Source organism: Astatotilapia calliptera, chromosome 1 (genome assembly GCF_900246225.1).
Source record: "Astatotilapia calliptera chromosome 1, fAstCal1.2, whole genome shotgun sequence".
NCBI classification, from domain to species: Eukaryota; Metazoa; Chordata; class Actinopteri; order Cichliformes; family Cichlidae; genus Astatotilapia; species Astatotilapia calliptera.
The window spans coordinates 39,757,861-39,829,949 of record NC_039302.1 but is presented as its reverse complement, the minus strand read 5'-3'; the positions used below and the strand labels follow the sequence as shown (position 1 = coordinate 39,829,949).

The following is a 72,089-nucleotide window of genomic DNA, read 5'->3' as shown; positions in this document are numbered from 1 at the left end:
GGTGGCAAAAAGCAGTGGAGTGGAAGGCTGAAGGCAGAGATAAATTGCACAGGGACAGCAACAATGAAAAGATGGATGGGCTGGGATGAACAACAATAAATACTCATGCATAATATGAGCCAAATATAAACACTGTTGCTGCTCTGGTACTAATCCCTGCAGGTGACCACACTAGGGACTGCACAATTTCATGGAATGCCATCCATTCATGCATCAATTTTCTGCCACTTATCCAGGTCTAGGTCTCAGCGGCACTCAGCAAAGCGAAGTGTTGACATTCCTATAGGTTTCAACAGACCAGGTGTGCAGGTTGTAGTTTGCCTTAGTGGATCCTGCTAGTCAAGAATACATAACACACCTCCACAGAGAAGATGTAGCAGATCTCCGAGGTTCTCAACTTGAGAAGTGTCAGATTTTAAACAATTATCTCCTCGCAGTAAATAAACTACAGGAGTAACAGGATTGTGGTGGGTAAATTACAAAAGTAGCACACCTGAGCCCTATTTGAGATTTATATATGCAAATAGACTTCACATGTAGGACAAACCAAGAGTTCATGTTTGAGGAACTTAATCAAAGGCAGACATTAAGCTTTGTATTTGCTGCAGCATCCACTGATGCAGAACAGATAAAAAGAACAAGGAAATAGAAATGAAAACATTGAAGACACAGATGTGCACAGCGCTGCTTTATTAGCCAGATATCTGCCATCTCTCTCAGCACTGCAGAACACACACATACACACGCACAAATACACACACCAGAGCATTTCCATTCATTAGCATTTATTCACTCTGTAACTGGCGCTCGCAGCAAACAGCCAGAGAAAATGCAGAGAAACGGCGACAGGGAGAGAGGAGAATGCTACTAGATGCATCAAAAGCACACACCTTGTCAGTCACAGGCATGGTGTTCGACTGTAGGCGCTGCTGGATGCTACTTTTAACACAACACACATACATATACACACACCTGAACCCTGAGAAGGCAGCGCAGTAAGCAGTTGGTAGGAACACATCTGACAGTCCACATGGGGCAAAAGAAAAAAATGAAAGCTCTATAAGAAGAAAGAAGTGCGTGAGAAGAAAGAAACATCAAAAATGACTTCTCTCTTCTTTTGTACCAACAACTGCTTACTAACATTTTCCTCATTGTGTGGAAACAACTGCCTGTTATATCCTGTTTTTTAATTAAATTGTTAGGTAGCATAACTAATGCTTCATGGCACACACCTGCATCAACTATGTGAAATACTGCGGCTATATTGAGACCACCTGCTCTCACAGAAAACCTCCTGAGCATCTGGAACAGGGATGGAAATTCATGATGAAAGGTCTGAATCTTTATTGGTTTCATCTGTTTGGGCCTCTTTAATCATGAATTAGGACAGAAGAGGGGGGGAATCAGAGAAAACGGATATAAATGAATGAAGGACCTTACGATAGATGATTTGGTGATGAAAAATTCAAACCAGTCACATAGACAGGTGCTCCTCAGTGTCTGCATCATTTGGACATTGTACTAGAATACATTTGAATACTACTTTTACCTTTATCACAAACTATAGCAATTTTCAAGTTGTTTTTTTTTTTTTACTAAGCTGTAGGACACATTTTGTCATGTTAGAGTTTTCTTCATGTTGTAATACATGTGCCGTTTTTAATAGTCTCTTTGAAGAAGCCAATAGCTTGTTCCTCTAAGGCAACACACAAAGCCAACCATTAAAAAGTTCAAGCCTAATTTAAGAAGGTAAACTCTACACAGTTTTTAAATCAAACTTTCCACTACCTTTACATTTGTAAACAGTTTTCTGTGTCCAAGTCTAATCACTAGTCCTGTGTTTACAGGGACGCTTAATATTCTGTAAAACACACACATACAGATTTCCAAGATTTCACGTCGTATTGCCTAAAATAAGCAAATGTGTAAAGGTGCAAGGAAAGGGAAATCAATTTGGAGCAACGGCATTTTTGCCGCTTCCTTCCCAGACTCCATTTACCCCACTTTCTTACTTCCCCTTTTTTAGATATTTATTTATTCATTTATCTTTGGTGAGGCTTTCATGTGGCTGTGGTGGATATCATGAATTACAAGGAACATAAGATATTAATATGTTCCTGTACAGGAGTCTTATGTTGAGATGAATTAATGCAGAATGTGTGTTTGTTATAGGGTTAGCAGTTATAGGTCAGTGACAGCTGACAGGTTTTTACTCCTATGTGGAGACCGCATGTTCTCCCAATGACTCCATGAATTCACTCCCATAGTCCAAAGACAGGTTAGGCTAACTGATTATTCTAATACCCATCCTAACACATGAGATGGATTACGTAGGTAATTGTCTGTTTTTCCTTTCTGTGTTAGGCCTTTTCGGGTCTGGTGTTGCAGTGCCACTCTGGGACCATCCGGGGTACAGTAGAGTAGCATGATGGATGCCTAGAGTCACTTTGGGTTGAAATGCAATCTTACAGAGAATTTTGTGTTATTCTAAAATTTGGAGACTTGAAAGAGAAAAGAAAAGACAATGAGACTAAGCTCTTTATTAAAAATAGATTTTTGGTTAAAAAAAAAAAAATCATGTAGCCTGGAGACATCTTTGCAGCACAAGAAACCATCTGCTCCATCAGCAGCACCGTGTCAGTGGAATTTCTTCCTCCTTCTTGTGTGCCAAAGTATGTTCACTGCTAATTCCACATACTTCACCTTATCATACTGTATTCTTTTGAAGCCTAAACTAATAGATTTATCATTTTATATTACTGACCAATCACAATTCCTGAGCTTATTTGGACTGTAAAGAAATGCTAATTAAATGCTTGTTCACACTCTACAGCACAAAACTGATGAAAGAATGAATGACCATCACGGCTGCATGTCACTGGAGCAGCTGAATAAATTGCTGGTGACACAACTTACTAAACAAGTACCGTAATTGTCGGGCTATAAGCCGCTACTTTTTGCACAAGCTTTGAACCCTGCGGCTTTTAGTCAGGTGCGGCTTTTCTATGGATTTTCCATGATTTTTGTGATATCGTAAGACGATTTGTTTTGTTTGTTCCGCTGTTGTACGGCACTACGTTGCCTGGCGGAAGGATCGAGGTTCAAGAGTGGTATGTTAGTCACATGTCCGTCCGCCAGGAAACGTAGTGCCGTACGAAGTAGCGCGAAAAACAAACTTCAAAGTAGCGCTACGCGTTCAGCGGGAGGCGTGGATGACGAGCGGCGATAAACTTGCGAAAAGCAAGTTATGCCCAACTCCACCGGTGGATTCTGACAGCGTGGAAAAGTGCGAAAACATCCACGATCACCAACGGATTTTGAAGGGCTGGACTGCTGCATGATGGAGAGGAGGACACCGCCACGGCCCTTCTGAGGGTGTTCGACTCTGACAACGAGGATTTCTTTGGTTTTGAAAGTGACAACGAAGGAGAGAAGCGGAGAGTGGATGACGAAGCCATCCTGAGCCTGTTCGTTTCCGACATTGGAGAAGAGGACTTTGGTGGTTTTAGAGCGCAGGAAGAAGAGAAAGATGGTGAATGACTGACTTTTCTTCTTGTTAAAGCCGTGTCACTGCACCTGAGCCTAAAAGGTAGTCCGAATCTATTTTTCTGGTGTGCTGTAGGTTACAGCCATCTCTTTCCTGACAATTCCCTTTGTGCATATTCTCTTACATATGATAAGTCAACATTGAAACACCTGCGGCTTTTAGTCAGGTGCGGCTAATGTATGTACAAAACAGGATTTTCCCCTGATTTTAGCTTGTGCGGCTAATATTCAGGTGCGCTTTGTAGTCCGGGAAATACGGTAATTTGTCTGCAATAATACTGTTGCGTGAATAATAAGACCTTCTTCCATTGCTTAAGAAAATCTGGTACAAGCCAATTCACAAGAAAATTCTGCACACAAACTCTCAGACACAATCGATCAGTAGATTTACACAGTAGAGGAATTACGATTTTTACTTTTGTTTGACTCCCGACATGCATAAATATGTTGCACTAAAAGAAGAAAACAAAATCTAGCTTTTTCAATTCAATTCAATTCAATTCAATTTTATTTATACAGCGCCAAATCACAACATAAGTCGCCTCAAGGCGCTTCATAGATACAGAGAAAAACCCAACAATCATATGACCCCCTATGAGCAAGCACTTTGGCGACAGTGGGAAGGAAAAACTCCCTTTTAACAGGAAGAAACCTCCGGCAGAACCAGGCTCAGGGAGGGGCGGCCATCTGCTGCGACCGGTTGGGGTGAGAGAAGGAAGACAGGATAAAAGACATGCTGTGGAAGAGAGACAGAGGTTAATAACAGATATGATTCAGTGCAGAGAGGTCTATTAATACATAGTGAGTGAGAAAGGTGACTGGAAAGGAAAAACTCAATGCATCATGGGAATCCCCCGGCAGCCTACGTCTATTGCAGCATAACTAAGGGAGGATTCAGGGTCACCTGGTCCAGCCCTAACTATATGCTTTAGCAAAAAGGAAAGTTTTATGCCTAATCTTAAAAGTAGAGATAGTGTCTGTCTCCCGAATCCAAACTGGAAGCTGGTTCCACAGAAGAGGGGCCTGAAAACTGAAGGCTCTCCCTCCCATTCTACTTTTAAATACTCTAGGAACAACAAGTAGGCCTGCAGAGCGAGAGCGAATTGCTCTAATAGGGTGATATGGTACTACAAGGTCATTAAGATAAGATGGGGCCTGATTATTTAAGACCTTGTATGTGAGGAGCAGGATTTTGAATTCAATTCTGGATTTAACAGGAAGCCAATGAAGGGAAGCCAAAACAGGAGAAATATGCTCTCTCTTTCTAGTCCCTGTCAGTACTCTTGCTGCAGCATTTTGGATTAACTGAAGGCTTTTCAGTGAGTTTTTTGGACATCCTGATAATAATGAATTACAGTAGTCCAGCCTGGAAGTAATGAATGCATGAACTAGTTTTTCAGCGTCACTCTGAGACAGGATATTTCTAATTTTAGAGATGTTGCGCAAATGGAAGAACGCAGTCTTACATATTTGTTTAATATGTGCGTTGAAGGACATGTCCTGGTCAAAGGGTTTTTGTCACTATGTCACTATAACTAGACAAAAGATAGTAAGGCTAATGACTGAATCTGACAGAACTTTAACTCATTTAAAACCTTCATGCTAGCATCCTTATCCTATAGAATACAATTACACAGCACAATGTATAGTACGGAAAAAAATGGACCAACTTCAGCTTTAATACAAACAAATTTCCCACACATGGGACTAATAAAGGTTATCTTATCTTATCTTAATAAAATGTAAAAGGAGGTGTAGGATTTGTGATGAGCAAGCCTGTCCCAGGAACTGTTTTCGGTAATTAGTAGCGATTGCAGGGGGACATGTCATGTTCAAAACACTAGCTAACAACTGGTGAGGTGACTGGAATTACTGAATGTGTTGATGACCAACAAGTCTGCTGATCTTTATCCCGAGGGGACAAGATGACAGAAACACTGAAGCAGCAAACATCCAAGTGAGAGCTGCACGCGCTCATCTGTCTGAGCAGAGAGCTTACACTTTTTGGCAGGATAGGTTGCATCAGTTACACTGTGAGGCACAAAACCCTTTTTCTTTACAGTTATACACATTTTGGAAAGCTTCTATTTAGAACTCTATATAAAAAAAATAGCAAATTAAACGGCAAGATGGGAAAAGAAGAAGTGGTCACATACTGTAGGTACAGCTACTAATGGTACAAAAGAGTGGGCAGGTCTAACAGCATTTCTTTTACAGGTTTTTTTTGCATCAGCTGCCTCAGCTGGAACATGAAGCCTTCCTCATTATTTGGTTAGAAGTAACAGAATGCATGTGCACAGTTTATTCACACTAACATTTTTAGACTTTCTTTTTGTTTTTTTAAAATACGGTGTATGAATGTCAGGGCAGAAACACAGAATGTGTTGACTATGGATTCATACTAACTATGAGATACGGTAAGTTTTCAGTACCTTTTTTAGAAACTGACTCAAGCAGGATCATTTTTTTCTAGACATGCAAACTTTGTGTTAGCATCATATCTTAAAACAAAACCAATAAACCTTAGTTCCACAAAGAGGAATGTAGAAATGGCAATCAATAACCATCCAGAAAAGAATGAGTGAGAAGTGTCCGGGAAGAGCATCGTTGATGTGTAGAGGAAGTGGGAGCGGCGAGAGAGTGTTGATCGTCACTTTGGGAGGAGAAAAAGACAGCAAGAGCGAGAATATGGGAGAGAAAGAATGAGAACATTAGAGAGAGGGGTGTCTTGGGACAGCGGAGTAATCTTCCGCCAGCTGATGTACGCTTCTCATCATCTCATACATCATCGGGAGACGACAGCACCTCTGCACTCCGGAATTCAATAGCAGTTTTTCCTTCTACAAGTATCTCATTCATCCATAACAAAACGGATCCGGTGAAATATAACCAAGCAGGAGACGTGCAACTGGATGTTTGACTATTTGTACACGGTGCTTCCATGGGCTAATCCTGGCATAATGCTACTTTAAAACTAGATATTAGACTCATGTCAACAACAGTGCAAGGGCTTCATACTATGGTGTAGTTATTTTATGTGTGCACTGTGGTGAAAAGCACCTTACACAGGATATTAAAATAGCTTCATTATGTGATCAAATCTCCCTGATGAGGAAACATAATCAGCAATGTTACATACAGATTATTCAAAGTACCACCTCCGGTCTCCCTCTCCTCTTCCCCCAACCAATCTCAACAGATGGCTGTCCCTCTGGTTCTCAAGAGGTTTAAGGGAGTTTTTCCTTCCCACTGTCGCCAAGTGCTTACTCACAGGGGTCAAACTGATTGTTAGGCTTTTCTCTGTATTATTGTACCGTCTTTACCTTACAATATAAAGTGCTTTGGCGTGACTGTTGTTGTGATTTGGGGCTGTATAAATAAAACTTAATTGAACTGAACTGAATTCTTTGTGTGTGTATGTAGATGGTTTCTGTTGCAAACCATTAACACTTGTTTTATTTTTAAACACTAAACCTTAAGTGAATTGTCCTTGTCACTTTTAAACCTACACAAAACCCACCAGAGCAAGTGCTGGTACCAAATTCTGACCCACAAATCTATTTAGAACTTTCCTGGAATAAATAGGAAACATATTTAGTTTTAGTTTTTAAACCACTTATTTATGAAGACAAAATAAAATACTATAAACACAAACCCATGTCCTATTTTATCTAACTCATTAAAGCATAACAATCATAAAGATTTAATAGTGAAAGGCGGTCGGAAGAGTGCACATAAATCATATTCATTCAATTTCATTCCAACCTATATCTTCTTTTCCTTGCCATCCGTACCCCCACTATACATCTACGGCGTGTTCGAGAAGCACAAAGTCAGAGTAAGTATAAAAAACCAAATTCATTAAAATTCTCATTCAATTAAAGAAAAAAGGTCAATATTTATGGAGCAAGAAACTGGGACTACTAAAATATAAAACAAATGGACCACAAAGACATAGAAACATAGAAACCACTTAAGCATCCAAGAACAGTTTCTTGGATGCTTAAGTGGTTTCTATCTCTCATGAGAAGTAACTTCCTCTAACACTTATATCCAGACATATAGTATCTTGGCAGGTTAGTTGGAGAAGAAATGCAATAGTGCAATAATTGTTGTTCCATACCCACAAATCAACATTCACCAACCATATTCCCCATTGGAAAAATGCTTTAAAATCTAGGCAGTCAAAAATAACTGGCAAATCAACATTATTTGGAGGTAGGTTTATCTTAATTTGGAACCATTCCAATTTCAGAGTGAGGTCAATTCTTGATGTCAAGAAAAAAACAAATCCCATTTACTTTCATAAGCTGGGACAAGCTCCAGCACCTTACCTGCATAACCTTGAACTGGATAAGTTGTTAAGAAAATGGACGCATGGATAATGTCAAGTGTCAAGTTTTAACATCCCAAAATCAAAAGTTTGGCTTTTACTATTCATTGATTTTCACAAGGACAAAATAAATGCATAAACTACCATATAATTTCAGGTTATTTATAATGATGTCTGTAGGAATTCTGTTTATTTTCACTTAGAATAGTTCCATACCAGAATCACCATCTTAAAGTCAGTTGGTTTAAACTGATTACAGAAAACATATCGAGTTTCAAAAAGCTACCATCAGTTGCATGTATAATTAAAGGGACAACTTCTACAACTAGCGTCATGTAAAATAAATTTAAAGTTGTCACATGTACATTGTAAACAAAAAGCAGTAAAAAGAAAGCACTACTTCAGCTAATTACAAGGAACTATAAAGCAAGACTGCATAAGGGAAAACAACAGGGAAATGACAGAGCTGGACGCAGATATTGTACCACTAACTGCTTTCAGAATAAACTACTTTAAAGCTCTGCTGCACTGGTTAAAAACGTCACGCCAATGTGCCCTCAGAGTGAACTGTGGAGGCAAACTGTAATCTGTATTCTGTCCACAGCAGCAGCAGAGGCCCTACGGCACACCTCCATTGCAGTGATTCAACAAATCGTCTTAGCTGCTCATCCTTTGTCCTGTTAGAGAATAGTGAGTGACACAGGATAATACAGCAGACCACTCATATTCACACATCAGCCCATTTCCATTGGTCTTCTACATGTAAAGCTCTGAAGGCGCTGTATTTCACACTGCATTTCAATGGGCTATTTTCCATACTCTACTCAGACTGTTATCACCCATCAGTCCAACAGTGGGATACGGTTCAGGCTTTATTGCATTTCCATGGAGCTGAGTGTTTCTCTGCACCAGCGCAGTGTTATCTCGGGCAGCTTATGGCGATCCTTCACTAGGACTTACTCCTCTCATCAATTCTGCCCGTCACTCCGCTGAACCTCACGTGTTTGGTTGGCTAGCAGCTGGAGCTGCTCATTGGAAGAAAGTTGAATGGCTCAAATATGCTCTTCATTAAAGAATAGTTGGACAGCGAGCTGAACCCTGCAAGGTTCCTGTGCATGTAGTGATAAATGAGCTTTTTCTTCTCTGACACACCAACCATTCACACAGACATTTACACACAAACACACTTCCACACCGCATGCATGTACACAAATATGTACACACGCACACACACTACGATCCTATGAGAACTCTGTCACTCTAAACTGGCTGAAACCCTTGGCTTCCAAACTCATGTTAGCCTTGAACAAAAGTGCTTCTTAATGAAGACATCCAAACAGATTTGCATCCTAGATAAGGGGTTGTGTTCATTTCATTGGCAGGTCCTTTGAAATTAAATTGAATCCATGTCCTGTGGTGATTTAATATAATTTTAATATATAATTTTACATTTTATATAAATATTGCCAAATCATCTGAGAGCACTTCAATATTGACCCTGTTAAACTGGAAATGAATGTCCTTTCCTATCGTAGTTCAGCAAAGCACACCGGCTGTGTGGAAAATGTATGATGGGCAGAATAACAGACCATCCACACCTTGACAGTGACAATTTTCAGGTTGTGAAGACAGATAATTACCCCACACTGAATAGCATAATTAACTATAATGATCTGGTCTTGGAAGACTGAAAAATAATAAAACCATCAAAATAATTTAAGCACCATTTTCACATGAAATGCTTTATTAATAGAGCCACACTTATAACAGCTGAGGGCTTATTCTTGGATTGTCTTTCTGTGATACCATTCCTGGTGCCAAATCTTGAAAAGGCTTACAGTAACAAACAAAACAGAAATTTTGAGGTGGTTGTTCTTGTAATGCCGACCACAGCAATTTGTGTGAACTCAAAATTAAATTTAAATCACCATTAACAACTAAAGACACATACTTTCAAATACTTCTACAGGGAAAAAGAGGGGAAGAAGGGTTATGACCCTTCTTAGATGCAGGGATTTTACAGGAATTACCAGCAGTACCTACAGCAAACTAAAAATATAGAGAATAGATATGGTATAAGAGAGTAGCAGAACCATACAGAGGGAAAATATTGAAACTAAATGCTCAAATACAAATAATTCATACCATCTGCTGCACTGCAAAGACACAAAGATTCAGTTATTATGTAGAGCACAACCCACCTTAAAAGACATAATTTGATCAAATGACAACATATAGAAAAAAGTAATATATTAAAGTGGTCAAATAAATGAAACTACTGCATGTAAAACACAATTAAGGACTGCTTTCTTTTTGTGTATTCAAACATGGGCACTGATGCAGATTTAACTGCAAAATCCAATACGGGTCTAACATCTGACTGTTCACTTCTACACTTGTGTATTTTTAATATTAGCTTCATTACCATTAAAGAGGTTCATTTGCCCGCAGTAACAGTGGGAGTTTAAGCAAAGAAAGGTGAATGACAGGCATAAGATTTGAGTTAATTAGTGTGGAGCTGTGTGATTTTGCTTCGTCTGCTCTGTGAAATGATGTTTCAGCCAGAATCTTTGAATGCAGACAAAAATCACCAGCTGCTTTTGTACACAATCCAGTCTGTATGTGCACCGCTGCTCATCCACTTCAAATACACACACCTCTCCAAACATGCACCTTTTATGTGTCAGAGTGCGTCTGCTTCTTATCTCCTGGTCCACACTGCATTAAGGTATGCTGCTCCTCTGCCACACTATCATTCTGTTATCACTGCAGCTACAGGGGGTCTCTTAGCAAAAAAAAAGCCTCACTTTCTTGCAGTTTCAGCCAACAGGCACCACCTCCTGTGCTGCTGCAGCATCTCCTCCCCTTGCTACTTGCTTTTGCCAAAACCACAGTTAACCAAGCCAAGCAGGGCTGATGTAAGAGTGTTAAGATGTGCTTGCCAATAGCTGAAACAGCTGGAAGGAGAAGCTTAATGGGAGAGAAAACACAAGCACTGAATTAACCTACTGAACCGTATACAACTCAAACAGGAATAAACTCACTGGAGAAAGGATAGTGGACAGATAAACACACAGTTAATACAAACAAGATAACAAAATAGCCCGGTAATCATCACGCCCAACAAAACCATGTCAGATTTTCCTCCCAGTGGGAAATAAGAGACTCCCAGCAGGCACAAAAAATTTAATTAAATGTTATTATCATGTGAACTTTGGATGGATCCTGTCTGCTAATGTGAGATGCTAATTTGCTCTGCCTGATAAAATTATGCCACAGGTAGCTGCAAAACAGAACAACAAAGCTAAAATACAGGAGAAATGAAAAGAATGTTGTAAGTGGTGGTCATGAAATCGACAGCAACATCTGTTTTAGAAGCGTAGCCCTGATACACTGGACAATCCAAAATTCATGTTGGTGTCAATATGAGGAGGATGTGCAGTTCACAGAACGTGGAGAAAAATTCAAAGACAGACACATAGCGAGCGAGAGGAGCTGGGATTTTCCTGTTGTGATTGACCGCAATAAAGGATACCAGATTGTTTTTCCTAGATCACAACCCCGATTGGCCGTCTACTGTGGTTTCCAAGGTAATCAAGGATGTATTTCCTCAAAAGATTAACCATTTGCAGACTTTACAAAAAAAAGCAATCATGTCCCCACCCCATCTTAACACCATTAGCTACAAACTTTGATAAAGCCCTTTCTGCAGACCGAAGCATCTGTGTCAACAGTCACTATGGGTCCTCAGGTTAACTCCCATTACTGAGACAGAGAGACCGGGCGTGTGCAGACAGACGTGGAAAGAGAAAATTACCAACAAGAGACAGACAAGGAGGGCAGACAGCAAGTCTCTTCTCCCCTCTCTTCCTGGATAAATATTTGATCAGTGGAACTCTGATGGGTATTGATTAGTGCCCTTATCTGCTCTTTATCGATCTACTGACTGTAATCACTGTTTAGATGAACACACAAACCCACACATACATCCGCTACCTCTGAATGCCAAATTAAACTGAAAGGTCAACAGCTTAAAGCATTTCGCTACACTGAAGAGTTTTCCAATGAGATGACAGTGAGATTGTAAAGCATAGAGATAAAGCCAACGATCTAAATTCGTGTGTTTGTGTATACATGCCCTGTGGTGTGTAGAAGAAGCAATATTAGGTTACAGAGCATTCCCATTCTTATGGTATCCTACGCCCCCTTAGAGTCCTGTTAACAGCAAAGATTACATTACTGCAATGTCCTTGAGCCTATGTTGGGTGAACCCTGCTGTAGTGATTACACCAGCTCGCTGTCTTCAGAAACGATGGGAATTACCTAGACAGCAAATATGTGTGGGTGTTAGCAAGAAAAGAGAGCCTTGCTTGTTTTATCTTAGTGTGGTACAACTGTGATAACACATTATCTTGACAGTACTGTAAAAAGAAATACAGTAACAAATATATATATATGTTAGAATACTCACCACTGAACTTATTTCTTTCCTTACAAGAATAAAATGAGGTAGTGAGAGATGAATGGGATGAAGCAGATGAAACAGAGAAGCAAAGTGATGACATAGAGGTCTACTGTACTCTCTGGAGTTGTGTTGTGTGAATGTGGTGGGGGTCAGTGATCCATTTTTTCCTCTCAGCTACACCTCCAATGTAATCTTTGTAGCGTGAATTCAAACAACGGTAATCCCCACCAAAACCCCTACAAGATCTAAACTCTTTCACTAATCCTGGTGACATTTGTGATCTGTCAAAAGCATGATGCTTCCACAAATCCACAGCACCTCCAATCCACATGACAGCTAATTAAATAATGTTAAAACCATGTCTAAAATACTGAGAAGTTAGCTTTCTTACAGGTTACTGCAACAAATTAATTATGCCAAGACAGCCGAGTCAAATCCATGTATGAATCGGTGAAAGGCAAACACATCATACTTGATTTTATTTGATTAAATTGATTGGATATGACAGAAGGTAATATGTCCAAGTGGGGGAAGATAAAATTAAAGGTAATTTAATTCCCAGGATGCAGTTATGGTGTGCCGTCATTATGGGCAAAACTGCCTTAAGATGCTCCGAGCAATATTCACTCCTACCATCAAGCTACATAAAATCCTCAAGGAAACCATCAGTCGCAGAGATGCAATAAATGGCAATCACGCCCACAGCTCGATTCCTCTAAGCCAAACCTTATTAGAAAAATTTATTTTGCTGCATTTTGAATGGAATGTTTATATACTGATAAATAAACTAGAATCAACCACTGGGGCAACTTGATGATGATCAATGTCATAAAGTTTGGAAATCTGATCATTTATGTGCATGCACCTCTGTGAACTTAAATGACCTATAGCTTACCCGAGACACCCTTTTCTGTCCAAAATTTCAATTTCAAATTTGATCATGGCAGGATAAATACTGATAACGACTGAACTGACTGACTTGCTAACAGTGACCAGGATCGCATAAACTATTGTCAGATAAAGAGATCCTTTCAGCCTCTAATACTAAACAAGTGTTATAACTTTTAATGTGTTAATTATATATTTGAAAAATCAGAGCAGATGACCCTTTATAAAACTACAAACCCTCAGATTTATTTCTATCTTTGGCATGTGTACAAACATTACTGGCCCCATCAGTGCCTCATTTATTGACTAAGTGCTCCTGTCATCCTGCCAGGTTGGTCAGGGCAGCAGTGGAGCATAGCAGTACAAGTTCCCCCACATTTAGATTCTTTATGTGGCAACAGCAGTAGCAGCAGCAATAGCAGCACTGGCACTATGGCACCTCATTATGTCTTCACATGTGCAGCTGTCTGAGAGGTGCTACTCCACAAACGCTTAGCTTGAATATTTATGTCGAGGGCTGCAACAATAACAGCTTCTACAGTGAGCTTGTTAGTTGGGATAAACACAAGAAAGGATGGGCTGAGGTGGCTGGTTAGCACCAACTGAACTCCAAATAAGACTGTGAGGTTTGTCCAAGTAAACTGTTCAAAGGTGGGATTTGTCTTTCCGAGGGATAAAATAACAAAAAAATTCATTAAAAAAACCCCGAAAGTTAGTCACCAGACACATCGGGGCAGGTTGCACCAATTAAAATATATGTGTGGTAAACAACGACAGTAGCAAATATGATTCCAATTGTGAAGCACAGTGAACTTCAAACATGTCCATACCAGTAAAGAAGTGATCATAAGTATAAATGTTATCTTTATGTAGCACATTTTGTTCTACAGTAAGTGACACTACAGAAGTCTTGTGCTTGCTCTACCTGCCTGTCTCAAAATATTGCCTGTGGGTCTTTAATCTGATACTGTTCAGCACAGACCGATTAATGGACAGAGTTGTTTTACAGCATAGGCTATTAAAAAGTAGCTTTGTTTAGCAGCTAAATGCTGGACTCTGAGTCAGACGGACAGAGTAAATATATCATTAATGATGCTGTAAAACAAAACGTTGCATGAAACTGGCAGGATGAAAATCAGACAAAGTCCAAAGAAAGTAAATAATCCAAAATCTGGCAAAAAGAATGTGGTCAAGAAACAGAAAGAAATCCACTGGCAAAAGCTGCAAGAGCTGAGAACACAGGAGACAAACACAGGTGGGTAAACAGACCAAAAGAGATGCAAAGCCAAAACCATGGCAGCATAATCATCAGCCTAAATCAGACTTTCATTAGTCAGTGTTGTTGAAGCAAGGATGACGCTGGCATTTTAATCAATTTAACATTTTAAGAACTAATCAAAGGTTAGCACTCTAATCACTCATCAGTCTCTATATAGCTCTCTAGTCACACTTCAGAAGCACACTCAATTATGCTGTAAAAGAAAGTCAGATTTCCTAGCAAACATTCGATAATTGTCTTTGTATAAAGCAAGAGCCTTTCGATGTCTGCATTCTCCCCTAATCTCTTTTTGCTCAATACATGTTGGTGATGGCTAAGTAGAGCCAGGTGTGGGTGATCAAGTGTCCTTTTCTGGGTGCTTGATTCCAGGCAGGAGGGCACACTATGGTCTCAGCAGCTGTGTATACACCGTACCAGGATCAATAACAGCAGAGAGCCTGTATTGATTATGTCAGTAAGTGATACTAGAATGGGGGTAGTTGTAGGAGACGGGGGTGGAGGTAGGTGGCCTAGATTAAGGTAACAGAGATACAGCCTTATGGAGATTCTGGTGTGTAGGTGATGTTACTAGTTGGCAAACCAATTTTCTTGCATGTTCTGCTCTGTCACAGAGGGCTGAATGCTAACAAATGTTTACCAAATAAAGCCCAATATAAGTAGGTGGATGGATGGATTAGTCATTACAGATTGACTACTGAATTCATAGACTTCCATCAACCTTCTCTGACTCAATAGACTCATCTTAAGGAAGACCTTGGACTGTATAAACACAAGCCACAAATCTCATGAAAAATTATAGCAAGAGTTTGGGCATTTTAGATTATGAAGACTTTGTAAAGAGCTTTACTGACTTTAGGATCTGTACATCACAACAGAATAATGAAGCAGATCTCTGTAGATCTGTTTACCACACAGCGATGCAGCTGTATATATGTAGCACATCTGTATATTTGTTCATAGTACATCTGTATATCTGCCTGTCTGTATAGCAATATACTTTCACCTTTTATCCTAACCTTATCTGTATATAATCTTCTCTTATTGTACTTACTGCTCTTACACTTCAGATCTGATGCAAACCGTATTTCAGTACCCTGTATTTATACAAAGCTGAATGCTAATCCTAAGTAATCAAACTGCTGATCATTGTTTGATTATCCAACAGTCATAAAAAAAAAGAAAAAAAATCGTAACTTATGCGAACATATTCTTCCATGCCATCCTTTGCTCTTCACCTGCTTCTCTTGGGTAATAAATTTCAACTTGATTTACATTTATATACCCCAGAAATGAATCCAGTGGGCACTTTGCTTGACTCAGTGTATTAAACTCATTTTCCTCTCAATCCATCAGATTTTCAAGCCAGCATTTAACTTTAGTCAAAATGTTATCCAAATGTACAATAACACACAATTATCTCTTTCCAGCATGCCAGGTTTGGACACAATAAAAAAAATAAAAGACCCTCAACTGTGACATGACACACACACACACACACACACACACATATATATATATATATATATATATATATATATATATATATATATATATATATATATATATATATATATATATATATATATATATATATATATATATATATATATATATATATATGCAGAAACCCCGCCCCAAGAGCGGTTTATCCTTCAAGCTCGGGTCCTCTACCGGAGGCCTGGGAGCTTGAGGGTCCTGCGCAGTATCTTAGCTGTTCCCAGGACTGCGCTCTTCTGGACAGAGATCTCCGATGTTGTTCCCGGGATCTGCTGGAGCCACTCGCCTAGCTTGGGGGTCACCGCACCTAGTGCTCCGATTACCACGGGGACCACCGTTACCTTCACCCTCCACATCGGTGGATATATATATATATATATACATATACATATATATACATATACATATACATATATACATATACATATATATACATATACATACATATACATATATATACACATATATATATATATATATATACATATATATGTATGTATATATATATATATATATATATATATATATATATATATATATATATATATACACATATACACACATATATATATATACACACACATATATATATATATATATACACACATATATATATATATATCTTTTTTCTAAAAGAGAAAAAAAAGAAAAAAAAAGAGCTTTCCCCTCTTTCTTACTGCCTACTAACACCAGCTGCCATCTATTTACAGTGATTATAAGGCAAAGTCACATGAAAAGCATCTGCTCTAATAGCTAGCTTAGTGGTCTCCTAGGAACTGAATGGCTCTAATACAGCAGAGTTCCATGTCTGCAGCACAGCCCTCCAAAATAATGCTGAGGCAGTAGTCTGCAGCTGTAAAGGCCACATGACATGATCCCCTGGGACAACAAACTCTACATTCTGAATACATAAATACCCTATTGTCATATAAAAGTTAATTATCCCAGCGGTATTGTCATTAATGCCATTACACAACAAATGAAGTCTGGATGTAAGAAGAAAGTCTGCAGTGTATAAGTAAAACTGTTCACTTTTTTATACATTTGTGTATATTCCCCTAAAGGTAACTTCCTATCCACACTGTTTAGTAGTTAGTGAACCAAAACTGAGTATAACAATCATAGGAAAACAAACCAATTTACTCTACCTGAACTAACATCACACCACAGAGTGTTACTGCACATTTTTATACAAGTGCAATCAAAGACATTCTGAAAGCAAAAATCACCACAGTTAATTCCTGTAGACTATACTGGATTTTTAAGTCTGTATTTTCATCTTCCACTTTATTAAAAATGACTCATCTTTTGATCATTAAAGGTAAATTCAATGTTGGTTTATAAAGTTCCGCATATTCCAGGAAAAAAAGACAATTTTTTTTCTTTGTTGTGAAAGTCAATTCAGTGTGCCTAGTTTGTGGCAAGGCGCTGGCAATAATGAAAAAGGCAAATGTTGAGTGCCATTACAGTTTGAAACATGCTAAACTTGATGAGTTGAGCAGACAAATGCACTCTCAACTCAAAATTAACGCACATCTTTTTGAGTTTGAGTGCTCAACAAGCAGCTTTCACACGACCACAGACTGACAGCAAGAATATTTTGTGTGCAAGTTTTGTGGTGAGTGTATTAATAGCCAAGAAGCTGAAATTTCATGAGGCTTGGTACACAGTAGTTATAGACTTTTTTGTTGGTCTTTCGATTTTTGCATCCCTATGGCCCTCGGAGAAAATTTTAAATGACCCTTCATATGAAAAAGGTTCCCCTCCCCTGCCATAAACAATATTATTTATTCAAGTATGGTTTATAATTGATCTTTGCCATTTAACAACACAAAGCTAAAAAGGAACACATGTAACGTGCAGCACATGTAAGCAGAAAGCAGCTGTCAGATCAAGTACAGCAACAAGCAGTCAAAATTAGCCAATTTCCACCTCTGTGTTCTGTAGAAGTTATTTATACCTCAGATTCATACACTTCGCTGATTGGCTTAAAGCATATTGACCTGAGATTGCATTAAGATGCAGAGAAAAGCAACAGCAGAGTCTGGAAAGGTGGTGTGAGGCTGGGGGAAGGTACCGGCGGCAGGAAACCATTGCCTGATTCATCACTTCGTGGTCAATAGATTACACTGAGAAAGACTGTATTGGAAAATCTCTTTCATGAATAAAATCAGATTATTCATTATGAAAGGCGCAAGCAGTGTCATGGTCTAATCTCCTTATCTGATGGAGGTTAAATACTTACACAAATGCTACAGTGGATGGGGTGGGACGCCATAAAGATATATCTAATTAACACATGTGAACATGTAATAATTAATATGTACCTGTATGCTGCAGGTGGGCATTTATGTTTGATGTAAAAAGATTTGTTTCAGCTAGAAATTGAGAAATAAAATGACTAATACAAATTGTGACAATATTAGCAAACTGCTAAAAGAAAAATCAAATTTTCCTTTCAGAAAAAAAAAAAGCTTTGAGCTTTTTTCAAATAATGGATCTCTAGTACATTGATCATGTCACAGTGCCAGTTGTGATTTCTTCAGCCCTGCAGGCAAAAAGCATCCATCAATATGGACAAATACAGGGTGGAAATCTGTTTTATTATAAAGGTGGCCACTGTGGCAAAAGTGAAGAGTTCTTCACTTTCTTTTGTCTGAAGCTTCCGACTATAACAACTGAAATCCTCTCCAAATTTAAACTGTTGACTCATTGATGGAGGTGGGGGTAATCTTAGGGTGCCTGCGGAGTGTTTGTGTGTCTGGAGAAGATTGGCTAGAGGAACTCGAGGAACCTCCGGTTCCCCATTTGGGGCTACAAATGAAAACTAGCCCCCCCCCCAACTCCCAATCCCTCCTTATCACTTGGAAAATTCCTGGTGTGTAAAATTGAATTCATGTGCTATTTCCCAGGACGAAGAATACACCGAGGATTGGAGAATACATAACATGGAAAAGCTGGAGGAGCCCCACCTAAACACATTGCTCAATCCCTTTCTTGTACACGCATGCAGACAGACACGCAAGCACACACTGCAAACACAAGCAAACGGGGTCTCTGTCTTTCTAGAACAAAGACTTTAGTGGACTCACATTAAGGCCACAAGCCAAAGAAGGACTCCCTTCGAGTATTATAAGAGGAACTTCTGCTGTTGCATGTGTTCACACTGCAGCAGAGACAATGGAAATGAATGAAACAGACATTTGGTTTTATATCAAAAATCTCACCTTCTTATTTCCATCTATTCCAGGCACAACATGAGCACAAAGCTATCCAAACAGGTGCTGCACATGACCTTAATCTAATAATCTAAAAAGAAATTATATCCACTGACAAGAAGCCTTCAAGAATAACTGTCCATTGATCAGAAGCAATAAACAGTGAAGAAGTCTTCATGTCTAAAAAGGGTTAACTTTTAAATAAGCTCTCCCCCCAGTATGACAAACACTGCTTCTCAGCTTTAATTATAACCTCATTATTCACTGAAATAACACTGAAGACAAAAGAGTCCTTAATGTACAAAGACTGCTCCTAATTCACGGCCACCTGCTAAAATGATTACCAGTTTTTTTCTCGTGTGAACACACAACGGTCATAGCAAAGAAGAAATCCCATCACCGCAGGAGCGAGCTGAAGCACCTGTTCATCAGCTGAGCACCTCCTCTGAAGCAGACCGAGCCAGATCCTGCCCACTGACCCCCAGACAGGGATTACAATGTTGTGCAGGTCAGGACAGCAAGACCATCACACACCCTGCTGGTTGTGTTCCTGACACAACCAGCTCTTCTTCTGTCCGAGCTGTCACACATAGCACAAAAAATGAACTCTAATGAAAATTTAGAAAAATTGACATATTGTTGATTTGTGTGTTTCAAGTATAGCTTTACACTCTCGCTGATTACTGTTTAAAAAAAAAAGTTAATCATCGGTTTTTCAGAACGTTTATTTTCAAGCAGGGGAGAAAATTAATGGAGGCCTAAGGAAAAAGTACCATCTTAAATGAAAAGAACTGTTCATGCAAATAAAACTGGGGGGAGAGATTTGTAATTTTATGTGCACACTTGCATTTCATTTGATTAATTCATCTTTTATTTCGTTAGAGGAAATTACGTTGTAGTTTCCACATATTGATTCCACAGTACGACTGCTGTGTTTGACTCCAGGCAACAAAGTGCTTTCTCCATGAGTGAAGTTCAAGGAAAACTGTGCGTGTGCTTTGATGTGGCAAGAGATGATTTTCAAACCATTTATGTTTAGTTAAATTAATTATTTATGTCATTCAAAATTGATTAACGACAAAAAAATGGACACCGTGTTAAGCAGTATTATTGTGGTTGGTCTGAAGAAGGTTTCTTTCTAGGGTCATGAAGGATGTCCTTCCTGACTGGAAGCTGAGTGGGCATGTGGTATTCGAGGGGTCTGACTTTTAAGAGGCCTGCACAGCCAATCGTGATATCCCATAACCAAAGACCAGTCCATCCCACTAGCCGCTGCCACCTGTCCTTCGCCCTCCCTCAGGGTGCATGGAGAGGGTGATGGCCAGATGGCTCTTGAGGGCCAAGCAGCCTCCTTAGTGCAGCATCCTCCCAACCCCCAGCCTCAGAGCTCCATGCCTGGTCCCAGCTCCACCCTCTGACCCCCTCCTCCCCCATCCTCTCCCATCCATAGTCCAAACCCCTGAGCCCCAGTGCTCGTCAGTGCTGCATGACTGGGCAAACACAGTCCTTCACTAAAATAAATCCCCGTCTCTGCTCCGCAGCTGCCTGGTTTGTAAGACACGTTTAGTCGGTGGCTAAGAGAGCCCTCATCTCTATTGGCAAACACTGTTCATGACATTAAGATGTTCACTATCACAAAGTGCCAGATCCTGCTCTTTCTTTACAGCTTAAATACAAATATTTAAAAGAAAAACTGTTTGTTTCAGCTAGCTGCTAAGTTTAAATAAGGTAACGAGCACTACAAGCCACGGTGATCACTAAAGATAGTGATCACTTATCTAAGTGCTACAGTCGGAGGGCAGCTAGCAAGGAGCAACTGTTATAGTCGGATAATGCCTACAATAGGATCTAAACAATCTCACAAGGCTGCTCATTTGTCATCGTGCTATCCTATCTCTCTGATATTACATTCAATTAGTTTCAGATACCAGCAGAGCAGGGCGCTTGGCATGAACAATCAATCAAACCCTGTCAATGACAAATTGTCACTCCTCTATTGCTCTCCATATCTAGGCAACAGGCCAACATAACAGTGGAGAGATGATTCAGGACCAAATCTAATGGATGTCTCTACTTGGGGTCATATTACTGCAATGGTTCTTTTTGAGAGAAAAACTGAAGTCTCGTTATTCGAATCTGTTTGATGCCAGCAACAAATGATCATTTTCAGTGGTTTTAAAAGAAAAATTGAAAAAAAATATTTTAAAAAGCACCTTATAGAGCAAACTGCAGAGATGTATCTATAAATGCTTATTTCAGAGACAGGCCCAACTGTAGAAATCTGAGTGGTAGCACAGATGTTGTAGTCCCAATGAACAGGTTGGCAGATTAGGGAGGGTACGGCTACAGTGACCTTGGGCATATGTCTACCTAAACATCCAGGGTTGGAGAAGCCATTGTAGAAAAAACTGCAAATTGTTTATTTATTCTTTTCATGGTGCTTTGGTAATCTTCAGGATAAAACTAAAACATTCACAATGAAACATAACTATTTCAGTTCATCTGGACAGAGTTTTCAGTGGGAGAAATGTTTTGTCACCCATCCAAGTGACTTCTTCAGTCTCAGCTGACTTATAAACGATCAAGGAACTGACCTCACAGCCCATTGTTCATTCAGTAGGCTAGTGTCAGTCATTGTGCAAATGTACTGTTTATAAGGTTGGGGAAACCTGCAGTCAGCTGAGACTGAAGACGTCACTTGGATGAGTGCTGAAACGTTTTTCCCACTGAAAACAGAATCAGCCTTTTGGGATTTGCTTACCTGGATGATTGAGCATGCATCAAGAACTCTTTCAGCTTCAAGTATTATCAAAAAAGTAGGCTTTCCCAGCTCATATTTTCTTCATTCATTTTGTGGGCTGAGCATGTACTACGGATGAATCTACTTCGAAACTATTTTTACTGCCCAGAGTCACACAGAGAAAACCTCAGTTTATTTAATAAAACTTTCAACTGATATCAACTGCATATCTAACCTGCTTTAGGCATGCTTACTGTAGTAGCTAAAGAAAAGTGTCAGTGAGCTACTATTCTTCACCATCTACCACTGTGAAGATGGATGGATGGATTGATAGATGTTCACCCAGCTTACTGGGATTAAAAAAAATTAACTGAAACCAAGTCTGATATACTAGTGGTATTAAATAAGAGTGCAACTATCCACCATAACAATAATAGTAAGGTCTTTATTTATACATGTGTCATGGTATGCTGCTTCCATAAACAGCTGAAACTAAACAAAACACTGTCAGCTTAACTACTATAGGGTCAGTATCCTATCAACAAGTCTCATCGAACCGTTTTAAAGCTGGAATCACTAGAGGCCGTCATCTGTGGAAAGGAAACTCGAAACGTCGCTAAACAGGCCTCTCCCACTGTGTATAAAATGTGTCCTGAGATTACAGATTAAGTCCACCCTATGAAGAACATAAACAAAAGCCATGTAGCGTTTCCCACTCCTCTGTGACTCTTAGCTAATTATGAGGCTGTTAGAGAATAACTGCAGCAGATCAACACGCGCATCCACTGTAAACACCTCATTATCCTACAGAACCCCACCCAACCGTATCAAACACTCCTTAATGAGCAGTCAGAATAGCTGGTGAAAATAAATACATAATTTCCAGCGGCTCTGATTGAGCAATTAGTGTCAGAATCCTTTTTATTCTCACGTAACTGAATCAATAAGAGATTCCATTACACAATTCTCTCTGTCACCTTCTGAATGCCCTTCATCGTCTCTCGGACTTGCTAGTGAGAGGGCGGAGGTTAAGATCTAATGTCAAACCATTAATGAAATCTTGCCCACTTTTTTAATTAGTGTCTTTTTGACTGTCAGCTTGAGGCTGGTGCTTTCTCAGCATAATGAATCCTGATTTGCGTTCTGTCTCTGTGGATAATAGAAATGTTGGAAGCGCTGCTTTTTCACCAAACATGTAGACAGCATGGCTAAGAAAAACAGATTTAAGTCAACACTGCCTGAACCTTTACCATATGTTTGACATTTGTGTTGTAAATGTGTAATGTCTCAGAAATCAAGTGTGAGGTCAGGATATAAATCAGCCAGCAGTTCAATAACAGAGAATTCAGTGTTTCATTAGCACTCTCTCAGGAGTGAGGCTGTATGGGAGCCTGGGATATCCCACCTACCAGCAGACGCAACAGAATTGTTCATTAAAGATCAACTTCTTCTCTTTTGTTGCTCTTCAATAAATTAAGCATGCCTGTCTAGACCTCTAGTTCACAATCATTGAAATCTCTACAACCCAATTTCACGCTGGCTCCCACAACTCTGTGTTACAGAGCAGAAACAATGCATGAATATGTGCTGCAAAGTGTTGTTGTCAGAGGAAACCCAACTTTTATCAAAAATGTGGGGCAACATTTTCAGAGTTACACATTACATTCTCATGGTTATAAAATTACCTATATCTGTGTTAGAGGCAGCTTTTGACTCCCAAAAGATGTTATGTTATTTACAGTTTTAGCCGAGACCTAATGGAGAGGTTGTTGTCTGTCCAAGGATCATCAGATAAAACTTTTAATGTGACTTAATTTTATGGCAGTTTTTACTGAGTGTTGAACTTTCCGCTTCCACTTGTAGATTCTTCAGTGTTGTTAAAGCGTTAAGGATGAAACTTGCCACTACTTCAACAACAGTGGCACAGCACTGACTTCCTGTTATTCAGTATCCTTCAGTGGTATCCCAGAAAAGGAGAAATTTATTTCTATCCAGTAAAACTTGTAAGAACTAATTAACCTAATGGCTTTTGCAAAAATGCTGCTAAGTAACAGTACAATTGCAATCCTTTCTTGCAGTTGGACAATTCCTAAGACTAAAGCTCTAACTTCAAGGAGTTCATGTTCAGTGAATAGCAAGTGGCTACATAAGGACAGGTTTCTGATAGTAACAAAAAACAGTGTTTCTCTTAATAAAACATCATTGCAATTAGGGCTGCTCAATTAATCGAATTTTAATCACGATTACGATCTGGGCTTTCAATGATCATTAAAAATGACTGAGCCGATTATTAGCCCCTCCCTAATTTATCCGCGACACCTTAAAGGCCGGTCCGTGAAAATATTGTCGGGCATAAACTGGTCCGTGGCGCAAAAAAGGTTGGAGACCGCTGATTAAGAGGACCCGAGGGAAGCTCGGAAAGCTAAGCAGAAGTTATTTGGAGAGTGACTGCCGTTGGTTGAAAAGAGAGTTAAAAAAAAAAAAAACTTCAGTGGTGTTGCACACTATTTTATATTATTTTTTTTAAAGTCATTGTTAACCCTTTAAAGCCGGTCAGAGCAGCACGCTCCATTTTGCGTAACTATTTTTAAATCCCTGTAGAACCTGAACCGTGTAAGCTAGCGCAATAATTTGTTTTGCATATGAAACCGGAGGAGTTGTACTTACATCTGATGCCATCAGTGGTTTCGTTCCACATATAGCTTTGCAAAAATTGCATAAAAAGCGCTTGCAGGAACAAAAACATAATATTCCAGAAACACGCTTTGCCGTTCCTATCAGCTGTTCGTAACACTTCCCACAGTGAAATGATGCACATGCTGTTTTCTTTGCAAATTTGCATCATAGGATTGTTTTTTGTTTTTCCTGCAGTATATAAAAATTGCTGTATCTCCAAAATAAAACTATGAAGACACTCAAAATAAATTTCCTGTTGTTGTAAACTATTTTTTGCAACTTTATTGTATTTAAAGTTTTGAGGGATAAGCCTCTTAAATTTCTCCAAGTAGAAATATATGTAAACAAAACAAAAGCGATTTTCAATTTTTTTTGTAGTTTATTACACTTTTTTGCAATTTATGTAATTACTATGGACTTAATGCATACATATTATTAAAATATGGGCTATAACAGTTGTATTGATGTATAGCAACTTGAAATGCTCCCACAAATGGCACTACAGCATGTAAAAAAAAATAATATAAGCTCTGGTGGACTTGGTTCTATAGTAGGTCTTAAAGGGTTAAATAAATATCGTCAAATAATCGTGATCTCAATTTCAGTGAAAATAATCGTGATTATCATTTTTGCCATAATCGAGCAGCCCTAATTGCAATACAATAAAATGCATCCATGATTCTCTAGTACTTCCCGTGTACGTCCATGATTGCTACTCAGTGAACATTAATATATGAAGCAGGGGACATGTGACATAGTACATCTACAAAGAGAACAAAATCCAATTACCTCCTACTGGGGAGAGTATCACATATAGGATCTTGAACCCACACAGCCTAGGTAATTGCCAGGGGACATTGAATCTCTGCATGAAAGCCTGAGGTAATTCTCTCACAGTGGGTAGCTGTGTGTCAACGTTACTACATCAGTGCTTTCAGTTTATGTATGTTGCTTGATGTCCATTAAGAGGGAAGGTGAATATTAGCCCAGTGTAGCGCAACCTTTCTCTTTAGGGATGGCCAAGCGTCTGGCCTGCTCTGTTTTCCTATTGATGATGCCGTCACGTTTGCAGCTGGCTTCTAATGAACTAGACGTGTCGCTGCTGAGAACTCACTGAGCATGCAAAGGGAAACAAAAAAAAAAAAAATCCCTTTATGAATGATATCAGGGTTAGTTACCATAGCAGCAATGAAGCAGATGGAAAAATCCAGATAAGATTTTTTTATAACCCCCCCCCCCCCACTGCCTGGACATCTTCCTCTTCTTTCTATACTGCTTTGTATCAGAGATGTAATGAGGGGAGATAACCTCTAAGGGGCAAGACTTTTTATAACCTTATTTTTGGGGCAAAGTCAGCAACAACTTTTTAGGTTTTATGACTGGTGCATCGATATATACAGTTTCTCTGTCCTGAGGATTATTGAGTTAAATCTATTTGTTATATTTACAGGGTATGTCAATATAAAGTTATATACTTACAATGTTTACAATTGCTCAATGTGTGCCTCTCTGGACACACGGGGTATTTCAATACAATCGCCAAACTCGTCATATACTTTTGCGAGCTTGTCTGAAGTCAATGCAGCCACTGCTGTTGTTATGCTACCTGCGAATCCCCTCTCTCTAAGTACATGTTTCATGTGATACACCTTGCTTCCATAAGGACCTTGCACTGCTCGCCTGATTTGTGACAAAATGGCAGTGAATGGCCAAAGACAGCGGACGCACAGCGGTCTAGAAGCTCCCTCTCAGACCCCTTTAATCACAATATGCAGAAAGGTTCTTATGGATTTTTGGCTTCAAGGTCCTCGTGTTGCTCGGTGTGTCACTTAGCATCCAGCGAGATACTCGGTAGCCTGGGAAACTGGAAAACAGCAGCTGGGACTTTGGTTGGATCAATTAATATTCATGTTCTACATATTCCCATGTGTCTAATTTAACACACCTGATCAAATCAATAATTTATGGGGTGACAAGAGGACATGGGATAAACAGGAAAGGAAACGGACCTCCTTCTTAAACCTAAACCCTGGTGCACCTATGGCAGGAATCTGACAGATCTGTACATAATTTGAAATCAAAACCTCAACAGCTGTCCATTTCTCAGCTGCTCTGGATGGTTGCTGCAATATGCTGGAACACAGACACAATCCCCAACCTGGAGAATTTGGGGTGCCCCTGTCTCATCTCTTAGCTATAAACACATTGTGCTGAGCGTGAGATACATACTCTGAACCATAAGTCAGTCGAGTCCCTGCCCATTGCAGCAGAGCAGGAGAAATTCACTCTGCCTCCCATCCTTAAATGAAGACTAATGCACTCTAAATCAGACATCTATTTAGGTCTGTCACCTGGTGCCTGTTCCAATCTGTCAGACCCGTGCAGTATCCCAGGCAAATGAGAATATCAACTCATCTCTATCTCCAAACAAAAGGAGGGTTTTTTATGTCCTACAGAGGACAATGTAATCATCTAAAACTCAAACCCTTACCAGCTTACAACAGCGCTACATCAACATCATGCAGAAAATGCGGAGCGAAGCTGAAACAGGGAAAATTGAGTCGTGGTATTAAGTGCTCTATCAATCTCAGCGCAGCAGACTGCTGAAGTAACTCACAACCACAAACCAAGGAAGAGGCCTCAAAGAGGAACCCACAGACTCCTTGACGCTTTCACTGATTGTTAGCTTTCAATCAATCACGCTTTGCTTCCCTTGCCTCCACAGTTTGTTTCCTCAAGAGGGTCAGGCAGACCTCTGAATCTCCTCCATGACAAAATGAATACTTTTTTTGCTCATGCATTGAACCAAACATTTTTACTAAAGGAGATAGCAACAGGTTTGTTTCCCTCATTGACGTCTCATGCATCACCCTGCCAAAAGTCAACTGTTAAAGCATGGCTTCACTGTAAGCTTGCGTACCCTCACACAGCCTTGTTGTACAGTAAAGCCAACAGAATCCCACACAAGTAGATACACACTCACCCTTTTCTGGTCCTCCAATCCATGCAGCACAGGCTTCCTCCTCTGGTGCTGTTGTGGGCTAGCCTCTGCTCCTGCCTCCATCTTTCCATAAGTAACTGAGTACTCACTCGGGCTCTCCCACAGCTAAATATCCCACCTTTTTTAACACGGAATGAAGGGAAATACCTGCTCAGAGTATTTCAGTCCCCGTCCCACTTAATTTCCACTTATGGTTCATGAATGTCTCTTTAAAGAAAAAAAAAGAACAATTGTCCTTCTTATCAGCTTTGCTTCATTATAAAGATGACACCGAGTCTCTGAGTGGATCCAACCTCGGCCACATGCTCCGTCTCAGTCATAATGTTTCTTGATGGTTTCTCTTTGAGGTTCCAGATCCCAAGGGGCTGACCTGAAGTGAGCATCAGGGCTGAGATGGGGAACTGGAAACAACCAGGAGGAACCCCTCTTCTAAAAACATCACAGCAGCAAGAGACCTTTGCTCTTGAAGAAGGCTGTGATCCTCGTGGTCTTCTCTGCTGCTATTATAACAAACCACAAAAATGTCGGCAGATTTCAGTTTCTTTGCAGCAAAAGGAGTCCACCCCCAAAAAAAGAACATCCAGAAAAATCTGATGTGGAGGAGCTGGTGTCACTCACAGCTCCGCGGTCACGTGTGGCACCTTGCAGTAAACAAGAGAAGAAGAAAACGGAGAAGACCGTGGTGACAAACTCATGTTTCAGCATCTTTACACACACGACCAAATTGCAGCCATACATGGGCTAACTATGATAACGACTAAATGATTTCGGAATCATTTAGTTTCCTGCTGACTGCTCAGCGATCACACGCTACAACCCATAATCTGAGTACGTTTCACGGCGCACAAACTAAAAGCCCACACCTGCTCCAGGTGTGGGCTTTTTAACCCTAAGAAAACAAAAGAAAAAACTTAATAAAACACAATTTGGCAACTTTCTAACGGTCTTTTAAACGTGCTGTATACTTTCTGGACTTCTCTACACACAAAGCTGCTAACGCTACACTTTGACAACAGATACACGTTAACTCGAGAGTTAAAACAAACTGAACAAATTGCTTGCGAAGGTTTGAGCTACTGCAGCATCCCTGCAGGATAATCTGGGAGAGCTCACAGGCTGCCTGACACACCGGCTGCTGCTCTGAGCTGGTAGCAGTTGGCTGCTTTAAATAAACGAGAAGAAGAAATTCAATGAAAGAACTGAATTTGGTGTAAGATTGGAGCTCACCGCGCTCTCCTCTGTTTTCTTTGCCTTCCCCATGGAGAATGGTACCTGTCTCGTGCGCAGCGCGGTCCGCTCCTCTGGCTGAAAGCGGAGCAGCCCGCTGCCTCATTCACGTGCCGTCGGAAATGTTAATACTTGCGTGGGATGGATAGCAAAATGTCCGTGAAGGTTCTCAGTCATCCTGGACATCTAAGGAACTCAGAACTGAAGAAGCTTCTCGGATGAGAGGTGAAACGTCTTCAAGCAACTTAAAGAAGTCCAGACGCTTTTCTTTTCAAGCTCTTTAGACTAGCAAAATTGCTAGAATACTCGAAAATTAGATCTCCTCGTAGGCTATATTATTTGCAACCAAAATAGTTTTGTCTTAAAATGAGAGCTCATAATACGTTTACAATGATGAAAATGACTTTCAAGTGCCTCTGTATTAGAGTTAGCCTCTGTTTTACACATTCGTGTCTGTGATGTAAAACTTACATATTATTATTATTATTGATAATAATAATAATAATAATTATTATTATTATTATTATTATTATCATAGGCCCGCAGTTTTGAGGATGGCATTTTAAGTCTGTCGTTACAGATGCTGCGATACTGCGATCAAACAGTTGGGTTTTCTTTTCTTTTTCTTTCTTTTTTTTTGTCAAAACGGTTCTTTTACTGTGTTTAACTAGCGGACATGGATGCCATCATTTACGACGAGCACCTGAAGGCAGCATTAAGGTCCCGCTCGCTCTCTCAGCCTTGGCATTACGTCACGCGGTGGTTCAAGCTCCGATGTTTTCTCTCAACATCCTTGAAGGCGGCCGTAGGTTTCCATGGTTACTCTCGCTAGGTAGTGCTTGGTTGCCACCTAATGGGGAATTAGAGACATGCAAGCGCTAATAACTGGTAATTGTACTTTTTAGTCTACATTCCTATAGGTGAACTTATTAGAAAGTCAGACTTTATTGATCCACACTGGAAAATTCAGATACCAGTCATTAAATTTAGACTCACTTTTATTAGTTGGAACATCAAAGTAATATAAAGAATTCCAGTATATTACACATTCTTCAGAAATGAATACTATAGAATAAGATTTTAAGTGTTTTTGTTGTTTGTTTGTTTTTACCTTTGTACTTTTACTTAAGCAAATGACCTAACACTAAATAAATAAAATCAGATTTTTTCAGTTTATTTTTTATTTACTTTTTAAGGATGTGTATAACCTGTTCTTACAAGCCTGGAACTGATTATTGGTAGGCTGGTGAGTGTTTCTGATGATCCACTGGGTCATTACACAGCTGCTTATGAAATCTGCTTAACTATGGGGAGGAACTTTGGACTTCACACACCATCCCCTCAAAGAGCCATTGTAGTTCATCAGTGTTACTTGGTAAATTGACTGGTTCTTATATAGGACATTTCTATTCTATCTGAGCACTCAAAGTACTTTGCACAACTTGCCTCATTCACCCATCCATGCAAGCACACATTCATACTGTGATGGTTGCATTGTAGAACAACTTGGGGTTAATATGTTGCCCAATGATATTTGGGATGCTAAAAAAAATTTAAAAAATGTTTGCGTGCAAACAGTGATCAAACCACTAACCTTACAATTAGTAGGTGACCTGCTCTACCACCTGAGCTACAGCCACTGCAGCTGTGTCGACTGAACAGTACACTTCACAGGATCTCGAGTGGGTTAAATTTAGACTCCGCTATTTAAAACCTGAAATTCTTCTTTTCCAGAGACTCCGTTTTTGATTGACAGTGTGTTTTGATGATTCATTGTCTTGTTGAAACAGAAATGGTCTGTTATGCTTCAGGTCCAGGACTGTAAAATTTCCTTATACAATTTGAATTTACTGTTCTCTCGGTGACTGAAAGCCACGATATTCTCTCCACAAATGCACAGCTATATATTTTTTAAATATGTTGTGCTATATGTTTGTAAACTGGATCTTTTGCAGAAGTCTTTGGCATTTCCTTTTTCCACTCGACACAAATATGGATTATGTGCTATAAGTTAAGCCAAATTGTGCTTGTGTATAACTGCAACAGATCAAGACCAGGTCATGTTTTATCAGCTGGTCTTGTTTTAGGCCTAGAAAGCCTAAGCAGCTTATCAAAAAATTAACCAATAACATGGGACTTGCATTAATTGATAGCCTAGATTTGTGGTGAACGTTCCCATCTAATTTATGTGTGATAAATTTTTCTGGTTATGCTGACATGTTCCTGGCAAGTTGCAAAATAAGCCAGTAATCAAATCATGTAAATTCAGGTTTACAACAAACCACACAAAGCTTTTAAACAAGCAGCTATATTAATTTGGTTATTTGCTGTATAATGTGGTTATAATGTGGTTATCGTGTGCATCCATGCACGTAATGATTAACAGCTGTGTGCTAGACTGAAGATCCGGGTTTTAATTTTCAGGAAAATCTCTCATGGCAACTGAAATAACAGGAACTGTTTGAACCTGTGCTTCTGCTCAGAAAACTCTAAAAGATCTGGAGTTTTGTTTTGTTTTTTTTGTATTTTTCCTATATTATTGTTGCAATGCATGTGGCAATTCCACTAAAACAAACAAAAAATATTTGCAGCGCCAACTAACAGATGTCATGTTTTGTGTCCATCTTACCAAAGGTCCCTGCGGCCAAATATTGCACTAACACCCTGTTTGAGTTCATGCCGGGCTCACATGATCCATATTCATAAAGACACAGCCTTCATTTACACAAAACTTTAAGGCAGGAAGTTTTCTCCCGTCTTGTTGTAGTAGGCATAGTATTTTTTGGTGTTTTAGTGTTTTGGTGCTGCAAAAAGTTGTCTGTATTGATTTAATGCTGCTTACTACAAAGTAGTGGGTGAAGGCACATTTAGGGACTCAAGGTGAAATGTTAGTCAGGCGACAACTGCAGAGTTTAGTGCGGTACAGCTATACAGCAGCCTGATCCCAGGACAGCTTCTATCCCATTTTTTTCTTTAAGGATTATCCTCAGAAACATGAGGCTCATTCTGATGCGATGGCCATCAGTTTTTAATTGTTTTATCTGTGTTCATGTTTTTCCTGATTAGAAAAAACAAAAACAAAAAACGGTTAAAGGTGCCGTAGCAGCATCAGAGTCTTAATTACAATTGAGAGTAAGGCACAGACACAGTCTTCCATAAAAAAGTTTCAACAATAGCTTTAGCATACTGACTTATCTGAAAGTTCCTAAAGCATAATTTGTTGGATTCCATTTGCACACGTGTAGAGTCAAGACCATCCCTTTTATTATTATATTGCCACCTGGACTGAAATTATGTCACCAGCTAAGATTTATATGCTTATGATGACCAGCTGGGAAAACTCTATTATCATGACACTGGCTATTAATGTCTGTGTGTAATATAGATCATCTTTTTTTTTTTTTTTTTTTTTGAAACGATGATTTATTGATTTTGTCAGAACAACACGAACAGCAACAAGTCAGCACAGCCAAGCACAAAAAAAAACCAAAAAAAAACAAAAAAAAAACAAAGCAAATGCAGGTATATGAGTTACCAGTACACACGCCTGGGACAAAATATGTAAAGCGTTTCACATTCGAAGTCAAGGGAAACAATAAATAAAAAATAAAAAAAAGGGGGGGAAAACACAGACATTAATCAGTGTGTTTAAAAACAAACTGCGAGTCCCCTTTATGTAATAGCACAGTAAGGTCATGAGGTAGGTGATCAAGCAGAGGCTGCCATATGCTACAGAATGCATTACAATTGCCCTTTATGATGGCACTGAGGCGCTCCATCGGCAGCACCCTGAGCAGTTCTCTGTACCACTGTGTAACAGTAGGAGGCCGTCTCTGAATCCATTGAAACAGTACACATCGCCTCGCCAAATGTAAAAGTTTACTTAACAAAAGCATCTGTACAGAAGACAGAGAGAGCCCTTCTATAGATAGACCCAGAACGAACAGCATAGGGTTCAGTGGGATCGTTCGGTGGAAAATAGAGCAAAGCTCTATAGCAATATTCTTCCAAAATCTAGTAATTAAAGGACATTGCCATATGCAGTGGTAATAGGTCCCTACAGCCGTATTGCACTTCACACAAAGAGCAGAAATCTGAGGGTGAATTTTATTTAGGAACTCCGGCGTACGCTGTAGTCTATGTAAGATTCTGTACTGGCTTTCCTTTAGTCTGTTACAGGGAAACAATTTCATGGCAGATCTGAAAGTTTTGGACCATGCTTCCGCACCAACCTGAGCTTCGAGGTCGGTTTCCCACCGAACCCTGGCCTTATCAGTGGTTATAAAGTTCAAAGACAACAATTTCCCATAACAAAGAGAAATAAATTTCTTTTTTGTAGTCATTTCCTCGTTAACTTTGAGAAGAAAGCTTTCAACAGGGTTCAAAACTGGTTGATTGGCTGGAAATTTAAGGGAGTTCACATAATGCCTTACTTGCAGGAATCCAAAGAAGTGTTTCTGTGGTAAATTATACTTAACTTGAACTTGATTAAAGGCCATAAAACTACCCCTTTCGAACAGATCACAAATAAATCTTATACCTTTGGAATACCAATCATCAAATATATTAACGCCAATACCCGGGGGGAAAGCTTTATTCCTAGTTAGAGGCTGCAGTGCACTAGAGAAACCTCTTCTTCCGACGTGGGCAGTAATATCACGCCAAACCTTTAAAGTGGGCATCAAGACGGAATTAGTTCTGACACCAAGAGGGAGGTCCGCCAGGTCAGTGGATAAGAGACTAAGAGGTGAGAGAGGGTCACAGCACCAGGCATCTACCGATGGTTCGCCCCGGTGAAGGAAGGAATGTAACCACCCTGAGATTATTTGTGCATGGCAAGCCCAGTAGTAATATAAAAAGTTAGGCAGTGCCTGACCCCCCTCATCCGTGGGCAGTTGTAAAATCTGTATCTTTAGTCTAGATTTCTTCCCACGCCATATGAATTTAGAAAGACATCCCTCAATCTCTATGAATGTTTTTCTGTTGATCCTGAGAGGCAACATTTGAATGGGGTATAATATTCTGGGTAGCACATTCATCTTGATTAAACTTATTCTACCCGTCCAAGACAGGGGGAGGTCAAACCACCTATTGAGGTCATTCTTGATTGAGGCCACAATCGGCTTGAAGTTCAACTTGTACAACTCCGCTGTGTCTGCGGACACCCTGATACCTAAATATGTGAAACCCGTGGTCGACCACCTGAAAGGGAAATTAGGAGGAGCGTCCCACCTCCCCCCGTCACCCAGTGGCAAAGCTTCAGATTTATCATAATTTATCTTATACCCTGAGAAGAGGCCAAATTGGTTGATGATATGTGTCAGTGCAGGAATAGAAGTTTCTGGCTTAGTGAGAAAGAGCAACACGTCATCTGCATAAAGGGAAATCCTGTATTCAGTATTCGACAAGGTCACCCCACAGATCTCAGGATCAGTTCTTATAGCCTCTGCCAGTGGCTCCAAAGCAAGTGCAAACAACAGGGGAGAGAGGGGGCATCCTTGCCGCGTTCCCCTACCCAGTGGGAAGACATCCGAGACCGAGCCATTAACCAAGACCCTTGCAGCTGGGGCCCCATACAGCAGTTTGACCCACTTGACAAATTCAGATCCCAAACCAAACCTGTCCAAAACATCAAATAGATATTCCCACTCCACCCGATCAAATGCTTTCTCAGCATCCAGAGAGATCGCAAGAGCCCTATAATTGGTGTTCTGAGAGAACTGCGCAACATTTATGAGTCGGTGGACATTGGAGCGGGAGTATCTATTCTTGACGAATCCCGTCTGGTCAGGCTTTATCAGAACCGGCAGAACCTCCTCCAAACGTCTGGATAAAATTTTGGACAGAATCTTACAATCCACACTAAGTAGACTTATAGGTCTGTAGGATGTACACAGATCCGCGGGTTTATCCTTCTTTAAGATCAGGGATATATGGGCAAGGTTTAGGGTGGGTGGAAGCACGCCCCTCTCAAGAGATTCTGTATACATTCCCAACAAAGGACCCGCCACATGTTTGGCCATTTTTTTATAAAACTCTGGCCCAAACCCATCAGGGCCCGGAGCCTTCCCGCTCTGTAAGGATTTAATTGCATCCAAGACCTCCTGCACCCTGATAGGGCTGCAAAGATCCAATCGACTTTCCTCTGACAGTATAGGGAGGTTAACAGTGTCAAGAAACAGTTTCCTGGCGTCTACAGTATTTTGACACTCAGGGGAATATAAGTCTTGATAGAACTCTTTCATTATTTTGCTGATAAGTTTAGCCTCAAACTGTAAAACACCTGCCTTATCTTTTAGAGAGGGTATTGCATAAGAGCCCCGTTTCCCTTGGGCAAGTCGGGCGAGCAAGCGTCCAGGTTTGTTGCCTGATTCAAATAATCTATGCTTCGCATAGAATATTGCAGTTTCCGCTTTCTGAGTTAACAGTTGGTCCAGGGCCGATCTAGCTGCATCCAACTTCCGAAGCACAGAAATAGACGAGGATTTCTTAAACTCCCTCTCCAAGTCAGTGATATCGCGTTCAAGCACTAATTGTTTGGCTAAGTTGCTCTTCTTTTTTGCCGAGGTAAAAGAGATAACGGAGCCCCTGAGAAATGCCTTACCCGCCTCCCATAGAGTAGAAGCACTAACCCCCGGTAAGTCATTTGTAGAAAGATAGAGTTCCCACTGATCTTCTAAATACTTTACAAATTTAGGGTCACTAAGGAGAGCTGGGTTTAGCCGCCAATGTCTAGACGAAGGGTCATAGTAAGGTTGTGATAGCTCCATTGAAACTGATGAGTGGTCCGAAAGCGCACATGTGCGGATCAAACAGCCCCGAGTTCTGTCAAGGACAGATCCAGAAACAAACATGTAGTCAATTCTGGAAAAGGAAAAATGGGGGCGTGAGAAAAATGTGAAGTCCTTCACATGTGGATTACAAACTCTCCAAGCATCAAAGAGACCAAGATCTGAACAGAGGTCCGTTGTAGCCTTTGCCATTTTTGAAGATGGTTGAGATTTTGGTGGATTATAATCAGTTTCAGGATTCAAGCCACAGTTAAAATCCCCACCAATTATTACGTGGTTCGGACACACAGGGGAGGTTTTTGCCAGAAAATTTGAATAGAACGACCTATCAAAAGTATTTGGTGCATAAACACTTCCCAATAGAATTAATTCCCCATATAGAAGCCCAGTAATCAAAATAAATCGTCCGTCCGTATCCCTTACAATAGTATGTAGCGTGAATGGTAGATTTTTATGGACCAATATTGCGACGCCTCTACTTTTAGAGTTAAAGGAAGAATAATAAATTTGTCCCACCCAATCACGTTTGAGTTTTAGGTGTTCGGAATCTGTGAGGTGAGTCTCTTGCAGTAATGCAATCTGCACTCTATCTTTTTTGAGTAAGGAAATTATCTTGCGCCTCTTAATGACGTGGTTAATTCCAGAGGTGTGGACTCGAGTCACATGACTTGGACTCGAGTCAGACTCGAGTCATTAATTTTATGACTTTAGACTTGACTTGAAAAAATGTTCTAAGACTTGTGACTTGACTTGGACTTTTACACCAATGACTTGGGACTTGAATTGGACTTGAACCGGTTTACTTGAAAAGACTTGATATTTTACCCCAAATATAAAATTTAACATGCATATTATATAGAGATTGAAAATGTGACGTCATTCACGGGTAGAACCGCAAAGGATTCTGGGAACTCGTGGCAAGCGGTAGTAGCGCACGCAGGCTTTCAATTAAAATCAGTTACACAGCGATAAAAAGAAACACAAAAATGGCAAGAAGCTGTTGTATCATTAACTGCAATAGCCGGTCGCATGACAGCCACGGGAAGCCGACGGGTAAAGAGATCGGTTGTTATCGGATTACGTCGTTGAAGAGAAATTGTTCGAGCCATGTTTCCGAAGTAACAAAGACGCGACTGGATTGCAGCCATTCAAAGACCAAATATAACGTCCCAGAACACTCCAGCTCACAGGTTAGTCTGCTCCAAGCATTTACACGAAGGTCAGTGTTTTTTAGTAGTTAATACGTCATTTTCATAACATAATTAGTGATATAGGTTACAAGCAAGTCTGGCGCTGAACAGAAATTGTCGCGCTATGCTCCTTTATTTATTGTGCATAAATAGTGAATTGTCCTGACACAATATTGCGTTTCGCTTCTGTTATTATGGTACATTGACAAAAACATATACTTTTATTCACAGGATAAAACAGGTTTGTATCACTAATTGCCCAGTACGATTACAGCATACAATATTATTGTCACTGCTACATTTCTGTGATGCTACCAGAAATTATTTCCACTACTAATTAATTACCGTTGAGCTCAAAGGTCCTATTAATAAACGGTTAAGGAATGTGTATTTATGACGACGATTTGTGAGACTGGTAAACTTACCTTTGTTCGTACGATGGTCTTTCGTTCTACACGGTGCATTTCAAGGTCCTGCACCCATCCGTCGGTAAACTGTACCTGGGCTTGTTGCAGTGACCTGAAGTTACTAAACTTCATGAGTGTATGCACTCACTCCAAGAACCGTATAATTATAAATATGCATATAAATATGCTACGATGAGATAGCTGACTTCATCTAACTAGCAAATGTTGTCCAGGCTACGTTGGTGATACAGTTTTTTTTAATATGTATGATATTTTTGTCATGCGATTTTAAAGCTGGTCCTACAACCGCATCCAAGAATAACATGCAGCTTATCTCAGAACTGTCGGTGAAAATTATTCTTGGAGCTAAGTTTAATTGAGCTGCATTTTAAAGAGGTGCAATTTCACAATTTGTGTATATTTTCTAAGTTCACTATTTTGTATGTGTTGAGAAAAACACAGATTTAAAATTACATGGTCTAATATTTACATTTAGCATATAACTGCAACATTATTTTTTCGTTGTTTTTTTTTTTTAAAGACTCGAAAGGACTTGAAATTCAAAGTTTCAGACTTGTGACTTGACTCGGACTTTTACACCAGTGACTTGAGACTCGACTCTGACTTGCCTGACATTACTTGAGACTTGACTTGAGACTTGAGGATAAAGACTTGAGACTTACTTGAGACTTGCAAAACAATGACTTGGTCCCACCTCTGGTTAATTCCCTTGACATTAAGAGTAATAATTTTAGTGTTACTCATTGCAAAAGTAATCTGTCATTGGACAAGAATCGTCAACCCAAGGCAAACAGAAAGAGCCATCATAATAAAAGACATGTGAAAGACTTAACCCATGGCCTGAACCGGCCGTGCTGACATGAACAAAACCATCACAAAAAGATGGCAAAGGAACCTTCACCCACACAACAAATTGCATACAATAACAGAATTAAGATAAACGTCAAGGTATCACGGACTAAAAACAGACAAACAAGAAACAAACAAAAATGAAAATGCCACCCACCGGGTGGTGTCACAAGCCCAGTGCAGCCAAAAGAAGTTTCACTCCACGGGAGAGAAGGAGAGAGAAGACAAGAAAAAGAGAAAAAAAAAAACAAAGCAAAACCCCGCCCCCGCTCCCCAAACCTGAATGGAATCGGGTTACTGTCAGTTGTGAATCAAAATTAGAGACTGAGTAAACAATTAGGCTATTTTCCCCGTTAAACCGTCTCTGCCTCCTCAAACTGCGTTAAACGCTGCGGACTCAGGCGTCTAATGACACGGTCCCAGTTAAGTCCGGCAGTGCCACAGTTTGTACGGGGCAAGCATCTATTAATCCAGCGCATTGATGAAACTTTGTGCATCTTTAGGCGATTCAAACTTGTGCTCATTGCCATTGTAAGTCAGCACAAGCGTCGCTGGATAGCGCATCCTAAAGCGGATGCCCTTGTCGATTAAGGCACGGCAAGAAGCATTAAATCCCCGTCGTTTCTCACGGATCGCGTAGGAGAAATCCTGATGTATGAAGATCCGCTGCCCGTCGTGGTGGAGTTCGGGGGCCGCTTTCACTGCAGCCATAATCCGCTGTTTATCTCCGGAGTTGTGGAGCTTGATGATCACCGGCCTGGGGTGAGCACCCCGCGGGCCGAGGCCCCGGTGTGCGCGGTCAACTTTAATGCGGGCTTTACCCGCGGAGCTGTGTCTCAGCCCGAGTGTGGCAGGCAGCCAAGCCTCAAAAAACTGAGTAGGGCTCTCACCCTCCGCACCTTCTTTCAGGTTAATGATGCGAATATTGTCGCGCCTGCTGCGGTTCTCTAAGTCGTCCAAACCTTTTGCCATAACCTTAATCCTCCCCTCCGCTTCAGCCAGCCTCCCCGCGAGGTCAGTCACCCCATCTTCCATATCTGAGATTCTCTGCTCTGCCTCCGTGACGCGTTTGGAGACGTTTTCCAGCGAGGACGAAATTTTCTCCAGTGTCCCCGACAGTGCAGACAGTTTTTGGTCAATTACCTCACTGATGCTATCGGTCACCTCACGGACGAGAGTTGCGGTGTCCACCGGGGGCGAGGGCTGGTCGCCCATTGCTACTAGCATGTCAGTTTGGCTAGCATTGTTCATCACGACGGCCGTGGTCTTTCGAGATTGTATCTTCGTCTGCTTCGACATTATTTAACTTCCAAAAAGCGTATTTAGGACTGCTGAGTATTCCCAAAGCTCTCAGTCACTAGTTTAGGTAAAAATATAGACAGTAGTGCGCATTACACTGTGATAAGTACAGGTGGGAGCGGGAGCACAGTGAAAGCACGTCTTCTAGCCTACCATATTCACCGGAACTCACAGATCATCTTTTAAAGGGAAGATAAAATACTCTACTTATTTATTCACTATAACCCACATGGGTAGTTTGAACATTATTTGTGTAAAACGTTACACTTAAAGAAGTTTAACATGTTTAATTGTTTTTTTGTTTTGTAGGTTTTACTTGTTGGCCGCCTCATAGCTTGTTCTTGTGAATGTCTACATGGGAACCAAAAGTGTGAATAGTATTGTAAATGGCCTGTATTTGTAAAGCGCTTTTCTAGTCCCTAAGGACCCCAAAGCACTTTACTCAATCAGTCACCCACCCATTCACACACATATTCACACACTGGTGATGGCAAGCTACATTGTAGCCACAGCCACCCTGGGGCGCACTGACAGAGGCGAGGCTGCCGAACACTGGCGCCACCGGGCCCTCTGGTGGTCAGAGGGCCCGGTGGCGTATAGTATAGCAAGTTGACAGAAAATATTACTTTTGACACTTATCTGGTGTGCATGCTAATGGGTAGGAGAACCAATTTATACCTTAAGTGAACATTTTGACTGCAAGATTGTTTCTTACCTGTGTTTTCTTACAAGGGTGTTCCAACAAAAAGAGTCCCCAGACTTCCTGATTGCCTCTTCAAGGTGCCAGGTAGCACCAAGTAATTTAAAAGGGGATTAGACAGTCATATTGGTTTTTGTTTTATTTATTATATTTTTTATTTTATTTTAGATCATAAGTATCTAGGCCAGTAGTTATTGTGATCTATACAGTGTTGATCCCACATTGATATCAGTAAGTTATATTATCAGATAAGTTGTGTGTTTTGTTTATTATTTTAATGGTATGGCTTGGGGGTTAATTACCAGTATAGTCTATGAAAGACTGCCAGTTAACATCAGAGGCTGTTACTGGAACCATGTCCCACCACTCGGCGACATTGTTTTAGTTTGTGTTTGTCAGTGCTGGTGGTGAAACCTGGTTGGCTTGTACCTCATCTCTGCCCCAAGCCTTTAACTGAAAATTTCTCATGGTGAGCATTGGATAAGGACTATAATATATTTGTTTTGACTCTAAATGTGGCTAAAAAGGAGACCTTTCATATACTAGATGGTGATATGACCTTTAAAAGTATACCCAAAATGCACTCTGTGAAATTTTCGCTATCATCATAATTATTAATCTGGGGGAGTTCCTACTGTTAAAACGATGACAAATCCCATGCAGATGCATGGTGCTGAACAATGGTGACAGAAAACATCATGCTGACCAGAAATTATATTTAGGCTTTAGACTGTGACTATGTTAATGGGTGTCAAATTGATTTGGTTGTTGTCATTTCAATTCAAATCAATTCAGTTTTATTTATATAGCGCTAAATCACAACAACAGTCATCTTAAGATGTTTTCTACTGTAAGATAAAGACTAAACAGCAGAGTTAACAGAGTTTAAATTAGTTTTGAGCCCTTAAATGTTCTCCTATGCCTCACCTGTATCCTTCAACACAACCTGAACTCTCTTAGGCAAGCGTTCCTGAAATGTCCTTAAGCAGTTTTCGGTAATAGTGCTCCAGTTTTGTTGAAGGACATTCAAAGCTCTTCTTTGTGCTACCAGTCTGTTTGGGATCACTGACATTCTGACTCATTCACTTGGATACTTTCCAGATTTTAGGATTATTGTGTAGTGAATCAAAATCTGAATGCAATTTTCTGTGTTCATAATAAAAGGATAAGCGGAAGCAAATAGATGGATGGTGTTCATGTCATCAGTTTTGACAAGATCCCAACACCACTGGCTGAAATGCAACCCTAAACCATGAAAGAGCCTCCACTATGTTTTACAGATGGCTGTGGACACCCACTTTTGTAACTCTAAAAGTCGTCACTGATAGTCTGTCCAGTTCTTGTGTAATTTGGCATACCTCAGCCTTTTTTTTTTCTTGTTTCATTATTTCTCTTGACTTATTGACAGAAACCTTTACAGTGAGAACATTTCTGAGTCTTGGGTCTCAGTCACTGATTTTTATTCCTTTTTCTACAGGACATGACTCTCAGATACTGCTTATCTGCTCTAGATGCGGTTTTAAGCCTGACACTTCTTCTTTTGCTCTCCACTTGTCAAGTTTTCTAAGATTTTTGAAGGACAAACTTCCCGCCATGTTGAGATAAGCCAAGTTTGGGACTAACACCTCTTTGGAAGTCACTGTGGGCGTAAAAATACTATTTTATTCCTGTTATACATTTGGCTCTTTTTTTTTCGTAGATACACAAAAGAAATTAGAACAAATGATGTGTTTACTTGGCTGCTACTAGTAGCAAAGTGCATTTAAAACTGGTTCTTTGCTAAGTTTTCTGCTTTGTGTAGACACAACACTGGGTCACCCCCTGAGTTAAGTGAATTTTTTATCCTTGAGTAGATCATTATTGAGTACCCCAAAAAACAGAAAAACACGTTCCCCTGAGAATGATTTGCATACAAAACCTGGACTGAAAATGAAGGAAATGTTTGTATTTTAACTTCCTTTTAAAATGGAACTTCCTGCTCGGAAGGTGAAAGGTTACGTGACGCTACAGATGATTTGGGCCCGCCTTTCTCCCCGCCAAGAGGTATGGGGCGGGTGTGACGTGAGCGCGCATACTCGTACTGGGCGGGCCAAATGTTGCCGGTCACCGACACAACTGGGCAAACTTTTCATAACTGTAGTAACGTTGACCAAAAGGCCACTGCTTACTGGCAGAGGAAGAGAGAAAGCTGAGGCGCGCAAACTTTGCAGTAATTTTGTATGATTTTTGACGTTTCTATCGCCTCTGTGCACGCAGAGAAGCGCAGTCCCATAATAAAGTCCTTATTGGCGCTCGGACCAGACTGCCTGGACTCCATAACATACTACTGCGAAGATGTCAAGTTTCCTTTGAGAGAGACACATTTCGTGGATTTAGGTGAGTCTGTTTATGTACTTCTCTAAGGTTTGGGAGCTTTATTAAAGCACACACGAGATCTAGACGGCTGGAAAGTAAATGTTGGTGGATTTTTTTTCCACTGGCACTGTACGTAGATGTGTTGATTTGCTAACAACTTATAGCCTAAACTTTGGTCCTTATTGTTTCTTGAAAGCCAGTTGGGCTTGGTTGAAATGTTTCTTGTTTATCCGGTTTTACTGTTTCTTATCGGACGGTGGGCACTCGTAGCTGGCGTACGTGACGCCCACCCTTAACCGTAGGACGTTTTTCCACCGGAAAGCAGACTCGGCATAAAAATAAAGTATCGTTCCTCATGGTGGAACTTAGTAATTATTAACTGTTTGCCAAAAACGTGTTAAAGGTTAAAGCGAGCCGTCACTGTTGCTTTAGGCACGTTCCGCGCCAAGGATTTCAAAAAACTGTTTACCTGCGCGGGACACTATTAACTTCCTCTCCGCTGCCTCGCGCCTCGTTCTCATTGGCTGCTTCTGATAAAAAGGGCGGTACCGCCCTACCGTTGGGGCTGCGATTCGGTGGAATGTACGTCAGTTACCGCCAATATTAATCATGTTTTGATCAGTTTTAAAAGATTTCTTTGACAAAAATTACCAGGAAGAAAAGTCATGGTGTTTGTTAAACTGACACCGTGAACATTATTAAACTCATAATTGTTTGCACTGCCGGTTCCCCGGCAAATATATTTACCCCCAAAAGAGGTAAGATATTCTCTAAAAATGTATATATACATAAGTAAGATTTATAAATATAATAACGAAGAAATCTGGTTTGCAGGTTTAATTTTTTATGGCTATTTAAGTGAATTGCCTTTGTATATGATTTTTCTTAAAGTATTTGATTGTTTTGAACTATACCGTTAACATAGGTAACGTAATACCTAGATAACTATAGCTCATATGATCCTTATTGAACTGTTATGCTAACTTGGAAACTGACCCAGAAGTCTCATTCAAAGCTCAATAAGTACAGCGTAATATGGCCACGTTTAGATAAAATTTATTCGTATTTTTTTATTCTTACATTTCAGTATTAACCAGAGAAGAAATATGAGGCTTGCATCTTAATATGTCTTCTCCTTTTCTCACCAGGATGGTGGTTTTGTTGCACCCCAGGTATTGGTAAAAACAACAAAAACGCCAAAGACATTAACTGGTTCGTGTGGTGTCTTAGTGGACAACCAGATCACGATGGGTCCCCTCACCACACCTAAAAAAGGGAGGGAAGTTGGTTCAGTTGATCCCTGGACACCGACCTCCAACCTCAAAATGCTCATCAGCGCTGCTAGTCCTGAGATCAGAAACCGAGAAAAGGAGCTCTGTATGGACAACGATGGGCGGGATAGTCTTGAATCTACACAGGTACAAATAAAATACTAGAGCTGATGTCACAGGCATCTTCTGGTATGTTGAGATGGTAAAAAAGCTGTTCTTGTCTGTTGTCTTTTTTTTACAGGAGCCTGAAAATGGAGAAGAGTCAGAGAAAATGATTAGCAGAAAAGAGAAGAGTCTGGGGCTTCTGTGTCACAAGTTCCTTGCACGTTATCCAGATTACCCAAACCCAGCCCTCAACAATGACATCTGCCTGGATGATGTGGCCACTGAGCTCAGTATGTCTATTAAGCTCATAGATTGTAGCTAATGATTGCTTAACTTACTTTGTTTAGCAATAGCTCTTATGATACATCATATCTGAGTTGACTTGTTCTGCTTTAGGCAAAAAAACACACACAAAAACACCATGATCGTAACTTATTCTGGTTTGTTTCATTTTCTCCTCCAATGAGTTACTTTTACCTAATGAGTTAAGAAATTTTATTTTTTCTCCTACGCTCACAGATGTGGAGCGCCGACGCATTTATGACATCATGAACGTGCTGGAGAGTCTTCACATGGTGAGCCGCTCTGCAAAGAACCGCTACACCTGGCACGGCCGAACCAAATTGGCTGAGACTCTGGCCATTCTGAAGCAGGTGGGCGAGGAACACCGGTACAGCCAGCAGATGCAGCAGATCCGCCAGCGCCTTGTGGAAAAGGAGTTTGACTTTGACGGGGAGGAGAAGGAGAACGAGGTGGCGGTGGTGGACTTGGAGAACGGAGAACACGGACAGAAAGAGCTCTTCTTTGTGGAGCTGCCAGGAGTGGAGTTCAAAGCAGGTGGAGAAGATTTTGTTTTTATATAAACAATAAAATTGTCGTTTTGAATTTTGTGAGATGATACACAAATACTAATACAAAATGAAACAGTTAGGTTCAAACACAAACCTTTGTGTTTATTGTCCTATGTCTTGTCCAGCCTCTGTCAACAGTAGGAAAGACAAATCTCTGCGTGTGATGAGCCAAAAGTTTGTCATGCTCTTTCTGGTGTCTAATCCTCGTGTGGTCAGTCTGGACGTGGCTGCAAAGATCCTGATTGGAGAGGACCAGGCAGCAGATCAAGACAAGAACAAGTTCAAGAGTGAGTACAGAGCCTCATCCAAATAAGGTGTAGTGTAAGGATGTCAAACTCATTTTACTTTGTGGGGCATGTACAGCTCACTTTAATCCTAGGTGGGCCAGACTGGTGAAACTTGTTTTTCTGATGGTGTGAAAACATTTATTGACACACATTTCTGAGATGTTTTGAGATGTCCTTTAATTATATGACAAAAACAAAAATAATTGGCAAAATTTCTTCTTCTTTTTTTTTGTTTGTTTGTTTTGTTTAATGTGAACACAAATTTCTACAGTAGATTTTGAAAATAATAATAACTTTCTGTCATTTAACGGTGTATTATTACTTATTTACTTGGTGTAGTATGAATTCTGATAGGGGGTTCTTTTGTCAGTAGAGCGAGATAAGAGAGAATGAAAAGCTGTAAAATGTATGACTTAAAAGTCTAAAATTTAAAAGTCGAAAGTGTTACAAACATCTCCAGTTGGGCAAGATTGGAGTCTTGGGCGGGTCCTTATGTTTGACACCCCTGGTACAAGGTTAATCGAGACTGCGTCGTGGCATACATGTGAACAATGCATGAACTCTATGACAGTTATGATTGAGGTGGGGGTAAAGGCATCTTATGAAGTTTTAAATGTTGATTATGTGTATTTCCTGTTTTGTGTCTTCACTAGTCGATATTAACGCTGTTTGGTTGTGTGTTTGCAGCCAAAGTGCGGCGGCTGTACGACATAGCTAATGTGCTACGAAGCCTGAAGCTCATTGAGAAAGTTCACGTGGCAGAAGAAAGGGGGAGGAAACCGGCGTTCGAATGGGTCGGCCTTGATGATTTCCCACAAGTCATAGGTATCACCAGAACTCCCTGAAAATTTGGCCCTCAGTTATAAGGTGTAGTCGTAGCGTTTGTGTTTTCTTAGCACTTAACTCTTCCTCTAGACTCGGAGAACACCTCAACCGCATGCCCACCCAAGAAGAAAGGCGTACTTGAACCACGTGCGTCTGCCGACAACTGTGCCAAAAATCTCTTCTCGTCACCGGGGACCAAACGCAGCTTCACTCGCCACCCGTCCCTCATAAAGCTCGCCAAGAGCATTCAGGATGATCGACGCAAGATCAACTCGGCCCCCAGCAGTCCTGTCAAGAGTAAGCAGAAAAGACATTTCTTCATTTAAAAAAAAAGTTCCTTCTCCAGCAAATTATTATGAATGATGCAATGAAGCTTCTTAATTTTCTTTTCTTTCTTTTTTTTAAATTTACTCTTCTGTCTTCAGGTGATTCCTCAGTGAACAGTGACTTCCCAAACAAAATGGCCCAGCTTGCTGCTATTTGTAAGATTGAACTCGACCAGGAGTCAGTGTAAGTTTAGTTCCATTTAGTTTGTCACTCATCCTAAGCTAAATCTTCAGTAATAACTCTGTACGTTTTACCTTATTTGGCTTTTGACCCACAGAGATTGCTTGCACGTGCACAAACTTACCTCATTATATTAAACATTTTGTCATGTTTCAATGTGAGCATCCACTTTTAAAAAGAACATAAAACATTTAAATGATTGTCCTGCTTGTGTTGCAGGACTGGAGATGTAGGCCTAAAGCCTGCTGCTGCAGAGGCAAACACAGGTTACGTGTTACAGCTTCCCACTCCTACTTCAGTGGAACCATCTCGTATACCGTTACAACCTCCAACTCAGGAGCAGGCAGTCAATACTACTGCCAACCCGATCCCACACGCCCTGCTGGCAGCACAGCCATCAGGGTCTGTTGCCTACATCCCCGCGCAGTGTTCGCCCCTGATCCCTGTACTGTTACCTCAGCAGCGAGGGAGCGGGCCCTACGCCGTGTATTTGAACCCTTCTTCGCTCAGGTCAAACCCTCTGGCCAGGCCGCAGCCAACTAGCCTGGCAGTGCGCTCTATGACTTTTGAAGATAAGACTGGGCAGAGCCCAAATGGCCAGTCGGCAGCTAAGAGCCACACAGCTGCCGATGCAAGTCCCTCGGGGGTCAAAAGGCTGCGTTCAGAGTTGGCATCCGAGGGCAGCCCCTCTAAAGCTAAGAGGTCTGACCCCACCTTTAAGGTGAGAAAACTTAAATGTGCCATTTATGTAATAATCTGGTAATAACCAACACAGAACTATGTAACTGTATCACCCCGCACTGTTCATTTCTCAGCGCCTGTCTTTGTTCACCTCCTAGGACACCTCGCCAAAGCTCTGTGAGATCCTGCAGGCCCGCCTAAAGGCCCGTCGTGTCGGTCAGCTCACCAGTCGGCCCTCGCCTCGCGCCCTCCACCTGGACCCAGAGTTTGTCAACACCCCCGGCGGGGCTGTAGCCAATCAGACATTAGAGCAGAGTTTGGAACTCCTACTGGACAGAGAAGAGAAGGTGGCAAATTCTGACAGCGAGGCGGGATTAACACCGGTCAGGGCTGTTCCCCTCACACCCAGACAGCTTCATGCTGAGGTAGAAGTGCTAAAAGAACTTCAAGGATCAGAGGATGATCTGTTAGTAGGTGTTCATTTGTTGATTTTCTTTTGTTCTACTCTACCTATCCAGACTTTAATCCCAGCTGGATACTTGATCCCAATCTCCCAGCAGTCCCTCATCAGCTACAAGGAAGTTCAAAGTTCAGGAGCAGAAAGCAACAAGATCTCACCTCCCAACATCTACCAAACACCAACTGCAGGTAAATATTTTATTAAATGTGCTGCTCGAGCTCTGACTGTACATAGATTTTATACTTAAACTGTCAAGAAAATGTTAGGTCTCCAGTTATCATTGTGTGCAGCACAGTAAAGATTGCATAAACAACATCCAAACAACAGAACTGACTTTTACTCTGTCTACAGGCTCCAGACCTGCCCCAGCCCAGGAGATTACGCCCACCAACCTTCGGCTTCAAAGACCCGCTAACGCAGCCTCTCCACAGGCCACCCAGCAAGCCCACCGCCTCAACAGTCCCAGTCCTGCCATCTTAAACTTCACCCTGCAGAACCTCGGTCTGATCTCCAGCTCCAGCCCAGGAAGTGCATTTGCTACACCTCAGACTCCAGAGCGTGCCAACACCCTGACCAGTCCATTGCCGAGCCCCCTGACTCTGCAGCAGAGGGCCATGGTTTTCATCAAACCTCTGTCCCCTGTGCACATTCAGCAGACTGTATCCCCACATCAAGTGGCCCTGATCGGTGTACAGCAGGTATAAACAAACAGCGTGGGCCTCTAAACCAGACTTAATCTGTTCTGTTTTCAGACTTCATGGCACACATGGATTTACATGCATGTCATCAGTTTTCTTGGCGGTGTTTTTGAGTTAGTTTCAGTTGTCTCACTGATTTAACAGTTTGAGAGAGGTGCTTCTGATTGTCTGATTAGACCTGAAACAAGTGTTTTATTATTGAGGTGATAGGATTTAGTGTTCATATAAGATCAATGAAATGAATATACTAATTTGGTTAAGAAATATTAGTCTAACTAATTATTGTCTGTTTTCTAGCCCCTGATGGCCACCCCTAAAGGGAGCGGGGTCCCCCAGCACAGCTTCTTTCACACACCGGTCTCCCTTTCGCCTCTGGCTGCTGTAGTAAACACTGCCGGACAATCATCCACCAAAACTGTACACATCCCTCAAAGAAAGCTGGACGTTACCACTGATGAGTCCTGAGGGCCCTGAAGGATCTTAGAGTACATATTTGTGTGTGTGGGTGTTGTTTATGTTGTGGGTGGATGGGTGTTTTTTTTTCTCCCCCTTTTTAACCTGTTTAGCATTTACACAGTATTCATTACCTCTGAAAACATTTCACAGCAGCTTCACTGCCTTCATTCTTATGACAGCCAGCTCTAAAAAAGCAGGTTTATCCCGATATTCATCAACACTACCGTCATGCTCATTGTGATGCTTATGTGGTCTGTTTCACAGGAATAGAATGGCATGGGGAGAAATGTAAGAATAAGATATTTTTTATTTGTTTGTTTTGGGGTTTTTTTGTTTGCTTTGTTTTTCCATTTCTGCTAATATGGATATTTTTATTCCTTTTTTCAGTTTGTCAGTACTAGTAAAATGACATCAGCACTCGAGTAAAATCTAGCAAGATCACTTTTGCACATACGGCATGTACATGTTAACTGTTACCCCTTGAATGGAATTGCTGAGAACCTGTGAATATTTGTAAGACATCCTAAGACAAATGAGAAATTGTGAGACTAATTTATAAGAAAATTACACTTGTATCTGATGTCCTGCTAAATTTAAAAAAGCTTAATAAATTTTAAATATGTATTTTGTAAAAAAGAAAAGAAAAAAATGCATCCTTTGTCGCCGTCGTCGCCAACTTATGAACAGATGGCATTTACATTCCCTCTCTAAATCCCTTCATCCCCAGTTGTTTGTGGCAGATGGCTGCCCCACCCTGAGCCTGGTTCTGCTGGAGGTCAAAAGTTTTTCCTTCCCACTGGTGCCAGTGGCACAGGTGGGTCTAAAACTATTTTTAAAACTGGGAAACGGCACTAGCACATTATTTCTGGGTCTTGATCATCTGCTTTCATAGTTTGAAGGATCCACTGCAGAGTTCTGACCTTTATCCTAAGATGAAACCTTTATATCGTAATAGAAACGGTCTGTCCTGGGATTATGAGGCCCCCACCCATAAGACACAAGGGGCTCACAGAAGAGTTTAAGTATTAAAATGATTTCAAAGAAATAGTTAGCAGATGTGCAGATTTTGGATAGATACATTAGCTGGCTCTGTATTACTATCGTCAAAAAAACCAGTGAGGGTACTGTCCCCCCATAGGCTTCCAGTACATGGTCTTGATTGCTCAATCTTGAAGCTCTACTCTTTACTCTGCACTTTGTTTTTGTTTTCTTTAATTTGTCACCAGAGCTTCTGAAGTTAAATTTTATTAAACAGAATGCATTAACATAAAAATGTTAAATTAATTAAGCTACTTTACGTGGATCTGTTGTGGACAGATTCATATTGATTTTGTTTACTGGCTATTCTATTCTGTTCAATTTCATATGTCCATTTGCTACTTGTTCATGAGATATTTTTAGGCTCTTATCTCTTGATGGCCTAGCAGCTGACTGGAGACAGTCCTGAAAGCCTTCTCTCTTGAGCTTAAGTATGAAGTATCACTTCAGTAGAATAAGTAAAGAGATCTGACGTGATTCAAACGTCTGTGACAAGCTGTGTTTACTTTCCCTTGTAGGAAGCTTAGGACCAATCTTTAACATTTGTTCTGCAATTCATTTCAATTCAGTTATATTTATATAGCACCAGTTCACAGTAACAGTCACCTCATGGCAATTTATATTGTATGGTGAAGATCCTAAATATTAGAATGAAACGTCCAACAATTGCATGACACCCCACGACCCTACAACTAGATGTGAAGATCACCAGGTCACTACCGCAGCTCAGCCATGTGTTCACCATCAGTGGTGCAACCAATAGTTATATTTAAATACACCGTTCATGCATATAATCCTGTAATGCTTCTCTGCTGGTAGTCAGACTTTCCCGCACTCTGTCTGAGGGCAGAGCAAATATCTGAGTGGCTGATGTTCAGGCCTCTTTCAGCTTGTGATGAAGGGTCAGAGGGCCCTGCTTAGTCACAAGTTATTTTAGGAGGATACTTTCATTGAAGTGTCACCAGTGGACCGTGGTGATGGTGAGACAGTATTTAAACAGCCCAGAAGCGCTCATCACCAGTCAGCCACAGAAGCAAGCTTGGAGTCAAGGTAAGGACCTGCTACCTTTTGTATTAAAGCTCCCTTTCAGGGTTTGAGTAGTTACTCCAAGCTAAGTAAAGTACTCGATGATACTTTTACTTACTACTTTAATTTTTCTTGCTAGAACTCTGTTTACATTGACGCATTTATTATACACAACCATGAACGGCTGGCGGCACTTTCACGTGAAATTTAGGATCTGTCTCAGTAATATTCAGTTGTTTTCAGTGTAATTTGAAGGAGAGACAGCTCAGCTTTTGTCTGTCCAATATGACAGTTAAGCCCCTGTTCCTGGAATATCACATACCAATGCTGTGAGGTGATGGGCAGCCTTTGATATTAGTGCAAACTGGGATGTCAGACAGAACGCCAGCGAGGGCAGAGCTGCCATTCCTGAGTAAATGTTAGGATGGATGTTAGAGTTAAAAACTGACACATCGCAGTGAGACAATATCAGAACTGATTTGATTTGATTTGAAATCTTCGTAACCCTGACGACGTGTATTCACGTACATGCAGGAATGTACACATAGAGATTACACACACACAACCACCAGAAAACATAGAGATTTTATTTGTTTGTTTAGGTGAGGAGATGATTTTTAACCTTTTTTAAATTCAGTATAGTATCCTCTTTCAAATTTTATAAATGTAAAAATGTAGATAAGGTAGATCCTCTAAAACAGAGATTCCCAAAGTGCTGGGCCCGCTCCTTGAGGAGGAGCAGAGCCCAGAGCCATTACCGAGGAGGGGGCTGGTGGGGGGGCAGTGGCAGTATGAAAAGATAAGAAAAAAAAAAAGAAAGCTTGGACCCTGCAAGCATTACGGACAGCTTTTTGACGGGGCTTCCACACAAACGCAAAGCAGGAGATGAAGCATCGTCAAATATGTTTCCAACTTCATTCTAAAACAAAAACTAGAAAAATGGTGAAGCATGTCTGCCCTTTGGCTTCACCTGCACAAGTGCCAAGGTAGGTCTCCCCTGCAGAATTGGTTTTCCCTGTCGGGAGCACACGCTGGGCTCTCCAAATCACGAACAGTATCCCACATTCTTGATTTTTAGTTCACAAACACTTCTTATAATGACTAACTAATCCTGAAATTTTGGAGATGTTAGCTGTTTATACAGTAAAGTTACAGCGGGATACAAATAATGTCAGGCTGATCTTGCCGTAATTTGTCCCCCCTGTCCAAATCACTGACAAACAGTATGCCACAGTTGTTTATGTTTTTTAACCCATTTTGCACAGAGAGACATTTAAAAAAATGTATTGATAGCGATGTTGAATATTATTACACAGGAGAAAACAACTACAAGTAAAATTACACCATGAGGCCTCTGCTTTTCTAATTGGAGGGAGAGTAACTGCGTGTGTAGTCTATATGTAAGCATGTAAAAACTGAAGATATTAAGATTAGCAGTAACAGTATTTTGTCTCTATCTGCAATTCATCTCATGTAAACCATAACATGGCGCACAGTCTGACGTAGGAAAAGGCACATACCTTTCACATTGCGTGACAAACTGTATTCCTCGTCCACACAAAACGCAAAAACAGAGTTTTTAAAAAAATCTCAGTTTTCGGTGATTCGAAGTGCCGTTTACGTGTGGACGAAAGGCTCAAACGCATAGAAACAGCTGCGTTTTCAAAGGTGTAGGTTCACAAAGTTAGTAGTTTATTACTACTAATTTACTAGTAGTAAATGACTACCTGTAATTTATTGCAGTTTACTTTTTTTGTTCAATCGTTTACTAAATGTTTGAGGTGTGAAATAAACCGCAATGGAGTTTGAAAACAAAATATGGGTGTGTGTTAGGTGGTGGGGGGTGCGAAGATTTTTCTTGGAAACAAAGGGGGGCCTAGCAAAAAAGTTTGGGAACCACTGTCATAGGAGGTCATCTGACTGTTGATGTTTTCTCTGTATTATTGTAGGGTCATTACCTAACAATATAAAAAAGAGGTGACTATTGTTGTGATTTGGTGCTACATAAATAAAACTGAATTGAATTGGATTTTTAATATGATTACATACATGTACAGAATACTGGAAATCAAGTCAGTCCTTACATTAACACTGATTTAATTGCACGATGTTTTACTTGTCTATGAGTAAGCACATGCCAACAACAGTGGGAAGGAAAAATTCCCTTTTAACAAGAAAGCTCCAACAAAACATGGCATACCAAAGGGCAGCTATCTGCTGAGAGCAGTTGGGGATGAAGGAAGTAAGACAGAAAAAAAACTCCTTGAGGGGACTGTTGTTTTGATTTGGGGCTGTATAAATAAAATAATTGTATAAATAAAATAATTGAATTCAACTGAATTGAAAAAAGAAGACCAACCTTAGGCGAGTGGTGTATAAAAACATAGTGAGTGTAAAGAGTGAGGGAAGAAGAAATGCTCAGTGCATTATAGGAAACCCTCTGCAGCCTAGGCCTAATGCAGAGTAGGATTCAGGGTCACCTGATCCAGGCTAACTTTATCAAAAAGGAAGGTTTTAAGCAGAGTCTTAAAAGTAGAGAGGGTGTTTCAAATCCAAATTGGGAATTGAAATCATATTTACATTTCAGTTCTAGCCTGGAAAACAAGACAACAGATCAATAGATTGTTTGAACTCCTTTATTTATTTATTTTGATTTACTCTTGAAGATGCCAAACTGGGGAGGAGGAGCCAAATGTGCAGCCTGTGAGAAGACAGTGTACCATGCAGAGGAGATCCAGTGTAATGCAAGGAGCTTCCACAAGACTTGCTTCATCTGCAGTAAGCAGACCCGCACTGCCCCAACAGAGGGTGTCATGGTGGATCTGGAGAATCATGCAGATATGTGATAGAAGTAATTTACACGTAAAACCCCCCCAGCTATTTTCCTCCTTCCATTCACCTTTGTGTATCCCATCTGGGCCTGCATCATTACTCAGCAGTCCCTCTGTATTTTTCTGTGTTTAATGACCTGCCTGCAAAGCTTCTTTGATTCTTCCACCCTGCTTCTGTTTGGCTTGCTTGCTGATTTCATACAGCCACAAGTGCTTAACTGGATCACTCAGTGACAGTTTACTTTCCCAGTTTACTGTCCCCTACACCAAAACATACACTCTCCAGCTGGTCAGTAGCCTGTGTGACTGCTAGATTGTTCCACTGGGAGCTCAGAAAGGCCTCTGTGAAAAGCTCACCCATCTTCTGAGTCTTCATCTTTTCTCGAACTTTCACCTCATGATCCCCTCTCTTTCTACAAATAGAAATACAAGACATCAGACTATGTGTAATGTTACTGCTGACCGATAACACTAGCTAGGTGGGTGCTTTATTTAACCTCCATTATACCACCATGACATTCTACTGAAAACATCTCACACAGTCTCATGGTCAGCATGGTACTAAATGTGTGTGTTTCCTTCACACAAGTGAGCTGCAGAAAGGGGCTGGACAGTACAACAGTTGCAGCGCATGAGTCTGAGATTTACTGCAAGTCCTGTTATGGCAAAAAGTACGGGCCGAAAGGATATGGGTACGGGCAAGGAGCTGGCGCTCTGAGCTCTGATCCTCCTGGACAGGATGCAGGCCCTCAGCCTCATGAGTAAGTGTTCATGACAGATAAAGACAGAGCACCTTATAACCTTAACCTTAACCATGACCGAAACAGTGGTGCAGAGGCAAATAACCTTAAAGAGAAAAATTGCTTTAAAAAATCTACTTTGACCAAAGATGACATCACACAGCGTTTCTTTTCTAGCTCCAAACCTCGACCAGCCTCCTCAAAATCCACCGCCAATAAATTGTCCCAGAAGTTTGGAAGTTCAGATCGCTGCCCTCGATGCTCCAAAGCAGTCTATGCAGCAGAGAAGGTGATGGGAGCAGGGAAGGTGAGGACCATCTTGTTATTCTTTGTGTGCATCTAAAGTATGACTTAAATTCAAAGTTACTTGCTGTTGCCCAATCAGACAAACAATTTAAATTCACATCTTGTATCTCTTCTAGATGTATGTTTTTATTGCTGATTATTGGGTACACCAAAAATCAAAGACAATACCAAAAAAAAAACCCCAACCCAATCAATTTGGACTCTTTAGGCCACTTAACGATGAAATCAAGGCTTAGCGCCTGATGTAAGTGTGCCACATGTTCCTTATGGGTCCACCAGCTGGCCAGGAATTCCTTCCCCAGAGCGGAGTCCACGCCAGCCTCATCTCAGGCAGACGAGGAGCATCCTCCTATCCCCCTCTTGTCCCTTCACTGGGCCCATCACATCCCAGCCCAGCTTGCATTCTGCATCGGAGTCCCTCATGCGATGCCACCACAGCTCCCCTCACGTCCGCGTCCTGTAAATAAATAAATAGGGGCCAGAGCAATCATCCCGGAAGAGGCCCTGGCTTATAACTATGGCGGCCCTTTCCCAAAACGGCTGTGCCCGTCATACGACAGTGGGGAGAGTGTTACTCACATATGCAGGCAGAGGTACACATCTGCCCGGCGGTCGATTACACGCAGCGCCTCCCACTGTTGCACTTCTCGCAACAGTCTCCCACTGTCTCCCAACTCTTTTTCACCTGGCCTTCTTGCATTCCTCTTCATGTCTGGGGCTTCTCTCCTCCAGTGCTCAGCTAGCCTGCCTTAGGTCTTTACACAGCTGATAGGCCACCTCTGGACATACCCATACCTCAGCAGGTGATCCCTATCAGCTAATTGTCCCATGCTCAGCCAATCCACAGTGGATTAAAACAATGTCAAATAAAACACCAAAAACCATGCAATACAAACAGAAGAATAAAATCATGCAATAAAAACTAAACTCGCAAATAAACTAAAAAAAATCGAAATGAAACCAATATAAAAGATAAATATAAAGTTCCACTGTGTGACAATATCATGTAAGGAACTTTGTAGCACTTTGTTATTAATAATCACAAATATGTGCGTCTTTAGCCTTGGCATAAAACCTGCTTCCGCTGCGTTCTGTGTGGTAAAAGCCTCGAGTCGACCACAGTGACAGATAAGGATGGAGAGCTGTACTGCAAAGGTACACATACACACACACAAACACACACACATTGTAAAGATGGTTCTTGTTTATCTTCATTGCACTTTAAAACCAGAACATTTAATATTTAACCAGAACTACAGGAAAAAAACCAAAGCAGCACACAGTACACACAGGTCATATTTGAAAACTACCTCTAAATGTTGATTATTGACTCAGTCAATTCTCGTTTTTCTCTGCAGTTTGTTATGCCAAAAACTTTGGCCCCAAAGGATTTGGACTGGGCAACGCTGCAATGCTGGAGGAACGACAGTAAAAACATGCTTTTAATAAGCCTCCCACTCATCGTGCGGCAGCTGTCTCAGGGAGACCTTTGCACTGCTGTAAATTCAAAGTTATTTTTAAAAGTGGCTAAATTGTTCTTGTGATGGTTCAATGCAGAATAAAAGCATTTTATTACTTTAAAATTGGTTTTAATGCAGTTTATTAAAAACATCTTGAAAGACTAAGAGCAGAGCATAAGAACAAGAGCTCAACAGCTTTCTGTTGTCTTTGTTACATATTATAGTTTTGATGATAACAAACGTGCCTGAATGTATTTTGTCCCCTGTTATTGTTGTGGTGCAAAGACTTTTCTTGCTAAACTGAATTACTACATGTTATTTGCAATCATAATTCTGTGCGCCCCCTTAATAGGAATATCAAATCAGCAAGCGATAAACAAATACAATGAGTTAATATTTCCAGAAAAATTATGTGTTGGCAGCCAAGCAGAGCGACACTGGATGACTCGTTGAACCAACATCACAGTGGCTATCTCGTATTATTGAATTAACGGAGCTGACGACACACAGAAAAAAAATTCATCAGATAAAAGTGTCTCCATATCATGGCTTACATTAAATTTTAACAGAGTTACCTGTAACCTTGTTTTTTTGCCAGTCCTGTTTGGTTCTGTAGCAGTCAGAATTATTGTCGGAAGGCCAAGAATGATGCCCAATGGATTTGTTTTACCAAGTGGATCATCATGGCCTTGCCATATTATCATTTATTTTATTTTCGGTTGTTAGAGATGGGACAGACATGACTGAGGGATAGGAAAGGGAGAAAGAAAGAAAGAGAGGGAGGGAAGGAAAAACAGATGGGAAGAGAGACAGTGAGAAAGGGCACTTCAAAAAAATAATCTGGATCACCTGTTGAGAGAAGAAAAATCAGAAGAGAAAACAAACAAAAAAGAGAGCAACATAATAAACACAACACCATTGCAATAATCTAGCTAAGAGTAAATGACAGTAGATACTAAACACTGAATGTTATTGTGCAGCACGCAACATCAACAGCACGCAATGTGCTTTGAGGTAGCAGCCAAGAAAGGTGTAGTTTGTGTCTGTGAACACCCATGCATACACCTGTGTGCACACACCCAAAGAGGACCACCGGAAGGGCAACCGTGCCACCCTCCTGGGAAGAGCTGAGGAGAGCCCCAGACAAGGGGTCACCTGGCAGCGAGTGTGGTGAGGGGAGATAGGCCTCCATACCTTGGAGGGCCTGAGATGTACCCAGAGAGGTGGAGTCTCAGACCCAACCTGACATATAGACACAGATGAACAGGCACACACACAGACAAATAAATACTTGGCACTCACCCAACGTGGAGACAGACACAAATAGACACTGTACACACAATCACACTCCCCAAACATACTTTATACTAAGTATTTGTAACTAAGTAACTAAGTAAAGGCAGGAAGTACTTTGGTACTTCCTGCCTTTGCTCTTTGCTAAGGTTTTAAAATCACTGTGGAAAGTTTTGAATTAGTACCTGGTTTTAAGGAATGAATACAATGAATATAAGTCGATCAAAAGTGCTCAAATACAACCACTCAGACTTAATAAACCAAAGGAAATCAGTTCAGTCAATTAAAATGTCAATTACATTTTATTTGCAAAATACCTGTTGACAAGACGCTGCTTCAAGGCACTTTATATTGTAAGGTAAAGGCCCTACAATATTACAGAGAAACCCAACAATCAGAGGACCCCCTATGAGCAAGCACTTGGCGACAGTTGGGAGGAAAAACTGCCTGTTAACAGGCAGAGACCTCCGGCAGAACCAGGCTCAGGAAGGGGCAGCCATCTGCCGCGACTGGTTGGGGGTGAGCTAGTGACACAGATGGAATATATTCATGTCACTTCCTCACAGCAGACAGATGTTATTGTCTGTGAAGGTTCTCAGTCATCCAGGTCATCGTAGTCAAAGGAGCTTGTAAAGAAACGTGTCTGGACTTCTTTAAGTTGCTTGAAGATGTTGCACCTCTCATCCGAGAAGCTTCTTCAGTTCTGAACAGAGAACTGAAGAAGCTTCTTGGATGAGAGGTGAAACGTCTTCAAGCAACTTAAAGAAGTCCAGACGTTTCACCTCTCATCCGAGAAGCTTCTTCAGTTCTGAACAGAGAACATCTGCAGCTGTCATCAAAGAGAATTCAGTGATGTCGCCGTGACTGTGACATGGCAGCCAAAATTAAAAACTATATTCTTCTATTGTTATTTTTTATTTGAATTTATTAATTTTCAGTTAATTTTGAAGTCAGGTTGTTATTGAGTTTAATCCCTTTTTCTTAAAATCCATTCCATTTGAAGTATTTATGAATAAAGCGATTGTTCATTTTGAAATATTTAATTATAAAATATCTTTTATTGTACATTAAATTATCAAGCAATAAATATATATAAATTCATTGCTTTTATATATACATATATGTGTGTGTGTGTATGTATGTATGTATGTATAAGAAATAGAAAGTACAAATATTTCTGTCAAAATGTAGGAAGTAAAAGTTAAAAGTTGTCAGAGAAAAAATAAATACTCGCACAAGTTTTTTTTTTCCAGGATATATGATTGGCTTCATTTAGTATAGCTTTAAAGTAAAATAATGCTATCTTTACTGTGTGTTTTTTTTTTTCAATCCTTTTGCAATCATAATTATGATCTGAATGCACGGTTTTGTTTGTTTTTTTAGCCATCAGATTTACTGTCTGAAGGCCAAGAATGATGCCCAATGGATTTACTTTACCAAGTGGATCATCATGGCCTTGCCATATTGGTCAATTTGATTGACCTTATTATTATTTATTGTTATTATTATTATTTATTTTATTTTATTTTACTTTCAGTTGTTAGAGATGGGACAGACATGACTGAGGGAGAGGAAAGAAAGAAAGAAAGATTTTGATTGATTTTTAAAAACACATTTATTCATTCAAAAGTGAACCAAACAGTCAGTTCAAACCAACACATTGCTAAACACAAGTTCAGAGTTATTTAAAGTAAACAGACTACCTTTATAATCCTAAAGATTTCGAAAAACACCCAGTCCAACCATATTGAAATAATATTTATATACTCTAACATCACTTTTGCTCTCGAAACACTTTTGAAGAGCTCAACACAATCAGTATTTCGTCCATTATCAATCTTGTACTTTCTACTCAAGTAAATTTCCAACTTTGCTTGGCCCAAGAAAAAAAATCAGCAATTGTCCCTCTTTTCTTCTTCCCCTGTGTCATATGAAAAACCAAAAATAAAACACTGTTGTGTGAAAACTTCTCCAAAGGATTCCCAAATACCATTAAGTACTGAAAATCAATCAATCAATCTGAAACACTGTACAATGAAAAATAGTTTCTCTCATTGAACAAAAAGGACATGCATCTGAAGACCCAGGGTTAATGATGGACAATGATACCATGTAAAATCCGCCACTGTAAATTACCAGCTTTCTTGGTCAATGGTGGCTTGTACAGTGACCCCCATACAGGGCCCACATCAAAACCAACCTTAAAATGTTCTCACCAAGGTTTTGAACTTCAATATCAAAACTACTATGAGTTTCTTGAGCAAACGCTATGTCAATGCATTTAGATTTTAAAAGGTCAAAATACATCGCCCTTTTTCCATGTCCCTTGCACCATTAAGGTTCAAGGATGGGATTTTAAAGCTACTCATAACCATACAGAAAAAGATCCATAAAAAAACAAGAATACAGCATCGTATCTGCTGTTTTTCCCCTGTCAGGTATAGCATCAAACTCTGCGAAAACTGATGCAGAAAATTAGAACCAGTCTATACACTTCAGTGTCCCTCAAACCATCAGGGGTCCTTTGTCATATCTACCATTTAGCTGAATCAAGAAACAACTCTCTATCAGGGAAAAAATCTTGTATAACCACATCTCGCTTTCCTTTGGTTACTTCCAAAAAACTCTTGTTCTAAACTGTACCCATTACTTCTCTGACCATCAGGAATAGAAGAGTCAGATGACTCTCTATCACTATCACTCTCTCTTCCACCCTTTTTGTTTGCCTGCATCTTTTTTGGCTTTGCACCTTTAGAGTCCTTAGGTTTCCTTTTTGTATGTGGAATCTTAAAAACACTTTCATTATCCCCAAACAAATTCCTGTCACTGTGGACCATTCCATCCACATCCATTTCCTGTTGCACTCCTACTGGCGTAGTTGTGTGGCCAAACTCCTCACACACTTCAGCAGAAGTAGCGGCAACCTCACTGGTGTCCTGACTGCTAAGAGTCTCACATCCTGAAACTCCGCCCGTCTTTCCATCTCCGACATTGAATGCTGGGGCTCCATCCCGTGTGTCACTTGCAGAAACACCTTTGCCCCCCTTACCTGCTGAGACCCTTGCCAAAGTAGGGGAGACCGGGGATAGTTGTAACGTGGGTCAGTTGTAACACTTACAATTTCTCCAATCAGGGCTAAGTTTCAAATGATGTGACTCATCCTGTGCATGCCCAATTCAGTTCTGCTATCACATGTGAAAAATCAGCACATTTGTCAAACACAGACAATTTAACACGAAAAAAAGCAATTTGTATGCCAAAAAGTACGTTTTTCTACTTTATTTCAATGTTTAATAGCATTATCTGAGTAGAAGTATTGACCTGTTTCTTCTTTTCTTTTGTTTCTTTGTTTTGTTCGTCATCCCCTGCTGTACTCAGAGGCCCAAATCCACTCAGAACCAGTTAAAAAGACAGGCACAACATTGTTTTATTGAAGTTTAATAGTGGTCATTTGTATTAAATGCATGCAATTTTTACAAAAGTCATAAAACCAATTTTTCCACACATACAAAGTCCAATTCTTCTTTTCTGAACAGATAGTAAAAATAGTTTTAATGTGTTCATAAAAACAGGACAAAACCTCCATCACAAGTAGGCCTCTAAAGGTTCTGTTATTTTCCCTTTACTTACACTGGTCAAGTATAAGGCAGCAGCAGTCTGTACAAACAGCAACTGAATCAAATATCTACATGTTTCTTTGCGTTTTCCCAATTCTGAGTATTGCAGTCTCTTTCCACAAGGAGCCACCACATTAAAAAACAATAAATAAATGTCTGTGCTTTTGGTCCAGAGTCTGACCCTTGACCCTGAGCGTGGAGGAGGTCAGACCATGTCGGTGTGACCGAACACATGCTGGTGGCCAGGTTGGAACTGCTGTGTCCAGTCAATGATGACCGGTTTGAAGAGTCCACAACAGCGGAGATGGAAGAACGACACCAGGTTCCTAACCACGCCCAAACTATGAACACAGAATCAGAGAAAAGTGACTCAGCTGACCGACAACATAAAGTACGAGTTTAGGTTAAAAAAACAAAACAAAACGCACAGCACATGATTTGCCAGTAAATCCTAAAGAGCCCATGGCATGCTACAGACAACTAAGCAAACAATTTGTAAATATCAAGATATAAGTTATACGATAAAGACAAGAAGCACTACATGCAACTCACTTGAATGGATTTTGTCTCAGAGACACAGGTTGCCCGAGTTTCCTCTGGCGATGTGTTAGATTTGTTCGCTCTACTGCCGTCAGTCCCAGGAATGCAATCTGATCACTCACACACACACACACACACACACACACACACACAAAAAAAAAATAAGGTATGTTGTGTGTTAGAGCAAGAAAAACAGCTTGGGGTAAAATTTAAAGACTTTTGTGAAGGCCAAAGCTGAATATTTCCATCTATATTTTAAAATGATTAAGCAAACACTCAAAACAAAATGGAAAGCCGGGAATTTTCTCTGGTCTCACCCAAAACACAGAATTTGTAGTAATTTATGTTGAATTCTGCCAACTAATCCCCTATTTTGAAACATTTACAGAAAACGCAATATGTGCGTGACAGTGAATACTATCCATATGATATACAGAGCCTTAGAACCCCATTAAGAAACTCCAAGCAGCGAGTCACCTGGTAGAGCTGCAGCAGCAGGGTCAAAGTAGACCAACTTGTATGATAGACGACCAGGACGAAGATGCAGAGCAGCCAGGGAGAGCACCCTATCAGGCCAGAGAAGGTACCCCACAGGCCCTGCTCCTCGTAATGCAGCATGCAATGAGCGGACCAGTCTGAAAGAAACATACACAGGCATGTTCATCCAGGGTAAAGGTCATAGCGTGTCAGATGGCATGGCTACACTAGCTGTTGCAGAACTCACACATGACACAGCCGTACAACATCCAGGCTCCCATCAGCACGAGGGAGAACAGAAAGAGGATGAAGTAGTGATGGTTCCTCGCACCTGGGGAAAAGAAAATAATCAGATTAAAAGATGCAAAAAATTAAAAAAGGTAATAATTTAGTAGCAGTGCGTCAAAAAACATTTATGGGAAAGTATTATGCTCTCCAATAATTTGAATGACTAGGGATCAGAGCACTTTATCTTCAGGAAAAATACTGTATAGTTTTTTAATGCATCCCTTAAGTCTTGATATACTAGACCTCCTAAATAAGACATGACTTTCTCAGCTTTGTCTTCGTGTTTGACAGTTCTTCCTGCTGTTGCGTAATTTGAAAGTTACGAACAGGCTTGTGTGTTACCAATGCAGCTGTTGGTCCAGATGGAGTGGTGGTCCTGCTTGGCCACACAGGCATCGCAGCTGAAGCAGTGATTGGCTCTCATTGGCTTCTTTATCTGTAAAAACACATGGTATAAAATAGTACTGGTTGTCACAGTGCTAATGGTGCAGTGTTATTAAAGAGGTGGTTGCAGGTCAGTGGCCTTACCATACAAGAGGTGCACAATATCCTGGGGTCCAGACAGCCGGCTTCAGCCAACACCAACACATTCTGTCAACACAGAGGAACAAAACATAGCTCAGCTCCATGTAAAACATTTACATGGAATATTCTGAACTCTGTCCTTCTCACCATTTTCTTCTCCTCTTCAGTTGCTCTGATGAAGCCGGGGTCCGTCCTGCAGGTGCGGAGGTAGTAGTAGAGTAAAGCAGTGGCATTCAGAGTGAACAGTACCTGTACTGTGGCACTAGGCTGATGTGGAGTTTCAAGTTAAGAAGGTCTCTGTTCAGTTTGTCATCAGAATATGAATGAAACCCAGTTGCCTAATTTATTGGCCTCCAATGACAGATCTGTTTCTCTTTACTGATGATAAAACTATGCATCACTCTTACAACAGAAAGAAAAAAACAAAACAAAACACACACCCTCAGAGAATCTTCCGGTTTAAAAGCATTATCCATCAAGTGCATTCATGAGTCTTGCTTATGTTTTTCATCTGGTACTGACTTGCTTCTCCCAAAGGAAATGCTTTAAGGTGTGGTTTCATTTTTTCAAAGGATATCTGGCATAAACCAGAGGCACCAGGTGACAAGCATCCAAAAGATTGAAGCCATGAGACTTGAAGCTTGTAGGTTGGACTGAAAGTCTGAGCCTGGGAAATTCCTGTTTCATGCAAACATTCATTACTAAATCAATAACACAGGTTTTAATAACAGTAGAGTACATCCGTGAATCAGTGGAAGTGTATCCTCACCTTGTAGCCAGATTAATCACACCTATCACACAGGCCAACAGGATCCCTTTGAGTAACCAGGATTCTGAGTTCATATCCACTATTGCACCAACACCTCCAAACAAAGCCGTGCAGAGTAAAAACTGCAGAAACACCTGAGAAATACAGGGAGAGGATTCTTTTAGAAGAGTCACTGTAGACTGCTAAAAACGTGTTATTTGAGACAAACGTACCCTGTATCTGTTCACGACTCGCAGGCAGCGAGAGTTGGAACGAAGCCTCTCCCGTTTGACCTGATTGAGCATGTGCATGAGCAACGGGCTGTGCACTTGGTGAGCCAAGTCGATGGGTGTGTGACCCTGAAGAAGAACATTAAGAACCCCATGAAAAAAATGAATCACTGATTCAGTTCAAAAGTGGGTATAATTGTAGTTCTTATAATTGACTGTTTACGCTGAGTACATGAACTCTATTGTCAAACGCAGTGCAAAAAACCCAAGTTTAACTTGTGTTAAACTCAAGTTTAAGGGCATAGTTCTATTGTAGTAAATGAATCAAGAAACAGCTTATTTATTGTCAGTCTGCAGATACATGCAAAGCTATTCAGAGACATGGAGTGAGCAATACTATTCAGTGCATTCTCCAAGAAAATCTTGTTGTTTTTTTTTAGTGAGCTCAGCAACTCAGACTTCATTATAGTGGGCATCAAGACTTAATGGAATACTGTAGGAATACTGTGCATTGCCTATTCATTATTTCATATGCAAGCATTTAGAGCTGAATAATGATGAAAGCAAGGTGTACCTGTTACTTGGCCTGATCTACTAAGATGGCTTACTTACTTAATAGTGAACAAAGCGCTCATGCAGAGATTAAGCAAACACATTCAGTTGAAAAACAAAACAGTGTGCTCCTAGAATATACACCTAGAGTATCCAGTTCAAAATCCTACGTCTCCTAGAAAACCTGACCTCTGAACACTGACTTTATCATCGGGATTCAAACTCATATGACAGTAGCTGCGCCTGTGGGATCAACTCCTACAGTTCTCGAGTTATCGCTTTCACAAACTTAAGTGTTCACGCGCCCACCTCACCGCTTTGCCTGCCTGACCAACAGGGTGATGACATTACCCATTTAGCCTTTTACAGCTAAAGGTTAATAAGAATAATATTCTGTTTATGTATTCCAACATTATGCACTCACAATAATGTAAAAAAAAAAAGAGAAAAAAAAGTGTTTGAATTTATTGAAGCTCACATTAATGTTTTCTGCTTCCACACTGGCCCCAGCCTCCAGCAGGATGTGGGCAGCATCTACATTTCCTGCCAGCACAGCACAGTGCAGTGGAGTGTTCCTGTTGACTTTGTCCACAGCGCTCACGGAGGCATTATTTTTGATTAAAAAGTTTGTTGGTTCAGGCCTGTGACAGAAAGGAAACATCTTACTTTGTTACAGCACATTTAGATACTATCAGAATACTTTTAGCAATCAGAAAAAAAGGATTATGCTAACAAACTATACTTAATTTCTTATCAAGACAAGCAATCAAAGCACTGGGGTTAAAAAAGAGAAAGAGGCCTTACCCGATAATCTTCTGTGCTGCTAACATTAGTGGCGTCTGTCCATTGCAGTCAGGCCCGTCAACTTCCTGGAGGCAACGGAGAAATTGAGAAACAAAACCACAACTTGCGCAAAGTGAGAAGCAAATGTAATCAGAGAAAGAGTGAAAACAGAAGTGTTGCAGAGAGAAAGAGTGGGATATAAAGTGATGTGTATGTCTGACCTGTCCCTTAGCTATAAGATAAGCTGCTATTGCCATGTGTTGGAAGAGAATAGCAAGGTGGAGAGCCCTGTAGCCCTCTCCATCTGCAACAGAGGGGTCTGCTCCATATCTCATTAGCTGGATTACCATGGGGAGGTGGCCCTGTCTGGTCATTCAAACAAAAACATGATAATGGACAAGTCTTAAAACACCCAGCAGACTAGTTGTAAAACAGTTACGTAGCCTCACTGAGGACACACTGCCAAAGTGCATAATCTCTTCTAATGCAGGTAAACTTTAACCAGTGGTTGCTGGTAAACCAAAACTAAAGTAAAAATAATGCATATGCAAAACAAAGCAAAGCAGCCCAAGCCAGCTCTATATCGTGCACAGCCATATAGTCACCTTATGGCCCAATGAAGTGGAGTAGAGTTCAGGTCTCCGCCCAGCTGGTCTACTATTGCTCCTTTGGAAATATAATACCTGTTAGAAAACAAAAGAGAACAGATGTAAAGATCATACTTCAAAGTATTTTGTGGGTTTTTATTATTTGTATTCATTTATTTGTCTCCCTGGTTTCCAGTTTTTGTTTAGCTACTATTTGTTAATTATTTGCATTATTATTCATAAACTTAAGTGCCAAAAGAAAGCCTGTGTTGGTTATATATAAAATGCAAACTGATCATTTGTCACAATTGTAGTATTTTTTTATGTATAGATTCAAGAAATTGTCTAGAATAAATAATTATACCCCCCGATTTGGTGTGTTGTGATAGGTCATTTGCAGTAGATGTGTTCACAAAACAGATTTCCATTTCTTTCTTTCTTTTCGTTGTCAGACTGAGATGAGATCTAAAGGCCTTACTTGACCAGCTCTAAGCGGTTGTTGATAGCAGCCCAGTGCAGCAGAGTGACGTTCTCTTTGTCTGGCTGCCTGACGTCATATCCAGCTTCCACCAGCTCCTTACAGCGCTCCAGGATTCCAAACCTGCGGGACACGCACACACACGCATGCACGCACACACACACGGCAATCAATCATGTTATAAACCACACAGTGCTCTGCAATCAAATTAAATCCAAACTACAGATAAACTGAGGAGATGCGATAAATGTAGATAAAATATGTTAGAGAACTAAAAGTACAATGTGACCTGGAAAAGCAAGTTACTCAAGAAGGACTTTTAGAATGTGGAAGACAAAAAAAAACAAACAAAAAAAAAAAACGTATACACATACTCTTCCCTACAAAGTCATGGTTAGATAAATAGATAGAAGCGGTTCTATTGGTTTTTTTCTATTGTCCCCCGGCTTAAACAGCGTGAGTGAATTCTGCTTTTATTTACCTCTACTAACTGATCATTAGCCGCAAATCCTTACATGTACTTATCTCAAAAAAACTAAAGCACATCAACAAGTGCATCCATTCTTTACATTTCTAAATTGGATATAAACTAACACGTGCTATATCTTGTTCTACATTATATCATAAACAAAGATTATGAACAGCTGAAAACAGGCCTACAATTATCAATATTACCATATATTTAGAGTCACGAAAGAAAGAAAGTTTTCACAGGGCTCTGTGCAGTCCTGTGAAAAACTAGGCCCACCCCATGATTCAGTAGCTTGTAGAAACACCTTTAGCGCCAATAATTTGAAGTACTTTTCTTTTATGACTTTATCTGTTTCTCATATCACTGTGGAGTAGAGCTGGACGATATATCGAGTTTTTAAAAAATATCGATATATTTTTATACGAGATATAAGATGTGACAATATCCTTTATATCGATATAGTCTATGTGGAGCCGCAAGTTTGCCTCTCTTTCGTCCACTTTCGTCTTTACGCAACGTTACTCGGCCTCCCCTCCTCCCCCATCGCTTCACCTGCAGGAAGCGACAAGATGGACACGGCAAATCTCCGTTAACGAGTTACTGCACATCGCCGTTCGTGGGGCTGGACGGCGTCAACGTGTTAGCTAGCTAACCACGCTAACGAGCTAACCACGCTAACGCCATGCAGCCCAGAGGGGCTGCACGGACTAAAATCCTTTCATTTTCTCAAAAGTTGACAGCGCGCCTTATGTATGAATTCTGGTTGTGCTTGATGACTGCGAACCGATTTTATGTGGAACACGGCGCTCAGCAATCTGTCAAAAAACGTTTTAGTACGACTTTGGTAAGCTACGGAGCTGCACCGCTTGATGGATTGTCGGAGCATTACGGCTGAGCCTCGCGGAGTGATACGTACTGTGCTTCAACGTAATATTACCCTACTGTGTATAAGGACCATAAATGGCACCTGTTAAGAGACGTGGTTGCGAAGCGGATTTCAAACTCCAGGCTGTCAGTCACGCAGTAAAACTTGGGACCAGAGCAGCTGTGAAATCTGTCCGTCTTTGTTATTATGCTCAGCGTCTTTTAGTTTACATTTTGACTGCACAATTGTGAGCTTTTTGTTATGCACAAAAACAACATTGTTTTCTTTTATTTATGGAGCATTATTATTTAATAAATGCTCATAATTTATTTTTGAGTAAATTTTATGTACATCTGTTCTATGTTAATAAAAGTGCCTGTGTGACATCTGGGACACAGCTTTGACTAAGAACTCTCTTTTTGTTCTTACTTTATGGCTTTAAAAAAATATATCGAGATATATATATCTTATATCGCCATCCAGCTAAAAAATATCGAGATATGAATTTTGGGTCATATCGCCCAGCCCTACTGTGGAGGAATTCAGACCTTTTACAACACTGGCAACATTTGTCTTTTTTCCAGCATTTCTTTAGGTCATTGAGTTTTGCAGGCAGGTTTCTTAAAGTCCCAGCACAGCACTAAGGTCTGAACTTTGACCTTTGTCTTTATCTTCTTATCTTTTTGTTCTAGATTTGCTGCTCTGTTTTAGGACTGCAACTAAAGATTATTTTGTTAGTGGACTAATCTGCCAATTCTTCTTTGATTAGTCAGTTAGTCACCGATTATTTCAATAACTCTTATCTCCGCTTCCTGTGGGCAGACCTATTTTAGGCTCCAGTACCTCACCTGCTCAGTCTGCCCAACGGTGACTATGACCCTGTTGTCTTGTCCCGCATTAAATTAAAATAATGACCCAGGAAACATATGAATTTGAATATAAATTTTTTTAAAAACACATGCAAAAAAGAAACTAAAAATAGCTTCTGTCCATAAGTTCAAACAAAGCTCCAAATTAAATCAAAAATATTTTATTTTCCAGTACAAAAGTACAAGTTTCCAAACTTTACAGATGATACAGTTCATGAATTCCCACCTGTAGTAGACATGCTCAGGAGTGAGGTTTGCTCTCATCTTTGAGATGTTCTAGGTGCTGATAACAATGCTGAAGATGCTCTCTGTCATGACCTCAGCCATTTGAGAGGTCCATGAGCCTCTTTACAGGACACTCAACTCATCTATATACCTGTGCTTAATACTAGTAAAACAGAACAAATCTAAGGCTCTAAAAGACAGTTACTAGTCCCAAATCTCAGTGTTTCTTAGATGGTGTAGTGTTTAAAATATTAGAAATTACATGTTCCACTACTTACTGTGATGCCTTCACTATGTCCCAACTGCTGCTATCATCCATGTGTGACCGTTTCTTTGGTTGCTCCCTGATGTCAGTCAGATCTGCATTTTTCCCGAACTGTCCGTAAAAACCCGGCATGAATGGATTCACCATCCCTCCAAATCCTGCCGGTCTTGGCCCATGACTGTGAGAATGGCCTTGATGCCCATGGTGACAGCTGTCATGCATGTGGCTGTGATCCTGCAACATGCACACGACGAGACACTTATTTAGTCCAAAGTGGTCCACAGGGAACCTTTAAAGTGGTAGAGACCGTGGGATCAAACTGTCAAGTCCAAATTGAGCCCAGCCAAAGCCCTTTGCTGCCATCCCTCTAATTTTTCTGACTCACTGTATAGAGACTGAGGCGCTTGGTATTACGGCTATACCATGAGATTAAATCAATTTGTCAACTTTAGCAACCCAGAGTTTATTTCTGAATCAATTAATCTGTCTGTGACTGTTGTAATAATAGATTAATTATTCAAGCCAACTATCAAGTAAAAGTATTTCCTCTTTACAGTCTCTGAATCTGCTGCTCTTTTTGTTTTAGAATACTGAAAATTGGTTGTATATGGAGAAAACAAACTCAAGGCCTCACATAAGGCTTTCAGACAGTATGATGTAACGCTTATCTGTTATTCTATGGAATAAACTAATAAGTGGCTTTTTTTTTTAAAGTTGACTTTCAGAAATAAAACTTTGGTATTCCCAAACAAGCACCCCCAGAGAATTTTTGCCATATAATATTCTCCACAGCGAAACCGGTATAAATGTTCATGTGACATAAAAATATCATATTGATATCACTGCTATAACAAAGCCATGTGTTTACATTCCTTGGTCTGTGCAATGAGACAAGTCCAGGCATATCTGAGAGTGCCAAAAGAGACATTTAAGTACCTTAAAATTAAACTACTTATTAATTAACATCTGACATACTTTTAACACAACTTCTGCAGTTCTGTTTTCAAGGGAAAAAACTACCTTAGACTACATTTGTATTTACATCTAGCTTATGCTGTGTCACTGGATAATAATGCTGTTGCTTCCAATTTGTTTTGGTACATTCACACTAAAAATAAGGAAGCTTCTCACAGATGACAGTAGCTCTATGGAAAAGAATGACGGAAAATCCCCTTCATTTACTTACACTTATGAATGCTACTTCCCGCCAAGTTGCAAGTATCAATAACACTGCTCAGTTCTATTTTTTTCCATGCAGTCAGAAATATCGTGCTATAAATTTGAGGCTGTATCAACCACCCCTAGTTATGCTTTCATACTTTTTTGACACACAAATACAAACTGGAGGCAGACGGAAAACGATGTGTTTGGCTGAGATTGACCTATGACAGCTTATAATGATGGATCTATCCATAATTAATGTCTATAGATTTTAGAATGAGATGACTAAAAGCTCTCGTAGGTGTAATGTATTGTGGCCTAATACTTTTTGTCCATATACTGTATATAGCAAAATATATATCCTAGGCAAACACAAGGTGATGTACGGTCTAAGGGAATGCTCACAGTAAGTAGCTAACTCATTTGCTAAATACATTGTTGGAAATTTAGTATAATTTTCCCTTTATAATATAAATCAATCATCGCACAAGTTTATCATTTAGAGAAGGTTTCAGATGAAAGCTGTGAGAAGTTTGCACTGCGCTGAATATGTAGATAAATCTTGCATTGTTGAGTTAATCCCCACCCTACTACTGCAGCACTAGGCAGCCGTTTTATCTTCTGGGATAGATGGATGTGCTGGATGCGTTTTGCTGTCAGTCTGGATTAGAATAGATGTTTAATACTGATGGTCACACTGTGAATACAACAGGCTGCTGCCGTGATCTAGACAGATGGCTAATTTACCAACATATGGTAAAAGCTGCACGCTTTCTGGCTGTTATGAGTATTAATACATGTGGATTTAGCTGAACACACGCAGCTCGGACAAGGACTGGGACTTGTGTGCTGGAAGAGGATTACAGCATCATGATAATGGGAAAGGTAAAACAAACAAACAAACAAAAAACCCCAAACCCTCATCTGTTTGTCAGTTAATCATCATGTCAACCAGATAAACCAGAAAGCACTTCCGTAAAGTCAGCACCAGAGGTTTCACGCCAAAGAAATGAGCTAAATGCTAGGACGCTTTGAATTCAGGTAACTAGCTGCAGGTTCACTATGCCTATGAAGCTAACGACGACGAGCCCTGATTTAACTCGAAGTCTATCAGGCAGGTTATTACACGTTACACCAACTCAACACAAGCTAAAATTTAACAGCAAGCTAGCTAATTGACAGCTAACAAAAATAACATAACTGAAAAAATGCCCATGTGCCAAGTGTCAACACGATAAATCAGAAACTACATACAACAAGACAAAGAAGCAATTATTATGTATAAATTGTCTTACATTTGCGTCTTCGTTCCAGTCCATTTTGTAGTCGATGAGGGAAGGGAAAGTTACTGCCGCTGGATAGGCAGGTTTAGAGTTTGACTTCCGGCGTTGGCTTTTCAGATTAAATGTCTATTTAAAAAATGTATGCGTCACAATTTATACAGTATCGCATAAAAAACAAAACAACAGGAGTGTACAGTCTACACATACACACACAAATCACAATAAATTCTTTGAGAGGCAAAATCTTTAGCCCACCTCAGCAATAGAGCAAAAGATGGCTCCATCTGCCAGGAAAATACTGCCATCGCCGTTTTGATATACTTACAATGTTTAATATGTAATACAGTTACCACACACACACACACACACACACACACACACACACACACACACACACACACCTGCGGTGGTTAAATGTTGCTCAGGTGTGAAATTTAAGAGTCGTGAAATTTAATAGAGCTTTTTTTTTAATCTAATAAAGTGAAGGTCACATTTTTTTTATCTAATGGCGTTTTAATTTCATATGACCTTTCCCTCAATTTTCTTTTAGCAACTTTTACTTTATTTTGAAGGCCAGAAAGTTAAAGAGGAAATGTTGCCGTTTGGCTGTTATTTTCCTCAACGACTTCCTTCTTCCTGGAGATGCTTTTGATTGGGCTTTCGTTTTCCACCCACATACAGGCCTCCACCACTGCTGCAGTGGTGCTTCAAGTCTTAGTACCCCCCCCCCCCCCCCCCCCGAAAAACAAAAAACAAAACAAGAACAAAAAAACAAGGGTTCAGTTTTCAGATCCTTTCCCGAGACAT

General features: G+C 40.4%; 3 protein-coding genes across 6 annotated transcripts; 2 read left to right on the top strand and 1 right to left on the bottom strand.

Annotated features, from left to right (window-relative positions):
- Positions 1-42,162: 42,162 nt before the first annotated feature.
- On the top strand, positions 42,163-49,231 carry e2f8 (E2F transcription factor 8). 4 transcript variants are annotated; one of them, XM_026177701.1, is made up of 13 exons: positions 42,165-42,503; positions 43,631-43,900; positions 43,995-44,148; positions 44,378-44,695; positions 44,835-44,996; positions 45,684-45,821; positions 45,912-46,118; positions 46,247-46,331; positions 46,548-47,049; positions 47,168-47,434; positions 47,528-47,657; positions 47,821-48,167; positions 48,465-49,230. In XM_026177701.1, exons 2-13 carry the CDS (start codon positions 43,730-43,732, stop codon positions 48,630-48,632), a joined length of 2,649 nt encoding a protein of 882 aa, XP_026033486.1. In that variant the 5' UTR covers positions 42,165-42,503; positions 43,631-43,729; the 3' UTR covers positions 48,633-49,230. The 4 variants fall into 4 exon arrangements, with proteins under 4 accessions (XP_026033492.1, XP_026033475.1, XP_026033486.1 ...); XM_026177707.1 differs by having other exon boundaries at positions 42,163-42,503; positions 43,713-43,900; positions 47,168-47,657; positions 48,465-49,231; XM_026177690.1 differs by having other exon boundaries at positions 42,164-42,503; positions 47,168-47,657; positions 48,465-49,231.
- Positions 49,232-50,539: 1,308 nt separating this feature from the next.
- csrp3 (cysteine and glycine-rich protein 3 (cardiac LIM protein)) lies at positions 50,540-56,123 on the top strand. Its single transcript, XM_026175776.1, has 6 exons — positions 50,540-50,711; positions 53,354-53,465; positions 54,108-54,279; positions 54,436-54,565; positions 55,626-55,719; positions 55,923-56,123. The coding sequence occupies exons 2-6, from the start codon at positions 53,354-53,356 to the stop codon at positions 55,994-55,996; spliced, it is 582 nt and encodes a 193-aa protein (XP_026031561.1). The 5' UTR covers positions 50,540-50,711; the 3' UTR covers positions 55,997-56,123.
- A 4,616-nt stretch (positions 56,124-60,739) lies between these two features.
- Positions 60,740-71,591, bottom strand: zdhhc13 (zDHHC palmitoyltransferase 13). Its single transcript, XM_026177684.1, has 18 exons — positions 71,538-71,591; positions 71,295-71,408; positions 68,852-69,072; positions 66,143-66,265; positions 65,683-65,760; positions 65,299-65,443; positions 65,099-65,163; positions 64,773-64,935; positions 63,746-63,871; positions 63,534-63,667; positions 63,342-63,442; positions 62,912-63,036; positions 62,768-62,830; positions 62,582-62,675; positions 62,199-62,282; positions 61,952-62,109; positions 61,487-61,584; positions 60,740-61,275 (listed from the first exon to the last, which is right to left on the bottom strand). Exons 2-18 carry the CDS (start codon positions 71,316-71,318, stop codon positions 61,140-61,142), a joined length of 1,938 nt encoding a protein of 645 aa, XP_026033469.1. The 5' UTR covers positions 71,319-71,408; positions 71,538-71,591; the 3' UTR covers positions 60,740-61,139.
- Between the last annotated feature and the right edge of the window lie 498 nt (positions 71,592-72,089).

Excerpts from the sequence above, each read along its gene's own strand:
- e2f8 (XM_026177707.1), top strand. The coding sequence starts at position 42,347 with ATGATTTTTGACGTTTCTATCGCCTCTGTGCACGCAGAGAAGCGCAGT. Across the intron at positions 42,504-43,712 it reads GACACATTTCGTGGATTTAG|TGGACAACCAGATCACGATG; the intron begins GTGAGTCTGTTT and ends GTGGTGTCTTAG. Across the intron at positions 48,168-48,464 it reads CCCTGATCGGTGTACAGCAG|CCCCTGATGGCCACCCCTAA; the intron begins GTATAAACAAAC and ends TCTGTTTTCTAG.
- csrp3 (XM_026175776.1), top strand. The coding sequence starts at position 53,354 with ATGCCAAACTGGGGAGGAGGAGCCAAATGTGCAGCCTGTGAGAAGACA. Across the intron at positions 53,466-54,107 it reads CAAGACTTGCTTCATCTGCA|TGAGCTGCAGAAAGGGGCTG; the intron begins GTAAGCAGACCC and ends CCTTCACACAAG. Across the intron at positions 54,566-55,625 it reads AGGTGATGGGAGCAGGGAAG|CCTTGGCATAAAACCTGCTT; the intron begins GTGAGGACCATC and ends GTGCGTCTTTAG.
- zdhhc13 (XM_026177684.1), bottom strand. The coding sequence starts at position 71,318 with ATGGACTGGAACGAAGACGCAAAT. Across the intron at positions 64,936-65,098 it reads GCAGCACAGAAGATTATCGG|GCCTGAACCAACAAACTTTT; the intron begins GTAAGGCCTCTT and ends TTTCTGTCACAG. Across the intron at positions 62,283-62,581 it reads CTGGACCAACAGCTGCATTG|GTGCGAGGAACCATCACTAC; the intron begins GTAACACACAAG and ends TCTTTTCCCCAG.